This window comes from Sinohyriopsis cumingii, chromosome 9, assembly GCF_028554795.1.
Source record: "Sinohyriopsis cumingii isolate HCF-2022 chromosome 9, ASM2855479v2, whole genome shotgun sequence".
Taxonomy (NCBI): Eukaryota; Metazoa; Mollusca; class Bivalvia; order Unionida; family Unionidae; genus Sinohyriopsis; species Sinohyriopsis cumingii.
Window position 1 is genome coordinate 102605300 of NC_142969.1, and position 72089 is coordinate 102677388.

Genomic DNA, 72089 nt, shown 5'->3' on the forward strand with positions numbered 1-72089 from the left:
TCGGTTCTATTTTTAGGCATTATGCGGACTGATTGGTTCTATTTAGGCGTAATGCGGACTGATCGGTTCTATTTAGACGTTATGCGGACTGATCGGTTCTATTTAGACGTTATGCGGACTGATCGGTTCTATTTAGACGTTATGCGGACTGATCGGTTCTATTTAGGCTTTATGCGGGCTACATGAAAATGTACTTGCCTTCGAAAATGAAGAACAAGACAACGTGCAAAAACCATGCACTTCCGAAACTGAAGATTTTACAACGGAAGTGCTCCACTAAATTTGGGCAGTTTTATGTTTAACAAAAAAGTGTGTTAACACCTTTTTTTTAACTTAGAAATATACTTTGTTTCAAGTACAATCAAGACATATATTAGACTGACTTTAGCAAGTCACGAAACGAAAGGTACTTTTAGCATACAGACGTGTCCTCTGAGTTTGTCGGCGATGAGATAAGATCAAGAATATTGGATAGTATATCACCAGATAACTTTGCGATGATGATTCAGAGAACTGAATAGTCAGTTTTGTGGACTCAGAAGTGATAGTGGCTGCATACTTTCGTAGGTAACTTGCTGACAATAAAATATTGGGCTGAGAAACTAGGATGTTAACGTGACTGGTTATACCATCTTGTGGTAATGTCAACTTGATGTACTGTTGCTATGGGTTACAATTCAGTTTATATGAAAAAGCAAATATTTTTAAATGGTGTAATTTACATTTCTTGCTGGCTTGTGTGTCAATGCTGATTGTTTAATTTTATCTAAAAATGTACTTAATTTTTCTGTGAATTCATAGACTATAAAAGGAATAAGTAAACTAATAACTAAATTAATTTAGCGTGCGATTGTGAATTTATATACTATAAAAGGAATAAGTAAAATGATAACTAAATTAATTTAGAGAGCGAAAAGGCATATCTCCCCTGCATGCACACATACAGATACACACACATACATACATGTATGTATGTTTGTATGTATGTATGTATGTATGTATGTATGTATGTATGTATGTATGTATGTATGTATGTATGTATGTACGTACGTACGTACGCATGCATGCATGCATGTATGTATGTATGTATGTATGTATGTATGTATGTATGTATGTATGTATGTATGCATCCAAGTATGCATGTATGTATGTACGTATGTAAAATCCTCTACGCTCGTCTTTACATGTATTTTCGCCAGTATTTTGCTAAGATTCTCGAGTGAGAGAGAGAGACAGAGGGAGGAGGGGGACTTTGGACATTTTCATATTTAATTAATAATAATCAATTTTTAGAACATTATAATAGGTTTAAGAAACAACAACAACAATAAAGCACTAAATACACTAGAGTATGTAATGTATTGGTTCTGCAAATAGAAGAGCAGGTCTCGTGTTCTTAATAATTACAAAACTCAAACATAAGTTAAAAGTCTGTAAAATCCTTTGATAGATCGTACATTTTATTACAGCAATATCGTAAGTCTTAGAAGTGTCATGATTTCAAAATTTCTGTTTTTCTCTTAGAAGCTAAAGTTCATGTTCAATTTTAATTTATGGAATACGAGAACTGAAAAGTTCGATAAACGGTGGTGAATATGAACATTAACAGCACATATGAATGATATATTTATTGATAAAATAAATGTGCATATGATACATTGTATGCACGTGTATGCTATTTGTGTAATATCAAAAATTAATGCTATAGAGTGTGTATGTGTGTGCTATTTGTGTAATATCAGAAATTAATGAAATAGTGTATGTGTATGCTATTTTTTGTGTAATATCAAATTAATGCTATATAGTATGTATATGTTATTTGTGTAATATCAAATTAATGCTATAGAGTGTGTATGTGTATGTTATTTGTGTAATATCAAATTAATGCTATATAGTATGTATGTGTATGCTATTTGTATAATATCAAATTAATGCTATAGAGTGTGTATGTGTATGTTATTTGTGTAATATCAAATTAATGCTATATAGTATGTATGTGTATGCTATTTGTATAATATCAAAAATTAATGATGTAGAGTGTGTATGTGTATGCTATTTGTGTAGTATAAAAAAATTAATGATATAGAGTGTGTATGTGTATGCTATTTGTGTAATATCAAATTAATTCTATATAGTATTTATGTGTAAGCTGTTTGTGTAATATCAAATTAATGCTATATATTATTTATGTGTAAGCTGTTTGTGTAATATCAAAGAAATGTGCATACGCTACACTGTATGCACGTGTAAGCTATTTTTGTAATATCGGATAAATGCGACATATTATGTACATGTATAATACTTGTGTAATACCAAATAAAAATATATATTTTACATAGTATAGGTGTGTAAGATATTTGTCTAATATACAATAAATGCAACACAGTATGTATGTGTATACTACTTGTCTAATACCAAATAACTGTATATATTCTACATAATACGCGTGTGTAAGACATTTGTCTAATATGAAATAAATGCTACATAGTATGTATGTGCTATCACTGGTTCTGCAAATAGAAGAACAGGTCTCGTGTTCTGTGTAATATCAACAAATGTTCTTACACTGTATGCATGCGTAAACTAATTTGAGTAACAGCAGATTCAAGCGATTGGAGAGAATAATAATTACGGATATTCCGTACTTTGTGGTGAAAGCATAAAAGGCTATCCACATTCTCAGATACCTACAATCCTACTTACCTTCATACATACATACATACATACATACATACATACATACATACATACTACGCACGCACGCACACACACACACACACATACATACATACATACATACATACATACATACATACATACATACATACATACAACGAAATATAGTTTTTTTATCATATCATCTTTCTCAGACCATGGCTAGGTTGTCAGAAAAAAATAAGAATATATGAATACATTAGATAGGTACAATGTAATGTTAAAAGCTGGCGATATTTATATATGTTGCAAAGGTCTTCCCTCTCATGAGCACATCAGCAAATTGGAGACAAGTAAGAAATAGGGGTCTTCCAAACTTCAACTTTTGTAAGAATAAAAAAAAAATATAGAGAAACAAAAAGCATCAAAACGAAATCAGTCTGGACTTTGAAACCAAAAATATGTACATTTCAAACAAAACCTAAACTAGTATGATGAAGAAATAAACAGTTGCAAAAATGTTTTGCTCGTTTCAGTTACTGGAATCCAAACACGGATGTATTGGTGGTAGATGATTATATTAAACCCAAATTGAACCTATCAAATCCACTGCACCAACATTTTTATTGCAGAGATTGGGTTAAATCTGAAAAGTCAATGATATGAACGGGATTTTCTCCACTCTTTCCAAGCAAGAGGTTATCATCTCCAACTATTGTACTTGTGTCTGATTCCAACCCGAAGGATTGGTTCATGAACCTTGACATGCTTTCATTTAAATCAGCGGTAATAGTTTGCCAATCTTCTGAATCATTTGAGGGCCGCATTTGATCCCTGGCACTGAGCTCCGCTGATGCTTTAAGCAGATTTGAGGAGCACTGGTCAGCATAAGGATCCGAAGGATCATTATCAAAAGAGATCAAATTGAAATCTATATCCAAATCATTACGGTTCGAAAAGTCTTCATCTTCATCTTTTAGCCACATATTCACGATGATTTCATCTGATTTAGAATCGGCTTTAGTGTCATTATAATCCAAAATGTCCATGTCTTTTGAGTGTGTCCGTTCGTTGATCTTATGTAACCCTACACCATCTCCAAAACCTAAGCTTGCATAGACGTGAGAGTTATTACAATAATCTGACGGTAAATTGGTTCCATAATAAATATGGCTACCTTCATTGTTTGTGTTAGCATTGATAGCATCAAACCTGAATCTTCTCATCAATATTAATCCTTTCGTTTTAGCTTCTCCATCAGATATTGATTTTGGGCTGTCTTCTAAAACGGTCGTGTTACACTTGCTTGATTCGTCATTCATGGGCTGGCGTGAAGAAACGGGCACGAAACGAGCTGTCGGGCATACTGATGGCATACCATAATTATGACTCTCTTGTGCAGCTGTTTTCATGCTGGAAACGAACATTCCAGAGTCGTCCTTGCTTTTCGACCTGTTCATGTAAGTATCTACCGGAGAAGAATTGTCAGTGTGAACGACCATTGCATGAATATTGCTGGGAGTCGATGGAACATCGTCTTTGTCATCGTCCTGTGCGATGCAATTTTTGCTGGGCTCAGGTACTACAGGAAAATGGCTACTTGTTGATGGACGGAGGTCGGCATGGTTACCATGTGTAGCGAAAATGGGAGATTCTCCATCAACAGGAGGATTTCTGAAGGAAGAGGAGTTTTGTTGTCCATACTTCTCCATAAAAACCAGATTTGCAAGTGCGCTATCTTCTGCGCTGTCGGGTGCAGGACTGATACAATGACTTGCAAATGAAACTTGTTTATGTGTCAGAGTCTTGGGTAATTTAGTTTTAGTTTCTTCACGAATGTTTGTGGCATTTTGTTCAGTTTCGCTCGTGGGGGAAGCGGCTGTATTTGTGTTTCCGCTTTTATGACGATTGCCGAAGGTACCTGAGTAACTGTTTTGAGGACATGTACCTGAACTAGTAGCTTTGTTTGCGTCACTTGAATGTCCCGCTTGTGGCTGAGAACTTTTTACAGCTGGGGGAGAAGGAGAAGGTATATGGAAGTGGCTGACTTTTGACAACTTGTGTTCCGCACGGGTCCATGGCCTATAAAATGATGGTCCCTGACATTTGACAAGATCGGTGGCATCCGACTTAACTAGGTCTGTATTCTCTGATGAATTCTGCTGCTCCTGGTCGCATACAAGGTGATGTGAGTATGACAGATTGACATTATCTTGAAATTGCATGCCTGGAAACGGTAGATTGTTGCGTTGCTGACCTTGTTCGGCAGGGTGAGATTCGCGTTCTTTCTGTTGACCTTGCTCATGCTGATCAGAAAAGTGATTGCAGTTTTTGTTATAATGATACATCGAGGATTGCCGCTTTTGTCGATATTCATAATAGGCCGACATTCGTCGATCGTAAGGATATTCATAAATAAAACTTGCAGGTCTAGCTTGATTGTTTATGTTTCTCATTTCTTGGAAAGAATTTCTCTGAGGTTCATGAATGCCCGAATACGTTTCTCTTTGATTAAAGTTATCAATTTTGTCTCCGTTATGAGTCATCAGCAAATGGTGTGCATTACCTGTAGGCATTACTGCCTGCATTACTCCCCCCATCTTGTTTTCTGCATCGACATAACATTCAATTTCTTCTCTTTCATTGTTTTCTCCCTCTTCCCTCTCACCCTCCTCCGAATCCTCTTCTTCCGATTCCTCCTCCTCTTCCTCATCATCTTCATCATCTTCGGATGCATGGGGATTACAATCTGCCTCGGGAGACTTTTCTGCTTGCGATGTTCCTGGGTATGATTCATAAACCTGGGACCATAATGGTGTAACTTGATCCGATGAAGATAATCTTCGGCCTGGAGGTCCTTGAGGTTGATATCCTGGGACCAAACTGCGGCTGGATACTTTCCGAAGAACATCCTCAGTCTTTCTGTTCATAAGCCTCTTTAGTTCAGCTGCGATTGAAGAAAAGGATAGTTTACTGATATCAATCAAGTTTAATCAACTTTTGTTACCATACTCGTCTTATTTTGTATTTTAAAGCTGGAATTTAATACAGGTGTTCAATTTATATTTCCTTATCGCAAATCCCGATTGGAACACTCTGGGTATGTTTTTTTTTTTTAATGACATTCGACCGTCACTATTCCTAAATGCACGTTATGGAACTTTTGACAGTTTTAAGTTGCTTTGAATCCCATTAACACTGTATAGCTAATATTGTTATATACTTTATAAACAATATTACTAGTTTAACGTTGTTTCAACCGGTCAATATCCACCGTTATTAACAGTAGTGAAGTAAAAGTCTCCAACACTTGATTAAACGGCAAAGATGCACACCCGCATTTTAGAAAATAATTAAATCAGGCTACGGCTAAATATAAATGGCTACTGAAACATGGAAGGCTGGCCGCATCATAAATCTGAGGCCAATATTGACTGCAAACTCTTTCAACCTGACACCAGTGTAGAATCAGTAAATATTGTACTAATTAAAATTAAAATTAAAATTAAACTATATAAATATATGGTACACTCATGCAGGATGCATATGTGCGAAATAAGAACCTTTAGTATGTTTAAAACGTTACAAATGGAATCGAAAATCTGATAGATATTAAGGAGAAATGATGTTGTTGTTATAGGGTTTGACGCCATTTTTCAGCACAAGATAAGCTATATATGGCGGCTTGTATAAATGGTGGAGGAAGAACCAGGGAAAAGCCCGGAAAGAACCACTGAACGACGAGAACCTACTGGCAAGTTTTCTCACGTACCCACATTGGCCGTGCCTGAGACTCGAACCCACACAGACAGAGGTAAGTTGGCAGTGATCCGTAACGGTGAGCGCTTTAGAACACTCGGCCACTGGGAGAAATGCAATAAAATATACCAGAAATACAAGATTGTGCAGAAGAATCGAGATTATGGTTGAGATTGTTGTGAGTTTCGCGCCATTTTTCAGCACATGATAGGCTGTTAATGGCAGCCAATATATCTGGTGGAGGAAGAACCTGGGAAAAACTGGAGGAAGAACAACCAAACCCACGGGAAGCTGCTGGCAAGCTTTCGCACCTACCCTTGCTGGCAGAGCCCGAGACTCGAACCCACGCGTACAGAGCTATTTGTGAAAGTGGGCGCGTTGAACCAGTTGGATATCCAGAAACCCGGTGAATGAAATGAGAATATACTGGTAGAATTAATAAAGAAATGAAAAGATTACCAGAAAAATCGGCAGATAATTACATGTGTGTAGAAAAACAGTAAATGGAACGATGTATTTATAAAGCCAGTAAATATAAATTAGGGTCCCTTCACACAAGAATGTTTTACAGTCTCATAAACTTCAATTTTATCTTATGCTAGTCTTGATTACTACTACTACTACTACTACTACTACTACTGCTATACTACTGCTACTACAACTACTACCACTACTACTTTATACTACTACTAATAACCAGTACTACTACTATTACTACTACTACTACTACTAATAATAATAATAATAATAATAACAATAATAATAATAATAATAATAGCACTAGCAGTAGTATAAATGATATCAGTAAAAGTTGTTTTAGTAGCAGTAGTAGTAGTTGTTATTATTGTTGCTGTTGTATCACATCATCATCTTCACCGTGAACAGGATTTTCAGCTTGTATTCTTTTAAAATCCCCACACACGGCGACATTGATTGTACTTAAATGCAAAGTAATTCCGTTTATTCAGCTTGCAAGCAAAAAATGAAAATATTTATTGGAAATAAAACACAGAATTAACCAGCACAACCTTGAATGTAACAGTTCGAAAAAATATCAAGAAGACAGATGAAATCTTCGCAAATGCTAGAGCTTCTAAAATTTCAGAATCATTGTTAGATATAACAATTTACATTATGGCATCAATAATTAACAACGCTTCTTTTACGCGATATATAGCTGGGACACTTTACAAACTGATAGACGGCTACATGCTATTTAACGGAATAATAAAATTCATTAATTTATTTTTAATGACGTCGAATGGATCAAAACTGACCATACCTTGATGCTAAAAGAGCGAAGTTACAGCATGTTACATGACTGCATATAGGTGATATGATAATGATATAAAAATAATGTCAACACCTTTTACAAAACAAAATTAATTGCTTTTTAACCTGATTTCCAGTCATATAGGAGAAAATGTGTTTGAAAGTGGACATTTTACTCTTTTATTTAAAGTTTGATTTATTTTTATGTTTACATATAGGCATACAATTAATATAGGAATTTCAAATTACTATACGATGATGCATGTGCTATTATTTGATTCTTAAATTTTACTTAGAATTCTGATCGTTAAATTCAGGATTTGCAATTTTCAAATCGGTTTGCTACCTTTGAATTCCATAAATTATTCAATTTACCAAAACACATTCAAGATTTATATTTTATACTTACAGTCTAAATCTTTGCCACTAAAAAGATATTCCATCAACAACTTACTTTCTTTTTTCTGGGCGCTATCTTGATATTGTTCTAAGAGTGGCATGGCCTGTTCTGAATCCGATTCATCTCCACAATTACGGCAGCAATAGCAGAAAAAACCTTGACACAAGGCGTTGCTGACGTCACACCAGTCAGGCGGAGGCAGGGTCAAAATGTCACCGGAAGCCAGCTTCTTTTTGTATTCCTTTGCCAGCTCTGACCTAACACAAAATGTGGGACAAAATGTTGGCATACATTTGATAGATTAGGAATATATTTTATACAGAAGAATATTAATGTTAATAATAATAATAATAATAATAATAATAATAATAATAATAATAATAAGTCGTCAGTGTACATTTCTGTTTAAAGTTTTCTATTTCAAATCTACAGTATGCTTTACAAGATCTTTTCAAACATTACACATGTTACAACCAATAGTGTTCCTAAATAATCTAAACACAATTTGCAAGCCAATATTGCAATGGAAATTTCTTAAAATCATTTAAGATATGCGTGTTTTATCATATTGTGGATTTCTGAAGAAAACAACCCGGAAATACATGGACTATATCGCCCAATACAAAATACATCCGTGTTTTCTTGTCCCTCAACGGAAAAGAATATGTTTTATACGGCTTCAATGTATTTCATGAGCCATGTTGAACGAGTTCTTTCCCAACTCGGAACAAAACACGAATAAGGTGTTATAATTATTACCCAGTACCACCCATCTTTAGTGTTTTACAATATGATTAAAATTCAAACAAAACGGGGTATGAAATTAACAACAACAACAACAACTAAAAACAAAACAAGAAAGAAAAAGAGATTTATTTAAGACGAGTTGTTTCTAAACATATTTATAATGTGTGTATATGTCATCTTCTGTGAGGCCCATAGCTGTAGTTTGTTTAGCTTACGCCTAAAACCGGACCTGAAGATGGCCATACAATATATTGTTGTTGTTGTTGGTTGAACGCCATTTTTCAGCACATGATAGGTATGGTATACATGGCGGTCAGTATATCTGGTGGAGGAAGAAACACTAAACACCCACGGGAAGCTACTGGCAAGCTTTCTCACATGCCTGCGTTGGCCGAGCACGATACTCGAACTCACGCGGAGACAGGTGAGATGTCAGTGATATATAAAGTCAAGTATAAAATGTATAATAAAATAATTGCGACAGGTCATTTGTGCATTAAAGCTATACCAGGAGGATCATTGCATTTGCACGTGAAGACGATAAAGAAGAATAGTTCCATCATTTCTTCGTATGATTCAAGTTTGTATATGTTTTAATGGTATCCATTAATTTAACTTTGGCCCATTCCCTTGCCGTTTAGCAATTGCTGCGCGTTTTTACGATCACGTGTTAATGTTTTCTCAGTTCCAAATATATCTTGTGTTTGATTTTAGTAGTTCAGGGACATTGAACATATCATCAATTACTTCAACATTTAGATCTTCTAGTTCACAACAACTATTTTAGTATGTATAACAAATATTTTCAAAACCTTCGTCGGACTAATTCGGAGTATATCCTTCATCAAATTTATATTTTTCACATATATTCTTACAGCACTACCTATTTTGTATTGTTGTGTTCTTATGTTCTTTACATTTTTAATCTCCTTTGTTGGAGCAAAGTCGCCATTTAGATTTATATAAAAACATTTGCACGTCTTTATTTCTTCTGCCATCTATAGATTTTTTGTCTTGTATTATTATATTTATCAAGAATGTTATCAAAACATGTAGATATTTATTTGCACTGTTGGGGGGTGGTGTGTAATACTTCCACATACTTTTAAGCTTTTTATTGAAACGTACAACAACCACGGCATTTCCCTCACAGTTCAACAACCACATAATTTCCCCCATAGTTAAAGCAACCTTCCCTCATTTAACGTCCAATGTATTTCAATAGGATTGAATCATTTATAAACGTTTTATTTTAATTAAATTTTGTTTTCTTGTCAATACGAAATTTGTATGGCTTACTTTTTGCATAGTTTCACGCAAAGCAATTATTATATTAATTTCTGTTGTATTCTGAAGTATTGCCCATGCATATTTACAAAATATATCACTGGGCCGCATCAGGTCAAGTTCTGGGATGGTGAGGGGGGTCAAAAGTTTCAAAACGTCCCGAAATGTCCTTGAAAGGGTACCAAAATAAAGTCTATGTGTCTATTTACAAATAGTGCATAATAACCAATAAAAGTGCGCAAGAATAAAACGATGGTCCAAATTCAAGTGACAAAGCTCTGTAGGTAGGTGTGTGTGTGTGTGTGTGCGCGCGCGCGCGTGTGTGTAAGATTTTCGGGGCGATTGTAGCCTGGGGGGTCCAGAAAGCGCGGAACGCCACCCCCACCTCCCGATCCGGTCCTGCATCAATCACAGATGGACAATTTGTATACCCTTTAATATACTTACTAAATTACTAAATGTCCAAGAAATCGACTGGCCATATTGAATCAATTTAATGTATCAATGAGTGAATCTTCTTATAGGCTTATGCAGTTTTCAGCCAATTCTGAAGTCCACTTCAAGGCCTCAACCCGTTTTTTTGTATCTGCCCAAACATAACTTATGTTTAAGTTAATGACTGGTTTGACAATGACATTTTTTGCTGTTCCTTCTGTTATTGCTTTACCTATATGCCTACTTATTTTGTGAATCATTAGTTTGTCAAAATTTGATTAAGGTATTCGACTACCACTACAACAAGAAAACTTTTGTTTTTCACATACAGCGACTAATTTATTAACGGCGATCTATTATTTGAGGGATCTGCAGGTCCATAGTATTTTGATAGATGTCTATTTGATCTATTTTTCAATGAGTTGTTTTGGATGGCATACAACTTTTATGACTCTATATACTCTTTTCGTAATTATTATCTTACTCATTCTTCGACTAAAAGTCACATAATATATATGTTCGTATTGTTTGCAGTTCAAAAATATGATTTCATTTATTATATAGTCATGTTTTATATGCATTTTGCTCGTTGAAAATACTTGGGTTTTGTATTTGAAGGCAAAATAGATTAGATTTATATATAATTTATAATTGGTGTCGGTGTGTATCAGATTTTCCATGAAATGGGTGATGTCATCCAGATTTGCAGAACTAAGAATGTACATTTTGAGGAAATTCAAGACACATAAATGTAAGTATATTTATTACCATTCTTTCCACAATCCGAAATAGACATATATTTATGCCCAGTCACGTGCACACTCGCTGTTGGAGTATAAGGACAGAACTTTTGAGTAAAAGTATTAAGATTGAAATTTTCTCTCAATTGTATTAAAAGTAATTTTTCTTCAAATTATATTGAAAGCAATTTTCCACTAAAATGTACTGAGATTAATTTTATCTATTTGTGTAATACAACTGTATGCTATTGTATAAAGATAACGCTTTAGGAGCAGGTGCAGAAATCCATACAATAAATTTCTCTTGCATCTAAAGGTCGGAAATGTAGATTTCGTGGGAAGCTGCTGTACAGGTAAATTATTAAATCAATAATGGATGAGTTAAGCGAGATGATTCACACGGTTTCCGTGGGAAAGATCGAGAGCCTTGTTCTGATCCGAAATAGGCGAAAACAAAATCTGTCTTTAAATAGACAAGTAGACTTACGCAGAATCACTGCGTTCCTTGAGTCAGAACAGCTCTGTATTTTCCTTACAGCGATTCCGTACCTCATTCCCCAAGATGTAGCCGTATCTACACCGATAAGGGTGACACACTTGTTAAGAGAGCCTGAACTCCTCTCTTTAACCATGGGCAAAGACATTCCTTAACTTATGAGTAATCCCTTCACATAGCAAGAAACAAGAAGAAGGTTATGATACAACCTTATCATAACAGTTGGTGGAGAATAAACAAAAGAATAGTGGAGAATATCATGAAAAAGTTGCCACTCCGCATAATTATTATCTACCGAACAGACTCGCACCGAAGGGGCCCCGAGTGGCCGAGTAGTCTAACGCGCTCGCCGTTACGGATCACTGCCATCTCACCTCAGTCTGCGTGGGTTCGAGTCTTGGATTCGGCCAATGTTGGTATGTGAGAAAGCTTGCCAGTAGCTTCTCGTGGGTCGGTGGTTCTTTCTGGGGTTTTTCCGGGGATCTTCCTCCACCATTAATACTGGCCGCCATGTATAGCCTATCGTGTGCTGACAAATAGAGTTAAACCCCACAACAACACCATCAGATCTCACGCCGCCCAGCTATGCTGCATCAACTACGGAACGACTGGACAACTCTTCTGTGATTTTAGTACATTTTGCCCACAAGAAAGGGCTGTTCTGAAACATCATCACCAGGCACATCACAATGGGCACGAACACAATTACAACTGAGATGATTTCCAGCATAAAATGTATACATCGCCGGTGAGAATTCTTCTTGCAGTAACACCTAAAATTCCCGACATGTCGAATACATGCTACACCTAGTCCAGTCTCGAATTTGAGCTACTTACAACCCAGGCTGAAATACATATATCCATGCCATAAACAGAGATTTCCATGGGTCCAAATGCGACATCTCCGCCAGGCCCCAAGTCAACAACAGCCGCATTGACAGTTTCCTTTCCAGTGCGAGCGAATTTAACTTTTTCAGTTTGAACTCTTTCTATATTACAGACAATACGTGTATTGTTTATTATTCATTTAATATAAAATTGGTTGCATAACGAGAATATTTCTGGACTGTGGTGATTCGCACACAGGTTATGTTTTTGCTATACCAGATTTTGTTTATTGAAATAAAAAATTACAAGGTTAATGCGTTAATTTCAAAAACATTTCAAGAACTTAATCTAATTTATAGTGTATTTAATTTCTTATTTAGTACCAATAACGTTTTATATACCTACTTCAGTAACATGCATCGCGCTTGCTAAGGTTTCTACTACAGAGAGTGTGAATGACCCTACTGACTTTGACTTGCATTCCATAGACTAAGCTTTTGCATTAAACCTGTTCGCACTGAAATTTGAAACCAGTGTAACATGTTTCGCTGCCTACATACATAAAAAGGTCTTACTGTATTTGCCTATCTTAGGGAAAAATTAATTTCCGTCTCAAACATATTGATGCAGATGTTGTTTATTTTGTCAGCCCTATGGGTTCGATAATGTTATTGAGATTCCTCTCTCACGTTTTCATATGAATCGTATTAATGTGCACCTTTTGGTATTGTGTCTCGGCAATAACGCCATAGACACGGCTCTAATGCCTTCAAACCAGTCAGAAGAGGTGCTTCCTTCCCTGGTTTGGCAACATCAGTTGATGTTGTCGTGTTGTTCATTATATATGTATATATGTATGCTGAAATGCTAAATTAGTCAAAGTGTCGGAGCAATTGCTCTACACCGAGTTTTCTGTGTTGCATGGCTCTCATAAGGCATGAGCAACTATTGGGTACGGCCACATTCTGAGTCAAGTTTGTTTGAAATGATAACGGCGATACATTCTCTTTCACACGTCAAAGGTAAGATCGGTAACACAAGCATTTCAAAGTTGCACTGGACCTTACCGTATCACTTTTACGATTATAATGATATTTTCACCTATTACCCTTCAGCTGGTTTAAATGCGATTTCTATTTCATACACGCGCAGGTCGAGGTTTGATTGCAAGTAAACAAACGTCATAATTATTAAGGTATGACTAACACAACACTAAAATTTTCACTTTCCTAACTCTTGATTAATACCAAATTCTGACGCCATTCTTTTCGCAACCTTTTTCTTTTCTTCTTCAGTGTTCCTGGTATTTCTTTGTTGATATTATGTATGCAGTAGGAAGATAAACTCAATATCGGCTCACTAGCACTATCCAGAAGAATGAGAATTCATTTTGTCACACTTGGCTGAAGCAAACTAATAGCAGTAGTCACCCATAAATATGTTCTGCTGATGTTATACAAACAAAATTAGAGTAAACTAACATACAAAAAGAAAACAAGAATTGCATGCTAATAATAACGTTATAATTATCAGACAAGCCTAGTCGTAAAAGTAGATAACGTAGAATTTTATTGAAAGAATTTAAAACATTTTTGGTCATTGTATTCTTTCAATTTTTAATTAATTGTCCTGCCATTTTTTTTACTTGTAATTGTGTATTTTATTGAATGTCGTGAAGTGTTCTTTTTGTTCTATTTTTTGTGTTGAATTTTACTAAATAATTTGCGATGTACTTTTCATTGAGCGAAAACAAAAACTGCTTATAAAAAGAGAATATTGTAGCAATGAAATAGTCGGAAGTTATTTCTGTTTTACAAGCTTTAACGCCGAATGATAGTCTTACTGCCCGGTATGTGACTTTATTAATATCAAAGGTGTCCTTTGGATCATGCGTGTACTGTTCTAAACAGCTGAAAGTTGACTCTGCATGCTGTCAAGGGCATATTAGAAAATTAATAATTTAACAACAATATTTAAGACCCCCATCCACCCTAACAAAATCCAAGTTACAATTTATATCCCTCAAACATAAAATAGCTGAACAGTTTGTTCGACAGAAATAAGTTTGAACCTACATAATATAGCATACAATCATGAAAGTACCGTTGTTTGGCTTGGTGCAATTTATGGGGTTGAGGTTGCATTATTTAACAGATCCAGGCATTAAAATAAAAAATTATTGATCCTTTAAATTCACAAATGAGACCGCTCCAGGGGTCTATTTGTTAGAGCGTCCGCCTCGGATGCGGGAGGTCGCGGGTTCGAACCCTGGCCGAGTCTTACCAAAAACTTATACAAATGGTACTAACAACTGCCTCGCTAGGCGCTCAGAATTAAGAGGTTAGTGTTAGGACTGGTCGGCCTGGTGTCAGGATAATGTGACAGGGTGGGATATCATCCTAGATGTCTGCGGCATGATACCCCAGTGCTAGACATCACTACAAATTTCGACACTGCAGGCATCGTAGCGATATGACTGAAACATTGTTAAAGCTACGTTAAAAATCCACATCACACACACACATTCACAAGTGAGAATCTTCACGCATTTTATGGCAAAAATTAGATTTTTGGTGACTTTAGGTAATCTCAAAACTTGAACAGGAATATAATTATCAAGAGTCTTTTACTCGTTACCAACATATATGGTAATTTTTCAGAACTTTTCACAACATTATTTGACATTACCACCATCAAAATAAGAACTGAAACTTACTTAACTTCTATTGAAAATTCATAAACATGTTTCTTTATTGACGTGTAGCAATAAAAATAAAAAGTCATGAACTATTTTACAGTGACACACCCCAGAACTAAGAACAAATAGCAGTCATGCTTTAACGGTTCTGAGTTGCAAACGTTTCTGACCCTGTATATAATTTGCCGTATCATTAATTATAAAAGAACTCATATATCTTTTATTTTTTTAAGAATGCCGATAGTTCTATAACAACTGTGTTCTATTTATTTTTTTGGATGTATTTATGAAAAAATTGACATCATTAAATTTACCTGATAATGTGAATATTTTGATGTAGACTTTGATCGTATGCCTTACAAATAACGTTATTTGATGTAGACTTTGATCGTATGCCTTACAAATAACGTTATTTGATGTAGACTTTGATCGTATGCCTTACAAATAACGTTATTTGATGTAGACTTTGATCGTATGCCTTACAAATAACGTTATTTGATGTAGACTTTGATCGTATGCCTTACAAATAACGTTATTTGATGTAGACTTTGATCGTATGCCTTACAAATAACGTTATTTGATGTAGACTTTGATCGTATGCCTTACAAATAACGTTATTTGATGTAGACTTTGATCGTATGCCTTACAAATAACGTTTGCCACATAGGTTTATGACAAATCACTTTACAACCAGTACTGATGTTTGCAATTTTTCATTTATCCATAAGAAAGGATCTATTTAGTTTCATTTCAAAATAATGAAGTATTATTTATCTGAATTGCATTGCTCATTTTAATTTAAAGAAATAAAGAAATACGAACTTTACACACCCTACATGGTATGTTTTCATTATTAATGTGCTTATGTTTAGTGTGTGATTTTTATTGTCAATAATTGCTTCAAATTTCTTTCATTTTATTAATTTAAAAATAATTCAGATAAATGCCCAAGTTATCTAATAATAAATATAGCTCGAAGATAAATTATACAATCTAAAATAAAAAATAAAAAATAATGTTCTTTCTTTGATAGCAGACAACTGCCGTTGAAATCGATGGTGTTTAAGTGAAAACAAAACAGCATGATCAGCTGTAACTTTTGACAAACACAATGCTGAGGCAGAAATATCATTAGCACAACTACTAGATAAAATGCCTCCTAGACTGGCAGAAAAGACAAAGATGAAAGGCAAGCATCGCCAGTACTATGACAATAAAAATTCAATGAAAGAGCAACTAGACCGAATTGAGGTCTTAAAATATATATATATTTGATTTAATTTATATTAGATTTGATTTAATTGTTTGATTGTTAGGGTTTTTATAATTCCATTATATGTTATAGTAATGTAAGTTTGTTTACTGGAATTTGACATTTTCCAGAATTAGTTTGACCCGACCGCTTTTTCGTAAACACCTAAATTTAGAACTTTGGTATCTTAATGCTGACCTAGTTCCTGATCTTGATTCAAAATTAGTAACAGCTGAAGTAAACAAATTTTTTTTATTTTTTTTTTCATTCCTAGTGTGGGGTTTTCGGGTGGAATCGAAGCTGTACTGGGTGTTCTTGACTTTACACATGTGAACAGCCTCTATTTCGAAATTCGGGTTTTACCGGAATTGTGCAGTAGTCAGATTTATTAGTGATGTATTGAGAAATATTTTCAGTTGGGCTTTTAAACACTTTGACGTCAAGGTGGTGTTTTTCTGTTGTTTTAATTTTAATTTTTCTTCAAATTATTTGGACTCTAAGAGATTAATTCTTTTCCCTGGAAATATTTAAGTGTTAAACAGAATTCTTGGACAAAGACATTTATTGAAATTTCATTCGGAATTCAAACACCACAATATTATTTATGTGGATGAACAAAGCACTTTGACACGTCAAAACCATACTCGCTACAGTATCCGTCATCGCCTTTCATTTTGGATTTTCGTCGGGACTTGAACTAAAATTTATTAGAACATTTTATTACTAGGGTTTCTAATTTCTAATTTTTGGATTATTCTTGGATTAGTTTTGGATTTGATTCTTAAAACCGTAAGTTCTTTTCATAAATTTTACCTTGTTTTTCTAGGGAAATACATTATTTGTTAAATTGTACAAAACTTGTTGTCTTCACTTTTTTCTTGTTACTGTTTATTAGAGCCTAAACACGTGAATATATATATATATATATATATATATATATATATATATATATATATATATATATATATATATATATATATATATATATATACACACACACATACATACATTTTATCACCCCTCTGTACACATTACTATCTTAGAATCCTGTGAAGAAGAAAACGTTCTCTCAGAGAATGATATATGATAATTATGATATAGTATTAAATATTAAAGTCGAAAAGGCAACAAATCTCTCAGATTTTCATAGCGTTGTATGATAAAGCCGAATACACTGGACAACAAATTTTTACAAAAGTCATGTTACTGAAATAAAATTAGTCAATTCTTATCAATTTTTATGTGCTGAACACGAATATGACAGTCAAATTGCAAAATTGGCTCTAGTTTTTTTGTAATCTGCAAGAAATTAATGTTTACATAACGAAATGCATTCCAATAGTAAAAGGTCAACTGTAATAGCCTACCTATAAAAAATCAAGTCATTGACTACATCTTAGATTTCTTCGCCTGTCTCTTGTACAGCTGTTCGGGAGCATCTCTGAGGAGTGTCCAGCAGTAGTCAGCCAGCATTGTAGTGGACCATTTTCCCTGGTATCTTTGTTCCATTGTTGCGATATCTTGATGAAAACGTTCGCCGTGTTCATCACTAACAATACCACAGTTGCTAGGAAAGAAATCCAAATGGGAATGAAGGAAGTGAATCTTTAGAGACATATTGCAGCCAAGTTTCTTATACTTCATCAACATGTCTTCTACTAGTTCCTTATAGTTTTCTGCCCTAACATTTCCGAGGAAGTTTGTAGAAACTAGGCGAAAAGCATTCCATGCTTGTTTCGCGTCACCTTCCAGCAAGTTGTTGAACCGGTCATCTTTGAAAAGCTCTCGAATCTGAGGACCCACAAAAACTCCCTCTTTAATCTTTGCTTCGCTGAGTCGAGGGAATTTTTCATGCAGGTATCGGAATGCTGGCAAAGTCCGGTCAATGGCTTTCACGAAGTTCTTCATCAAACCTAGTAGCAAGATTTTCTGAGCCTCAACCAGAGCTGGGTGTTGGATATTCTTCTCTCCAATGGCTACATTCTGCCTGTGAGTCCATTCCTTCCTCATGTAGTGCATTTCCCTTGCTCGGCTATCCCACTCGCATAAGAAACACATGTATTTTGTATATCCTTGCTGCAGTCCCATTAAAAGGGCAACTACCTTCAAATCACCACAGAGGTGCCAGCTGTACTTGTTATACTCAATGGAATTCAGTAGCTGCCTTAAGTTATCGTATGTCTCTTTCATGTGGACAGCATACGCTACTGGAATAGATGGAAGAATGTTTCCATTGTGCAAAAGCACAGCCTTGAGACTCAGTTTCGAAGAGTCCACAAATAGTCTCCATTCTTGTGGGTCATGAGTGATTTTTAAAACATTCATGATGCCCTCAATATCGGAACAGAATATCAGATTACTTTCCTTTCTGAAGAAAGGCTCCAATTGCTGGTGGCGCTTTCGATATGCAGTAATTGTGACATCTTCTTCTAGAAGATTCCATTGTTGGAGTCTTGATCCTAGCAATTCTGCCTTGTTCTTTGATAAGTCCAAATCACGAATCAGGTCATTTAGTTCTTCCTGTGTTATTCTGTGTGGGGTTGATGATGCACCACAGTGAAAATCTGGATCACTGCATGCTGATGGACCAGGAGAAGAACAGGTCGACTCACCTTTGTCTTCGTCAGATGAATCAAGAGAATATTCTGCTGGAGGTTCTGGAATAGGAAGTCCCTCACCATGTGGAACTGGTCTCAATGCAGACGGAATGTTTGGGTAGACTATTCTCGACTTCTTTCGCTTCGTTATTCCGCCGGAAAGAGGAGGAACCAAGCAGAAGTAACAGTCATTTAGGTGGTTGCTTGGCTCTCTCCACACCATTGGGACTGCAAACGGCATTGATGACCTTTTGCAATTCAACCACTGTGAAAGCTGTGTTGTACATGTAGCACAGCATATATGCGGAGCCCAAGGCTTGTCTTGGTCACCAACCTTGCATCCGAAGTAAAGATGATATGCCTTCTTCACTTGAGAATTGATACTTTTCTTCTGGTTGGCAAATGTCACTTCCCCACAAATATAGCAAAAATTGTCCGCGGTATTAACACACTTTCGAGGCATTACTGTTCTTTATTGTACGTAAATGGATAAAATAATAAGTTTTATGTAACAGTAGCTTGAACTGTCTCGCACAACGTCTAAAATATTTTAAATGCTGAACCTATCTGATTGGGCTTTATATAGTACACTGCTTACGTCAGCTTCAGCAGCCGCCTGGCATTAGTATAATAGGCCTACACATGTATAGTACACTGCTGACGTCAACTTACTTCAGCAGCCGCATGGCATTAGTATTGCATTGCATCAGAAAATGATGCAATCAACTGTGGATGATGTGAGCATGATGGTATTATGCAATGTTACATCATTATTCCGGATGTTGCTGCAGTCCTACTGGAGAAATTTACACAGTGAAACATAGAAAATGAGGTATATGAATATCTTCAAAACGAGAGCCAATACAAATTTTTCACGGTTATATTCGTGTTCGGCACACCAAAATACTACAGATTAGGGCCTTTTCAAGTCAGTAATGATTTCACTGTTGACCAGTGATATTGGCATTATGCTGTCTTTACCAAACCGATTACTAGAATTTGACGAAAAAACTTTTCCTTTGGCCACAATTGCTATTTCATTAAAATATTCATGCTTCTACGTATCGTCAGTAAAGGAGATTGACAGAATATATTCAACGACTTTCTGAACTTTCATGAAAACTGGATGAAAAAAATCAGCGCTTATACACTTGCAACGAAGCCTTTTTTGCACTCTAAGTCACCCCCATGACCTACATAGTTTGACTCTTGTCAGAGAACCAAAAATTATACTTGTAAATATGTAATAAATTAAACATTCCCCATTAGCTGAGTAATCATCTTAGATAACGTTTTACCGGAGAGTTTGTTATGTATTAGTTTCCGCTCTAGGGGATAGGTCACGTTAGTTTCGTTCAGTGATTCCCTTAAAAAGTTATCATATACAATTTTTATATCATTAAAATTCGATTTTTCCGCATGTATTTAGTATATTATTCATGTCCTGTGTAATGCATCATGACATAACAATGTATGTATGTCACAGAGCAGTCTTTAGATGGATTAAACGAGAAAGCTTGTACCGCGGTATACCACAGTAGTATAATAGAATGGGGGGGGGGGGGTACAACGAAAACACTTGTACCGCGGTATACCGAAGTAGTAAAATAAAATGGGGGTACAATGGAAATGCTAGTACCGCGGTATATCTGAACTTACCGCAATAGCTACAGTGGTATACCGTCATTATATTAGGGACCAACAATGTAATGTTCATGAGCAGAGACCAAACACTTTTTTTTCTTCAAATTTTCGTCTGTTAATAGCTGAAGCAAATATCTTGCTCTGATTTATAGCAAAAACATCTCCATATTGTATGCATGATATTATTTGAAAGAACATAATTATCTTGAGACGAAAGGAAAGGAAACATCTCAGCTCAAAGAAAATAAATCGCAGCATACACTGTAAATGACAACCTGTGAAAGGCATGGTACTTATAAGAAATAGAGCTTGTTGATAAAAATAGGAACTGTTGACAATGAATCCCACATTTTACAAGCTCTCTATTATTTATTAGATATAGGCCAGCAAACTGAGACGAATCATCTCCTCCATATCAGATGTAGGTAAGCAAGCTGAGACAAAACATCCCTTCAATATCTAATGTAGCTAAGCAACCTGAACGGCAAATCAATACTGAACATTAAATGTTATCAAGCCTAGAGACAAAGCATCCTCTCAATATTAGATGTACTAAGCAAGCCGAGAGGCAAAGCATCCCATCAACAACAGATGCATCTAAGCAAGCCGAAAGGCAAAGCAACATTTAACATCAGATGTAGGTAAACAAGCTGAGACAAAGGATCCCTTCAATATCAGACGTAGGTAAGCAAGCTGAGATAAAGCATTTCTTCAAGATCAGATGTAGGTAAGCAAGCTGAGATGAAGCATTTCTTCAAGATCAGATGTAGGTAAGCAAGCTGAGATGAAGCATTTCTTCAAGATCACATGTAGGTAAGCAAGCTGAGATGAAGCATCCCTTCAATATCAGACGTAGGTAAGCAAGCTGAGATGAAACATCTCTTCAAGATCAGTTGTAGGTAAGCAAGCTGAGATGAAGCATCCCTTGAAGATCAGATGTAGGTAAGCAAGCTGAGATGAAACATCTCTTCAAGATCAGATGTAGGTAAGCAAGCTGAGATGAAGCATCTCTTCAAAATCAGATGTAGGTAAGCAAGCTGAGATGAAGCAACCCATCAATATCAGATGCAATTAGGCAAGCTGAGACAAACGATTTCTTCATTATCACATGATGGTAAGCAAGCTGACACAAACATATCCTCGATATCAGATGTAGGTAAGCAAGCCGAGAGGCAAAGCAACATTTAACATCAGATATAGGTAAACAAGCTGAGACAAAGGATCCCTTCAATATCAGATGTAGGTAAACAAGCTGAGAGACAAAGCATTCCCTCAGTATCAGATGTAGCTTAGCAACATGAGAGACAAAGCAACCCCTCAATATTAGATGTAGCTAAGCAAGCTTAGATATAAACTAACCCTCAGCATCAGATTAAGCTAAACAATCTGAGAGACAAAGCATCCCCTCAATATTAGTTTTAGCTAAGCAAGCCAAGAGACAAATGAACCCCTCATTATTAGATCCAGCTAAGCATGCTGAGAGACAAAGCACCTTGCAATATTAGATGTAGCTAAGCAAGCCAAGAGACAAATCAAGCCATCAATATCAGGCGTAGCTAAACCAGCTGGGAGACAAAGCATACACTCGATATTAGATGTATGTATGTATGTATCTATCTATGTATCTATCTATGTATCTATATATATATATATATATATATATATATATATATATATATATATATATATATATATATATATATATATATATATATATATATATATATATTACTCGTTTACATATTTGTAATCGGTAAGTAGTTAATAATTTTATACTGTATGTAGGAAAAGCCAATTCAATATTACTTATCATTCTTTTCATTAAATGGGACCGCTCCGGATGCGGGATGTCGCGGGTTCGAATCCATGTTGAGTCATATCAACGACTTATACAAAATGATACTAACAGCTGCCTCACTTGGCGCTGAGCATTACGAGGTTAGTGTTAGGATTTGTCGGCCTGGTGTCAGTTTAATGTGACTGGGTGGGACATAAAGCCATATGTCTGCGGCATGATACAGCAAAGCTCGACATAACTACAAACTGCCACACTGCAGTCGACGTAGCGATAGGACTCAAACTGTTAAAGCTACGTTAAAAATCCAACACACACACACACACACACACACACGCACGCACACACGCACGCACACACACACACACACTTCATTAAATGAAGGCACAATGTTACAAAATATAAACTGTACACAATCTGGCTAGCTAGCATCAACTCCGTTAGCTAATCAGATTCCATATTAAATCAATAATATGCGATAATATCGCTCAGTCTCGACCTCGTACGTGTTCATGGCAGTAAATGCCCCAATACCAGAGTTAATCAACCTTGCATATATCTGCGGCATGATACAGCAAAGCTCGACATAACTACAAACTGCCACAATCGGCTAGGACTCCGGACTCTTGCTAAATAAAGCATAAATAACATTCAGTCTCTAAAAACATTAATTAATAAATAACTTAAACAGGTAATATCTAAAAACTTATAAATAACATAACGTAGGAAACACACCCAAAACACCTCGACTAGTAGTACCATAATAACCTTGAAAATCTCTCTTCATACATGATTTCTACTAAGAACCTCTATAAACAGCATAGAACATCCCCCCTCCTTTTAGAACATTTTGAAGAAGAAACAAAATCGAAAAAAAAAATCGTAAGAAACACCAGGCAAATGCAACAAGAAACCAGCGATGTAAAGCAAGCAGGACCGTTCCCGAGCTCTCCTTCCCACTAATGACAGCCAACCATTCAACTGTAGGGACTTTTATGGACCCACAGACTGAGGCCAAACTATCTGGGTTCCTTGAATATATAAAAATCTGGGGGAAGTGGCACCATCCCCTTCCCCAGGAACAACTAGCAGGCTGCGGTGCAGTCAAAAAAAAGTGGCACATGCACAATTGTGCGCACGCCACTATAATTAAACTCAACAACAACAACCTTGCATCAGAAACGTAACAAGTATGCATTGTAGCCATGGAGACTTTGGCAATACCATACGTCATTTAATTGGTGTATTGGCCAGACGAGCTAACAATGCAAAGTTAAAAATTAGATCTAGTAATATTTCTAAACGCTATTTTTCTTCGTTTAGTTAAGATCCAAAGTTTACAGAAAAATAATTAAGAAATAATAATATAAATGAAACCACGCTTCAAAACAATCAATTCCATCCATATATTCGTAAATGTGTTGCTGTTATTATTTATTTGTTTGCTAGTTTTGTTATATATTGGGAAAGTTTCACACAGCTCTTTTAACTGTGCGAACATGTAACATATATGGAAAAAAGGATCATCATGCCATGTGTATATTAGATGGAGTAACAGCGCTAAATACTGACTAAAGTTTTAGTAAAATAGATCAGGAAATTGACGTCCACATATGCTGAGAGAGGTATATCTTCATTTCCCCGGAACCGCTCCGGTGGCTTAGTGGTTAGAGCGTCCTCCTCGGATGCGGGAGGTCGTGAGTTCGTTCCCCGTCCGAGTCATACCAAAGACTTACAAAAATGGTACTAACAGCTGCCTCGCTTGGCGCTCAGCATTAAGAGGTTAGTGTTAGGACTGGTCGGCCTGGTGTCAGGATAACGTGACTGGGTGGGACATCATGCTACATGTCTGCGACATGATGCCCCAGTGCTAAGCATCACTATAAACTGAAACACTGCAGACATCATTTCGATATGACAGAATAATTGTTAAAGCTACGTTAAAAATCCAAGTCTCTCTCTCTCACACACGCACACACGCACACACACACACACACACACACTTCCCCAGACAAGAAAAAAGCAAATGTTCCAGGTGACAACTTTCTGATGGAAAATGGCAGTTAGTTTATGCAGTTCTTACCTTCGACGACTAACGCGAACGCAGTGCACAATTACAAACAAAGATATTAAAGCCCAAATCCCAATCGCTCCTACAATAAGATCTTCAAGTTCCAAAAGGCCGTCCTCTGTTACGGTATACTGTTTTTTTTCTGTAATGAAAGAGAAAACAAGCAAAACAAAGAGTACAAAACGAAACAAAACCCACATAAAACAGAACACCGATTAATGTACGGATCCAGTTAGGCCCCAAAAAGTATATTTCAAATCGGTTTCTCATGGCCGACCCTAGCACTTTTTCGCCATTATAAATAAATAAATAAATAAATAAATAAATAAATAAATAAAAAATATTTAAAAAATCACACACACACATATATAACTACAGTCATTTTAAAACCAATGCAAGAGGCAACACATATACTTTTGGGGGGCCTTAACCGAAGTTTTGGTATCGTGTGCATGTAAAGAGTCACAACCCAGAAATGCGTAACATCAAGTGCGCAAAAAACAAAAAAAATCCCAATATGTTTCATATACTTTAGAATTTTGTAATTTTTTATCGTTGTGAACTCATCTTTAACATTCTCTTAAGATAAAATCGGTGTTACTTATATTAATGTCTTGTTAAATCTTACGAATTGCATGGCTAGTTAAGATTTCTTTAGTACTTTAGGGATTACTACACTGTCACAAAAGAATATTTGTATTAATTTGAATGTTTCAATGATATTATTATTTTTGTCTCGCCTACAAAACATGCTGTGATGACCATGCAAATGTATTGAGATCACAGTTGGCCACATCACTCTATTGGATGCATGTCCAAAACGTCTCTTGGTCACGCAGCGGGGACCAATATATACGCCCTGACATGGATGTATAGCACTATGAAGTGGAACATCATAAATAGGTCAGACGTAACTAGTCAAACGTGTTTTACTACAAGTGACAAGTAACATAATTCTATTGAGTTTTAAATATTGCAGACATAATAGCTTTACATTTTTATAAACTAGGTCACGAACAAAAATATCGTGGTAAATCATTCCTTCTCAATTCCTTATGAAATGAACAAAAATAAAATTATATTAGTATTACAAGTGATTTTTGTTTTATTTGTTAAAGTACCTAGTTCCCATTGTGTTTAAATATGGTTTCCATTTATTCAAATATGGTTTCTATTCGTTCAAACGGTTTTCTATTTCCATTTCTAAAAATATGGTGCATGGCTACAAACCAGTGCCGGATTATGGCCTTCCAGGTCCCTAAGCACGGAAATATTATAGTGTCCCCCTCCTCTTCCTAAAAACATATGTTAGAAAATCCTAAGGCTAGCAACAACAACAAAAACAAAACAATATTAATAGCTAAAGAGGTGGGAAAATACCAGTGTTACCATCATTCCGAAACATGAAGATCGAAATGGTCATACATATTTCATTCACTTTTATCATCAACACTCATTTTGAATTTTTTCTGGTGACCCTGTTGGGCTGGTGCCCTAAGCACGTGCTTAGTGTGCTTAATGGGAAATCCGGCACTGCTACAAACACAACACTACTTTAATATTCAACTGAAATTTGTGCTTTTTTATTTACTCAAATTATTGGAATACAGAATTCTGTCTGTAAGGAAAAAATGTAAACTCTTGTTGCATTCATCATTAATTATGGACCAGAGACATGGGTTTTCCACCCGGGGACAGATTATGAACAAATTCATACAAAAGTTTGCGGACGATTATTAGGCGTGGAAGAAATATATTGATGTGCGTATTACCTGTGGTGAACTGGTGAGATTCCGATTGTCGGAAAATAGAAAAATACGCCTTTGATCATCGGTAATAGAGACAGTTTGATTATGAGAGCTTTTAATATGTTAAATGCGATGCTAATAACGATAACTATTTTAATGGGTAACATTAAGCATTTCAAGTATAAAGTTTGTTAGCTGATCTATGATTTTCTGACGTATGGACCAGTCGGTTTGATATTGTGGATCCATTAAGTAAAACATGACATAGTGTTTTAACATAGTGTTCTAGATCAGTATGAGCAAAAGTGGATATCCTGCGTGAGCTCATCAAACAAGAGTATTTCTTGTATAAAGAACATTTATAATTTGAAGAGTATTTGTATGTAATATATAGTGCTCGTTTGAAGAGTACTTGGATGTAACAGATAACGCCCATTTAAAGAATATTTGGATGTAATTACATGATGCCCATTTGAAGAGTATTTAAATGTAATGCATGATGCCCATTTGAAGAGTACTCAGATGTAATATATAATGCCCATTTGAAGAGTACTTGGATGTAATATATAATGCTCATTTGAAGAGTACTTGGATGTAATATACAATGCCCATTTGAAGGGTATTTGGATGTAATATATAATGCTCATTTGAAGAGTACTTGGATGTAATACATAAAGCCCATTTGAAAAGTAATAGGATGTAATCTATAATGCCCATTTGAAGAGTATTTGGATGTAATATATATTGCCCGTTTGAAAAGTAATAGGACGTAGTACATAATGCTCATTTGAAAAGTATTTGGGTGTAATACATAATGCTCATTTGTAGGGTATTTGGATGTAATACATAGTGCTCATTTGAAGAGTACTTGGATGTAATACATAATGCTCATTTGAAGAGTACTTGGATGTAATATACAATGCCCATTTGAAGAGTACTCAGATGTAATATATAATGCTCATTTGAAGAGTACTTGGATGTAATATATAATGCCCATTTGAAGAGTACTCAGATGTAATATATAATGCTCATTTGAAGAGTACTTGGATGTAATATATAATGCCCATTTGAAGAGTACTTGGATGTAATATATAATGCCCATTTGAAGAGTACTTGGATGTAATATATAATGCCCATTTGAAGAGTACTTGGATGTAATATATAAAGCCCAGTTGAAGAGTACTTGGATGTAATATATAATGCCCATTTGAAGAGTACTTGGATGTAATATATAATGCTCATTTGAAGAGTACTTGGATGTAATATATAATGCCCATTTGAAGAGTACTTGGATGTAATATATAATGCTCATTTGAAGAGTACTTGGATGTAATATATAAAGCCCAGTTGAAGAGTACTTGGATGTAATATATAATGCCCATTTGAAGAGTACTTGGATGTAATATATAATGCTCATTTGAAGAGTACTTGGATGTAATATATAAAGCCCAGTTGAAGAGTATTTGACGTAATACATAATGACCATTTGAACAGTTTATAGATGTAATACATAGTGCTCATTTGAAGAGTACTTGGATGTAATACATAATGCTCATTTGAAGAGTACTTGGATGTAATATATAATGCCCATTTGAAGAGTACTCAGATGTAATATATAATGCTCATTTGAAGAGTACTTGGATGTAATATATAATGCCCAGTTGAAGAGTACTTGGATGTAATATATAATGCCCATTTGAAGAGTACTTGGATGTAATATATAATGCTCATTTGAAGAGTACTTGGATGTAATATATAAAGCCCAGTTGAAGAGTATTTGACGTAATACATAATGACCATTTGAACAGTTTATAGATGTAATACATAGTGCTCATTTGAAGAGTACTTGGATGTAATACATAATGCTCATTTGAAGAGTACTTGGATGTAATATATAATGCCCATTTGAAGAGTACTCAGATGTAATATATAATGCTCATTTGAAGAGTACTTGGATGTAATATATAATGCCCATTTGAAGAGTACTTGGATGTAATATATAATGCCCATTTGAAGAGTACTTGGATGTAATATATAAAGCCCAGTTGAAGAGTATTTGACGTAATACATAATGACCATTTGAACATTTTATAGATATAATACATAATGCTCATTTGAAAGTACTTGTTACGAGTCTATACTCTTAAAAAATGTAACAGAAAAGAGTGAAGACAACAAGCTTTGTAAAAGTTAACAAATAATTTATTTACCTAGAATAAAAAGTGCAAAAGATAAGAAAAAAGAACTTACGGTTTTACGAATTAAATTCCAAAAATAATCCAAGAATTAAAACACAAGTCCTATCAATGAAAAGTCCTAAGTGAATAACAGTTCAAATCCCGATGAAAATCCAAAATAGAAGGCAATGACATGTGTAATAGTCAGCGTTGTACTGATGTGTCAACAGTTTCTTGTTGAATCACAGAAAATATTGTTCCGTATAAATTCCAGTAAATGTCTTTGTCCAAGAATTATCAGAGCACTTTTGTATTTCCAGGGAAAATATCATTTGAAATTCAATAATATGAAGAAAAATAACAACCCAGCCCACACTGGACACAGTAAAAAACAACTTGACGTCTCAAGTGTTAAGTAAGGTACGACTGATAGAACTCATATCATAACATCAGTTATAAGACTAACTAAAACGCAAAGCAGATTCACGGATGGGGGTCAAGAGTTCGTCGTTCTGGAAAAAGTAGAGGTCTGTTTATCAATTAACACATGCTTGACGTCACGTAGTCCATGTACGACCTTGACTCAACTTAATGATTCTTACTTTGAGAAGGATGAATAAAAAATTTAAAAGTTGTTTACTAAAACTGTCACTGATTTTGAAACAAGATCACCAACAAGATAAAATGTTTCTATTATTAATTGTTTCCATCGAAAATTAAAAAGAAATCAGTCAGGTCAAACATAACTTAACTCTATTCTAGACAATATCAAATCCAATCAACAACATTACATTACAATAGCATGTAATGGAATATTTAAAAAAATAAAACTAACAAACAAAACAATTAAATTAAAAATACATAACACGCATAATGCTCATTTGAAGAGTATTTGGATGCACCAAGTAGATTTAGAGCAGTATTGTATAACTTTAATGTATAAATAAATCGTTACCTAGGAACGAGAGGCTACGATATTTCTGATGTTATGGTTTATCAGAATAAGATACATAAAATATGCTACACATGGCTACCAATATAAATGCAGAAGTAAGAACCCATGGAAAACCCAGGTAAGAACCATCGACCCACATACCCACATTTGCTGATCCCGAGACTCACACCCATGCTGACGGCGGTGAGATGTTAGTAACCGGTAAAGGCGAGCGCTTTATACCACTCGGACACCTTGCGTCCTGAGCGGCTACGTAACAGGTAAAATATAAGAGATATTGAAGACGAATACAGTTATGTGTTTGTTTTTCCATTTTATAAGGAACTGAGAAGAAACTGATTACCACAGTATTACTGTTCATGGCCGAATATATGAAAATGTAAAGCTATTATGTTTGCTATATTTTAAACTAAACATAGTTATTGTCCTTGTCACCTGTAGTAAACCGCGTTTGCACCTTACTTCTAATGTTCCACTTAGTAGAGCTATACCTCCGTGGCAGGGTCTATATCTTGGTCACTGCTGCATGACTAAGACACGTTTAAGCCATGCATCCAATACAGTGAATATAATATTATGATTTTATTTAGCATGTTCAAGTTGTAAACGTAATAATAACATTAAAGTCCATTTTAAGAGTCCTCCTGTACGATCAGCTTGTAACAAGATTTTGAAAAGCGGTGTTTCATAGCAACCAAAGTTAAAACTTAACAATTAATGAATTACGTGTTCTACGCTCATGTTTAAGTAAGACAGTCTCTGGTCAGATTACCATGACTTATTTATCATGTTCCATGTTCACTGTAGAAATTGTAACTCGTATAGTTTTCTGTCAAATTTACTTTTAACACTTTTAATGCATGTTTATGGATGATTAGGTACTAACATAGGAAAACTATAAAAACAATGGGTGCATATTATTTCCTTTATTAAATGAGTAAATACTAAGTACAGTCTGAAGAAAATCTGATTTCCACTGTTATACGTGAATATCTGACAATGACTGCTTAGGGTCATATTTTGGTGACCTATGTTATTACCATAATCGCTAATTTTATCAGTCAATCAGATGAAGTCTTCTATCTTCGCGTTAGGGACACTGAGCAGTAGAGTTAAATCATCAAAGTGTGCCAAACGATTTGATTCACTTTCAGATGTCTAAAAGCTGCATCTCCATTAACTAATTCAAACGTCACCAGAAAATGACCCGTAAGAGGTCGCTGTCATATCATCATATAGATTAATTAGATTGTACTAAGTGAAATTACAGGTAGAAAAGGTATGTCGTTGAAGTCTGCTGAATCACACTGAAAGCTCGTTATATTCAAGTCCATCAGAGCCTGAACAATGCGTTCAAAATATTCCTTAGTGTGAAAATAACTGATATACGTTTTAAACTCGTTCCATCCTCACCACTGAAATGTACTCTACCGGCAATAATACAAGCGTAGCCATAGTTTCCTTTGACTATATCTTATTTTAGAATTTTTTTTTACATGTATGTTGGGGTATATGGTCAGAGTGCATATTGAAAAGTTGGAATTAGCAGAAGCCGACCCAGCTACAGGGCATAGCAAACTTAAACGACCTGTTTCGTCTTAGGGTAGCACCCAGCTACAGGGCATAGCAAACTTAAACGAGCTGTGTCGTCTTAGGGTAGCACCCTGCTACGGGGCATAGCAAACTTAAACGAGCTGTGTCGTCTTAGGATAGCACCCTGCTACAGGGCATAACAAACTTAAACGAGCTGTGTCGTCTTAGGGTAGCGCCCAGCTACAGGGCATAGCAAACTTAAACGAGCTGTGTCGTCTTGGGTAGCACCCAGCTACAGGGCATAGCAAACTTAAACGAGCTGTGTCGTCTTAGGGTAGCATCCAGCTACAGGGCATAGCAAACTTAAACGAGATGTGTCGTCTTAGGGTAGCATCTAGCTATAGGGCATAGCAAACTTAAACGAGATGTGTCGTCTTAGGGTAGCACCCAGCTACATGACTTAGCAAACTTAAACGATCTTACACCAAGCTCTGCTTGTAATAAATCGATTTATCGTAAAATTATTTATCTTCTCAGAAAATTACAAATATATGATTCCTTATTACTTGCATTCATTAACAGATGAGCGGGAACTACAGCATTGATGAGACTGGACCTGGTAATCTAATCTAAATTTGCATTGCCAGTCACATGACAACCCAAATCTCGCAGTCTACATGTTCTTTGACGAGAAGAAGTTCATTAGTCATGTGACCTCATCAAAAGATCATTTCTGATGTTCTTGGATCCACCCACCCCAACAATGCGAAAATATTACACAAAAGTCACCAAATGTTTGTAACGAAACGAAATTCTCAATATACTGATTCCGAGAATTCGGAACAGACACTTTCTCTTTCGCATCATCAATATGAATGCTCTTCAGGCAGATACGTTATACTGTCAAAGTGTTTGTGTACATAGACTATCTGAAATGTTTGTTTCTACGTTGTTTATTTACAAAATACTTTGAAAGCATAGTGTATTTACCTTGATAATCTACCAACCAATCACTGAAGTTCAAGGGTGAGTTTCCAAACTGTACGTTGCGGGAATAAATTCACTGTTGTTGAATAATGTTACTGAGTAGCCTGTCGGGAGACAGATTTTCTAGCTACCAGTCTATATTGCCAGTCCAAATTAGGCAACTTTTATCGTACCTAACATGACATCAAAGTAGAGTTTTGATTGGCGCATAGCTACTCTGACTGGTTTTATGACGTAATCATATGTTGTGAATTACATGTTTAACGGGGTGTATCATTTGTTAAGATCGTCCTGAACTCCATACACCTTCAGCCAATATATAGCATGACATATGAACTACCATGTAATGAATTACAAACCTTTCTTATATGAACGCAGATTACCGCTATACTTATGTATGTATTTTTTGTATTAGTATATGATGTATATTCTTTTCTGCATTATTCGATTGTATTTTTTTTTCTATGTGTGGATGATGAACAGTCAAGATTGCATCCTTACATCCACCAATAGGTCTTTCTAAATTTGATATGCGTGATATTGGAATACTACCATTTCATATCTTCAAATTCCATGTACATAGTTTCAATATTACACACGTCAACATTATACATTGCTTTTATTCCATGTTTAAGTCCCCTCGCATTCTGACTGTTTATTTGATTACAAACTTATCATCATAACGGTAAATATACATAAAATTATAGAAGGTACAATGTAACAGAGTGAAAGATACGACTAAGGTGTCAGCACCGTACAAATTAAAAAGTGGAAGTTACAACCATTATGCTAGCATAATGCAAACGGAAATACACTGATAAACGCCATCTGTTGTTATAATGGGGCAATACTGTAATAACCTATTATGACGACAGATGACGCTATTAGATTAATCACTACGAGCAGACTGTCTTATGTCCAGCATATTAAGCATACTGCAGATCCTATGAACACAAGACATATCCAAGGAGTTCCTATTCCACCAACAAAAATAGAGACATTGGATAACTTACTGGAGAGAGAGAGAGAGAGAGAGAGAGAGAGAGAGAGAGAGAGTGGGGGTGGGCGGAGGTGTAGAGTTGTTATATGTTTGGTAATTCATTCATTGCACTTTCAGAAGCTGGTATTGTCTAGTCTGGAAAAATTCGTTTTCTCTATTTTAATAGCTGCTATGGATAGAATACTTTAGCCTAATTCAGGCTGATTTTTTCGCACAAGGGAGCAGTCATTTTAGTTAGCAGTGTGTTTTAATCATGTACAATTTCCAAAAGTACAATATCCAAAGAAATATTATCCACATTACATTAATGTAGCATAGAGGTATGCCAACATTCTCTCCACTGTGCATGTTTTAAATGCAAACAACTTCACCTTACATACGTCATTCTCTCAAAAGTATATACTAACTGGTGAGCGCCCCCTAATCAACAAATACTAATTTGCTGTTAAGACGCGGCAGGTCCTCAGTGGTTAAAGTGTGCATTATGCCTGAATAGCGTCACTGTTTTCATTCGGTTATCACGACGCCCTCTGTTGTCAGAACTGGACATTAATCTATTGCATCTTGGGTCGTGCTAAAAAAAGCAACTTACAACCTTCATTGCCCTACATAGTAAAATATCTGGATGTGAACGTTTTAGTTGTGTAATACGTAACAGTGTGTTTATAAAATGAAATTGTCAATTCCAAAGAGAAAATTTAGAGCTGGAAAGACACAATTATGAATGTTAATGCGTGTAAGGTTAAAAATTCACATACAATCGTTCACGTGGACAGTATTGCATTATCATACCTAACAAACTCAGTAACACATACTGGCAGGTAAAAAGACTGCATCTAGGATGTGCATCCTACACACATAGAAAATTCAAAATGAAATACTACAAAATAGAATATACGGCATGGGACTGACAGAAAATGCAAATAGAATAATGCAGCTTACAATAGAAAATACTTACAGGGATTTAAAATATATGCATATGATCTATTGGGTTGTTTTCTTGTCATTACATAATTAAGGTTGTAATATCCCATCGTATTCTTTGAGTTCCTTATTTTCCACAAAACCTTCAATAGGATAGTGACTAAAGTAACTAGAGAATTACAAGGAATACACCAACGACTGTCAGGTGTTTGCAACCAATCGCGCGCAGTAACAATTACAATGAAAATCATAAGAAATGATTTTCGTAAATGGGGAAAAATTATAGATCTTACAAACACGAAAGAATGCACTTGAGATCAGTAATATGCAATCACCTCGAGGGTACAGGCCGGATAAGCGAGTTTTAAAGCCACAGCCTATGATGTCACTCAGCTAATAAAACAAGGCTGCTGGCTGGATCGGGCCTTTCGATCGTTGTAAATGTCTGCTCTGGATAAATAAAGTGGTTCCTTACATGCGAGGAAGAATTCTTGCACATCATTTTAAATATTTTTACAACCTTCGATTCTGTTCTGAAAATAAATTCCCGTGCAATGATAAAACTATAAAAAGAAACATAACTTAAACAATATACCAATACCTTCTTCACAATGATGTCCTTGAAATCCCGACGGACACGTGCAGATATAGCCATGTGGGCCTTTAGACAAATCTCTCGTACAGGTGCCTTTATTTAAGCAAGGGCCTGACAGGCAAGGATCGGTCAGTGCACCTAGATAGGTTAAAATACTTAAAAGTTACTCCATGATACTTTAAACTGTAAAACCTGTTTTAAAGGACGTGTTCTACATAACGAACTATATTTATAGTCAACACTTCAATGCCATTCCTTAACTAACAATCATTGCATGTTAATTTTAGCATAAGTCTGTAAAGTTCTAAAATTACACACTCACTCAGTTCATAATTTTGACGTCTGATTGACAAATGATTTGACATCAGCTAATCAGAAAAACAAGATTTTGAGTTCACGTTTGCGATTATTTTGGGGTCGTCTGTTTTATAATATAGGGACCAGTTTGGATGGCAGCTCAGATATTTGTTTCGTTGTTAATTGAAAAGACAAAATTACTTGCACCACAAAATTAGCCAAAACAAGGTCAGATGACAAACCCTATCCTTGAATAAATATCATTTAAAACATTATTAATTTATTCAAACTGGATTGCTTATAAAACACGCTTCTTCAAGTAATGCTCATTAGAAGGATCTGTCCACTAATTCATTTCTGGTGGAATTTAATATAAAAAAAAGAAAAAAATAACCATTTCTTCATTTGAATGACATACAAACCACACCTTCTTTGTTTTGTTAGAGACTTTTTTCAGCCTTGAAAAACAGGAGTTTCGCAACATATTTTGCGCCTCGTTCTGCTTAACAGCACACTCCGTGGTCTGCACCTAATGACATGGCCTCGCATAAAGTCCATATGCTTTTTTGTCAGTGAGAAATTAAATACATGATACCAAAACAAAGGTAAATATGTTGTTGTCAACTATTATATATATATTGAAGATTATGAAATGCATAATGAAAACAAAATCCATTTACAAGCCAATGGGTGCATCTTAAACTATTTTGTACTTTATTTGTGATTCCTCCAGCAAAGACTGGTGCTCTGACTGTAAAATAATTAGTGGTCCGATGACTTTAGAGAACATCAATTTCGCAATTTTTTTTTGTAAATTGTCAGTCTCTAGACATCAGCCATGCACTTCACTAATTTGGGCATTACTCTAAGCATATGCAGTGATCATAACGGATATTTACAACGACAGATGATAAGAATGATTGTTGTTTTGCAAGTAATGTTAATTTGCATGCTCATACATAATATATGTAGATAATTGAATAAATGCATGGATTTTAATAGTTGGTCTCATGTTGTTCTTAATCCCCTTTGTGTATACTATATACATGTATGAAATATGTACTAATGGTCATTATGTAATAAGAGGCATCAAGTTACACACCCCATGCCCCCGTTTTTATCAATGTCTGGAATTTTGGACGCCTAAAATGTTCCTAATAAGAGTTTTTGTTTTCCTGAGTCATATGCGAACAGGTGTTCATGGCAGCCAAGAGGCTGGTTTTGTTTTACATCACCTGTCACATTAAAAATGTATGAATGTAGGAATCAGAAACCATAATCCATTATAGATGTGGCCAGCTGATACCGACGCTCCCCCCCCCCCGCCCCGTTGAAGCAAAGAAATAATATAAACAATGCAAACTGTAATTCTAACAAAACTCAATAGATACTACAGTCATACCAAGAAACTCAAATCACACCTACCGTCATATCAGAGTATCAAAAACGGCAAAAGCAAAAAGAAAAACAAAAGGTTACTGTGATAGGAGACACTTTCGTTTCAGACCAGGAAATAGTTCTCATAACACGGGGGTACCAAATGAGAACAATGCAGGGAAGGATGTCACAAAACACAACAGAAAGACCTTTGGAGGAACAGTGCAATCTTGTTCGACAAAAAGAAAAAAACAGGTTCAGACCATGTTACTTACACAGAGTACTGGTGCAATACAAGTCACACAGAGTATTGGTGCAATACAAATTCCTAAGGCTGACTAAAAGCAGGGAGGTAAATATAAATTAGTCATGATTCAGTCTTACAAAATAGCATTAGCATTTCATTTCCATGTACTGATTTTTGAAGGAAAGCCCTAGTAATGTATGTAAACCCAGACAACAACAACAAAAAAAAAAGAAAACCAGAAAGAAAACCCAAACCAAACTATGAATGATAAGATAAACTTCAAGCTGTAAGCTTCATGGGGCTTACTGTCCATAAGTATATACAATTTTACTTGTACCTGCAGTAAATCATCCTAGAAACGATTAAGTGTATTGTAATTTCTCAGAAATCAAGAACTAGACACTGAAGGAAATGCAGAAATGCACACAGTTGTCATGGATATGCACGCTACTGCAACCCTTATAGGGATCGTCAACGATGGTACATAGATTGAAGTTTATACAATGCATAATGGAAGAAAGGTATATCTATTTACGAGCCATGGTGTGCATCTAAAATACTGAATACTCTAATTTGTTATCCCAACACCAATAGCCTGATTCTCTTGATGATTATCTTGATGCAAGATAATTACTGCTTCGATGCCGATTTATAACATAATTCTGTTAAAATATGGGTAGTTGTATGGTCAATTATTGTTGCATGAGGTGGGAGTGTTCCTAAAGGAATTATTTTATAATTATTTGTGATGATAGCAGGATCCTAAAATGCAGCTGTATCCGACTGTATGGTCTAAAACGCAGTATTCGGAATCATCGACATAAATCGTTAAAAATGAAACAACCCGGATACATTAAATTGCACTGCATGTCCTTTAGCTGTTACTTAATATATGACAAGCTTAACGATCATTTCATTCTCTGCTTTCCCGTCATGCTCTCGATACGCCTACCAAACCGTCCCATTAGTATTAAAACAGTTTTTAGTGGAAAATAATATAAGGAAATAATTTTCATAATTAAGGAAAAATGATAGAGCCTACAAGTATGACGGGGCTCCCTCTATATCAGGAATGTGCAACTTCCTTGAGAATACGGGACAAATAACGAATTTATACTGCCACACCCTATAATGTAATTAAGCGTACAAAACATCATTTTGAAATATTTTTTACAACCTTCGATTCTGTTTTGAAAATAAATTCCCGTGCAAAAGCCATAACACGTAATATAACGCGAAAATATACCAATACCTTCTTCGCAATGATGTCCTTGAAATCCTGACGGACACGTGCAGATATAGCCACGTTGGCCTTCAGACAAATCTCTAGTGCAGGTGCCCTTATTAATGCAAGGGCCAGACAGGCAGGGATCAGTGAATGAACCTAAAAAGATTAAAATACTTAAATCTTCCTCAATGATACAGTGAACTGTTAGATTAAAACCTGCATAACCAGTCTTATTCACACTCAACAGTTCAAGGCTATTGTTTTACTAACAATCATTGCGTGTATATTTTATTGTGAGTCTATAATGTTCCAAGATGACCAAACAAAGAGAGAAAAACATGAATTTTGAGTTAACGTGTATTGTTGTTTTCGCGTCTTTTTTTATAATTCTGAGAGCTGGGAGCCGATTGGATGGTCGCTTAGTTATTTGTTTCTTTGTCAACTGAAAAGGCAAAACTACGCACACAGCAAAATAACTCAGATAAAGATCAGATGACAAAACCCATTGTTGAATTAATATTGCTTAAAATATTATTTAATTTATTCAGATATGATTCCTTAGAAAAGATATTTCTCTCATGTAAGGCACAGTGGATTTATAACATAATTATTTTAAAATATATCTAGTTGTATGGTCACTTATTAGTGCATCAGATGGAATTACTCCTAAAGCAAGTACGCTAAAATTATTTATGTTGTTGTTGTATGGTTTAACGCCATTTTTCAGCACAATACAGGCACAAGATAAGCACATAGCGGCCTTTATCAATGGTGGAGAAAGAACCCGGGAAAACTACGAAGAGAAACACCGACCCAAGAGAAGCCCCTGGCAAGCTTTCTCACATACCCACATTGGCCGAACCTGAGACTCGAAACCATTCAGACAGAGGTGAGATGTCAATGATTAGTAACGGTGAGCGCTTTAGACCTCTGTGCCACTCGGGGCCCAAAAAATATTTATGTTAATAGAAGGATCCTATAATGCAGATGCAACAGACGTAACACGTGTGGGCTGAAAATGCAGAGGTAACAGACGTAACACGTGTGGGCTAAAATGCAGATGTAACAGACGTAACATGTGTGGGCTAAAAATGCAGACGTAACAGACGTAACATGTGTGGGCTAACAATGCAGCATCCGATATCATCAGCAAAAATCGTTACAAAATCAACAATCGTAATGCATTACAATGGATTTCTTGCATTTTAGAATTGATAACAATACTGTACAGGAATCCAGAATAATAACATAAGAGAAGTAGGTAGATGATATTAGACTCCATATACATTAGTATTATTAAGTCATGATGTAAGAACAAATTGTAACAAATAAAAAATTAAATACTGTTCTGAAACTGATTTTGTAAATGATATCGATTCTACTATAGAAACTTAGTTCATCTTCACTGTTCCACGGTCGTAATAGACTGAGTGACCATTTTATTAGTCACTAAACCGAATATCGACATAGCACTAGCACGAATTGACGATAATTTAAATTTAGATATCCTACAAAATTATGGTGACCCTTTATGCATAGAAACTATTTTTGATTTCATATTCTGCAATTTGTAGTTGCACCAATTCACACACACACACACGGATAATACAAATATCTCTGTTTTCATATCTGAACGAAAGAGTTTCCAAGAGTCTGCTGGTACTTACTTCTAATAAAATATGCATCTTACAGAATATTGTTACCAGTGATCAAAACTTAATGTAAATCCAGGCATGTGAAAGATCGGTTGGTATTAACTTTCTCTGCTTTGCTACAGGTGTAGAGCAAAAGCAAAAATATCCTTTGTGAGACCGTTCGACAGTGCTCCATAAGCTGAAGCGAAATTACAAACGATCCAAACAAAAAAGGAGCAGAACCACAAAAGACCACACCGATGTTATTACCGAATGATCCAATTTTGCTTATAGAGCTGAACAAAATTTAAATCGTAAGCATTTAAAAAGTCATTTTAAATACTTATCCTGCATTATGTCCACAAAACAGTATTTATGAGTACTAAAGTCTCACACAAACTACTGCTCCTTACTGGCACCACAATGTAGTGAACAGTTAACTATTTACAAGATGTACCTTGCATTTTCTTAAGATAAGATAATAAAACTTCCCACAATGATTCCCGATTTGTCACTGATAAATTCTACATTTAGACAGAGAAGGGACTGCTTCGATTCACAGAGTCAAACGGCTAAATTTTGCTTATTCTTTTGACACCAGTATATTGTTATAGTTTCCTTAATTGTAATAGAGTTAGACAATTTTATTAAACGTGTCTTTCTTATAATCCAGCATCATTAAATTGTAGGTTGATTCAATTTCGATTTTTTAAGCGTTTAATTTCCCCTTTAAGTAGGGACATTTCAAACAAAACTGCCATAAGGCATTCGATATAACAAAGATCAGAACTGTCTGGATGACCTTAATTATACAGATAGCATTATCATCAATGTACCACTTTATTTAGAAATCATACATGATGATATTAAAATAAAAAAGAAATTGCGAAAACTCTGAATCATCTGATAAGGTTCCGCTCCTTACTTTTGTATTATTTTGCACAGAGTTCAAAAGTGAAGAAAAAAAACCGTATTGCCCTGAAAAACTTACATATATGCAGATGTTTTCATAACTGGGAAAGGAAAGTAGTTCCAAATGCGATAGAAAGCTTCTATAACTGCTATACTGCAAAATCTTTTAATGAAATAAATTTGTCTACAATAGCGGACGTTTAAAAACTCTATATATTTTTCTTTTATTCTGATGTCTTAATGGTGGGGTTGATTCGGGCTGGAAAGTATATATATATAAACCTTACTTCAAGCGAGATTCTCATAGCCGATCACTGACTCTGTATCAATATTTTCACTTATGCAACATTAGAGGTACATTATGAAAAATAGAATATAACTCAATTTCGATTTTTGATATTTTACAATTTCATAAGTATTTGTTCAGAAAGTAGTAATGTCTCCACAATGAAGATTTGTTTCTGTATTTCAGGGTCAGATGAAGTTACTTTGTACTAGTTCATCTCCGTTTTCCCTGCATGCAGCAGAAGTGCTTTCTCGACTTTCAACGGTGCCCTAAAAAAAAAACATCTAGAGCTAAATTAAAGCCAGAAGCGAAAATTAAATTCACCACTTGAGATGTCACCATTAACAGGAACATCACTCGTCCATTTCTGTAGAGTCGAGAAATGATGTCAGATATAGCTGTTGCGATCGGCATATCCTGTCTTTTACGTCATGTCGAGGAAGAAACCTCAGATATAAATTTACCGCAATAGAGAACTATATTCTGAACTATTTTTTTTTCACATGAAACAATATGGCGGCGGAATCAGACAAGGTCAAAATCCGAACATTCTCAGCCAGTGCTGTCGAAGCCTATGTGGTTTTGATTGATTGATTACTTGGATTTACGTCGCATGAGCCCAAAAGGGCACGTGCGACTGGTTTATTCCCGCACAGCGGGATGTTAAATGTTCTTGGGGGAGGGAATTAGTGCCACATCCCCCTGGTGTTTATGTGCTCAAGGAGCACTGCTAACTTAGCCGTTAGGTCGTAGGACTATATGTCTCTAACGAACTGAATGAAGGGCTTTTATGAGTGGGAATGGGCCCAACAAACACTCGTGTTAACAAAGAGTTGATTTCAGTCTGTTACTGACTGTACTAGGTGTCAAAGCCAAGCAGTATGTAAGGCCTGTTGCGATTGGTCGCAACGACGACGTCACATCGGGATACCTAGCTTTAGGCGGGTGGAAATTGTTCCACATCTCCGCTATACGATGTCTGAGAGAGGCAAGTGGGCAAGGAACTCGGCAAGCCAGCCATGGATGTCGTGCACGACCAAGAACGCCAGCCCGTACTTAGTCAAATTTAGTCTAGTTGTACTAATGGATAATAAAAAATGCCAATAATGTGTTAGCCATCTGTGCAATTGGGTCAAATCAAAACAAGTTGTAAAATTTTACTACGTCCTAACAATCGTAACAATTCTAGTGCATAGTGTACATTGTAGATGCCCTACACATTTTTATTAACTAATATGTCTGAGCGACATATAAAAAGTTTGGTCACTGTTAGGTCATAAAAGGTTTGAATTTTGAAGCAGTGGATTGAAAGATCAAGTTAGTGTACAAAATAGTTTTATCGAAACGGGATACCAAGCCAAAATGGTTCCCTGGATAAGAAACGATATTGGTAGCTCTTAGAAGGGCCTTTTAAGCAATAGTTCCCCTTTTTCTTCTGCTTCTTTACATTTCTCTGCAGTCCGTTTTCCTCTCAGGTAATTTCGGGGAAATAGAAGCTGTGTAGCGTAAAAATGTAGTTAGCTGCTTCTACTAGCTGCTGAAACGGGTATTTCTTGTAGACTTCTTGATATAATTGTGTAAGGATTCTGACACCATAGTGCCACTCGCTATTCATTTATTTTTGCTTTTATTTATGTTAGGTGTTTCATGCGCGCGTTGCACGCTTATTTGTGTCCGACTGAGGCAAGGGAGGTAGTGACCAGGAAGGCAGGCGACCATCTGAAGACAGGAGTCAGTTCATTCCAGGGTACTGGTCTAAATGGATGTACTTGCACGAATTTTGAGTTTTGGTTTTTGTGTCTGAAATTTTTCTAAAGATGAGCTAGGTTGCATTGGATAGAAAACTGTGCTGGTTTAGTGTTAGTATGGTCTGTATCACAGATGTAGGCCGCATTATTACCTTTGCTGTCTTTAATGTTAGGGCTAGGAAGGGAGCAGAGAAGACCTTTTTATATAATATTATTTGTGTATAATATTATTTTTGTTAATTTTTAAGGATATATTTGGGATTTAAGAAGACGAGAACCTTTGCTGAGTATTCAGGTCCCTAGGGACGTATTAAAAGCGCCCGTCTGTCTATATATATTAATCTGGTTTTAGAGAGTATTTGGGTGGGATATGTATGTTTTACAGGTTGTTATTTTTAAGCTAGAGGAACACCCTTGCTGAGTACTCAGGTCCCCCAGGACTTGTCAAGGGTGCCCATCTGCTAGTGGAAATTTATTTTTCAGTGGGGTCGGGTTCTTTATTTTATGTTTTTAGGGTGTTTTATATTTTTTCTTTAGCATGGATGTGTCTAGGAATTTAAATATGTTTTGGTAGGTCATATTTATGTTGGGATTGTATCTTTAAGGAAATCTGGGTGAGTGGTAGGGGTTCCATTTTTTCTTTTTTTTGGGGGGGCGGCTTTTTGAAATTTCATTCTAGCTTCATGATACCTTGAGTAGCTATTGAATATATGTGGCAGGTCTTCAATGGTTTTGCAGTGATAGCAATTGATATTAGCGAATAATTGTTCTCTTGATTTGGTGCTGTGAGATTTGATGGCTTCTATTACACTAAGTGAGTCACGATGATTACTGATTTTGGAACTTTCTGGTCTTTAATCCATTTCAATTATTCTATTATTGCCCAGAACTCTGTGGTGAAAGTAGAGCAGTGGTCTGGTAATCTGGATCCCATTTGTATGTTGAATTCGGGAATAACCAATTCAGCTGCTGTTCGGGGTGGGGTGGGGGGGTCGGTTGCTTTGGATCCGTCAGTGAAAAATTTACGAAGTCAGAGTAGGTGTTTTGTATTTCCATTGCTATGATGGTTTTGAGTTTAGATTCTTGTTCCAATTTGTTTCCATAATTGGTGACTCTAGTGTTGATCCTAGGGATAGGGTTTGTCCAAGGGGCGGGATCAGGGGAGTTAGTGTACTCTTCTTGTAGAGCAAGTGTTGGCAGCTTTTCCCTAAGTTCTATTATTTATTTGCCACCTGGTGGGTTAGGAACTAGTTTGCGACTAAACGGTTTGTTGCATTTGCTAATGGTTACTTTTATAGCATGAGAGTCGGGGTGATTTGTTAATCGATTGGAGTATCAGAGGAGCATTTCCAGTCTTCTTATTTTTAATGGCAGTTCACCGGTGAGGACTTGAAGTTCTTCCAATGATGTCGATTGTAGAGTGCCAGTGCAGTTTGTAATGTTTGTTTCGCTGAGTTGTAAACGTGGCATCCATAATCTAGCTTCGACCTTATAAGTGATCTATAGATGGTTAATAAGCTTTCTTGATTGGATCCCCATGTGGTCCCTTTAAGATTTCTTAAGAGATTAATATCTATATTGCAATTTTGAATTAGTTGTTCAATCTGGTGTTTATAAGTTAGATGATTATCGACGAACATACATAGGAATTTTAATACCTTAGTATATTTGATTAACTGGTTTTGAATATAGAAGTTGGGGTAAATTATCTGGTTATTACGTTTAGGGAAGAAAATTATTTCTACCGTTTTTCATGTGAGATCTTAAAACCCCATTTATCTGCCCATCTCCCAATGTCATCTAAGTTTTTCTGTATTTCTTTGACTACTTGATTGCTAGCAGAGTTTTCTGCCCACCAGATGCCGCTGTTATCATCGAATTGGGAAATGTTAACCCGTTTTGTCGCTAGGCTGAGGTCAAGGTCGTTAATCATGATGTTGAATAGCGTAGGACTGAGTACACTCCCTTATGGGGTGCCGTTTTCAAGGGGGGTATTCTTCTGAGGTGGTGTTTCCTACTCTAGTGATTATTCTGCTACGTGTTAGGAAGTTTTCGATCCAGTTAAACATGCGTCCAGTAATTCCGAAGTGGTTGAATTTTGTAATCAATCCAGACAAGATCAAACGCTTTTTCAAGGTCATGGAAGACTGTTATAAGTTGTCTGTCTGATTTTCTTTTGGAGTTGAAAGCAAGTTTGATATCCGCTTCTAGTCTTAAAAGTTGATCTGTGGTGGTGCATTCCGCCACAGCCTAATCACCAAACACTATAAGGTACAATAAGGACTCTTTTCGGCCCAAAAATTCACAAATTTTCAAAAACGCTGTTGATCAGATTTTATCAGGGCAAGAAATGTATCAACATTTGAAAAATTTAAAACTGCAATTGACCTTTAATAATTATTTAATATGACGTTCTCGTGACGTCATACTTGGCTATATAACAAATGTTGTGCCAAATTCGAGTAATTGTTTGAAATATTAACTGGGCCACATGTGGGAACCAAATTCGCATTTTAAAAGAATATACAGATATAATAACCTTTGGCTAGGATATTGATTTGGTTCTTGCGTATGTACCATGTGAAGAAAAAAAAATTGAAGTGCCTCAGCGTTCATTTGTAGTTTGCATCTCTACAACGGTCAATGAATGATAAAATAAAATAATTTTTTTTACATATACCAAAATGCCTATAATGTCCACTGTAAATGTATACATATGGTATACTGAAACAATGAATGAGACATTTAAGTTTGTCCGTAAGTTCATCAAAAACCGCATATTTCGCATATTTCTGCATCTTTCATAGCTTCATAAACTATCTGCGCAATTCGGAACATGTTTTACTTCCCGACAAAGAATCCTCTTTAAAAAGCATTAATATAAATTGCCACACTGCAGATATCTTAGCGATATGACTGAATTTTTTATATAAAGCTCACGTAGTAAACACCCTCTCTCTCTCTCTCTCTCTCTCTCTCAACTTCTGCTTACTTGGAGGCTGTCCAGGCGTCGGAACAAATGGTTGGAATCCCTGCACAATTACAAAGTCAAATTTTCTGGTTGTCCAAGGCAACGGAGTGTCTTCCGTTGTGGTTATAGGCAAATCAGGAACAAATGGCATGACTCCAGGGAAAATGGGAATACGTTCTTCGCTTTGGTAAAATGTCTTCGGGTAAAATCGCTTTGGCCTCGAGGGTTTTGACAACTCATGACGGCGTTTACCAACGAACGGGAACATTTTTCTTTGTTGTGTTCTGACGACGGAAGACTTCCTAGTGGACCGAGGATACACCTTAAACAGACTTCGGCAAGCGATTCTTTTCTGAAGGACATCTGTTTGAAAAAAAGAATAATTAAATCAGTAAATATATAGATCATGTCTAGTTTAATCAGCATACATGTAAATCAACAGCGGTGAACACGTTGATGAGGACCACAAGAGTATGATGGCACGAGGACGACGACGATGAGTGCAACAATAACAACGAAATCGAGGACCATGACGGACGATCACATGCACTCGATTCTATCAATTTTATCAATAAAAAAGGAAAAGCTCATGCTAACACGCTACGCAGTATTCCACTCGCAAGTAACACATGGTAACTCACTCGCGCGGTTAAAAATCAAACCACTCGATGACTCCCATGCTAGTTCTCTTAAACCATCTGAGTATTTAGTCGTTCATAACGCATACGGCCTTAAATTTGACACTCTAAATTTTTCCACATGTATGACTTATATGCCATACTGAATTTTTAATGCCAACTTTCATTCGAAATTTCTCACTTGCTTTGTGTCTTGTCTATTTTAAATACGCTGCCCCCTCCATTCTTGCTTGTTTGCTGCGAAAGAAATATACATGCAAATTCCATATTATTATGTATAAGAGACATCCAAACTATTTATCCTATAGCCTTAATAGAGGTAAAATATACGATACTGTGCAGTAGTATAACCTTGATTGTTCACCGTCAACGTACCTTCCTTGGTGTCATTTGCATTAATGGGATAGGCTTGGCATTTCCGTCTATCTGACTTTGATGCATTTGCATAGAATTTCATCGAAAGTACATAGAGAACAAAGTATAAATACACGATATGAAAAATTATTCCCTTTCCACGTGTCGCCATTGTAGTTTGAAATAAGAAAACAAACAAGTAAACATGACGTCATTTGAGCGACACGTCAATGACGTCATCTTATAAGTAAAGTTTGCGCGTACTGCAAACCGCTAATCAGGCTCTAGGAGTTGTTCACAAAACGTTTATAACTAGATCAGTGGTTCCAAACCTTTTTTTGTGCGTGGCGGCGACCCTAAAATAAATACTTTTTTAAAAGTCCAATGCGATCTACATTTCACATTTTACTAGCTTATGTTAATACGTTTTTATCCTCACGACCCGATGTCCACATATTTATAACTTTAGTCACCCCTCAAAAAATTCCTGTCGACCAGTCACGAACTTCCGGAATCTCGTAGCCACATTGATTTGGGTCAAGACCTAAGGGCTGGAAACCACTGACCTAGATGGAAAACTGTCAGCAATACAAACAAACAAAGCATCATATGTACTTTGTAATTATTATTATTATTATTATTATTATTATTATTAAAATGTATTATCATTATTTTTTAAAAATTATTATTATTGTTATTATTATTATTAAATATTTTGACGGACGGATGGACGGACGGATAAAATCGTAACATAATATGCTTGCCATATGGTAGGCGTATAATTATACAGCTATTCAAACTAGGCCTGGGCTAACAACCATCCTATTTACTCCAGATAATATAATAGGAAGATTCTGGGTAAGGCGAATTGACTGACATTTCTAGCAAATTTGTTTTTGCAACTTCCACAAGGTCACCTACTGTATGTATGTTGCGAACACCCGATCATTCACAACTTCGGACCATTTGGACTACTTATGAACGAAGGCCAACGAGAGTAGCTACGAATAATCGAACTGTTTGCTTCATTCGTAACCTCCCTGTCAATTTTAGGGTCAATCCAATTTTAAAAATACCTGGGGTGTTATGAATATATTGGGAGCCCCAGGTGGCCGAATAGTCCAATGTTCTCCAGGTGGCCAAGTGGTCTAAGGCGCTGACCTTTACCAATCACAGCCATCTCACCTATTTCTCCGTGATTTTGAGTCTCGAGCACGGTCCTTGGGTAGATGGTTCTTCCCGGGGTTATCCTGGGTTATTCCTCTATCAAATATACTGGCTGCCATGTATAACCTATGATGTGTTGAAAAATGGCGTTAATCTCACAACAAAAACAACGAATATATTTGGTCTGAGTTTTCGGAGATAAATTTACGACAAACAAATATACGATTTGTTTCTGTAAATTATTGCGTCGACACATATCCGAGGCATAGTTCTGTCTTGCAGAAATAGCCGAGAGTGTTGCGAATGGCATTTGATTTGAACAATCGGAATATTCTCGACCTTTTCTGTCAAGTGGCGAAAGAAACCTCTTAGAACTGAGAACTATACTTGCACTACTTCCGATCACATTGTACAATATGGTGACTGAAGGAGACAAAGTCACACTCTGAACATTGTTGGACTTGTCTGTCATAACACAATGTGTTGCACTCGGCCGAAGGCGAATCACCAAAAGCATTAAATTGATGTGCATTCCTAAAACTACCTCTTGGGTTATTATTCAATTTGAAGGAAATGGCCAGCCGATGCTCCAACATCTGGCTTGATATTGACGGTTGAAATGAGATGACACTGGATGTTGATTGACATGTCAAAACCATATAAGTGTTTATTCCTTTTGACCCCGAAGGGGCTGCCTCTCACAAAAGATCATTTCGATGCCGGTGGTTAATACACACCTGCAAGCAAAAAATTATGAATGAATATATTTAGAAAATCTTATTTTTCTGGTTCTATAACAGAAAGATGGTATCACATCTTCAGATTTTAACTGTCTTTACTTTTTGTCAGGAACATCAAATACTGACTAATGCTGACGCTAGAGCGAACTTCCAAACCCACAATGACGATGGATATTTTACTGTACTCCTTTGATTACCACTTCCGCTGTTTGTAAGTGTGTCCATTCCTCCTCCCCTATAGGAGATCTTTCCCTGGCATCAAACACACGAGTTTAGATCGGGGCGCTTGCAGTTCTATAAGTTTTTAATTCTTATGTGTGGGAGGTGGGGGTGGGATTGGTCACTGTAAAAAAAGCGTCCTTTAATATCCGGTGAGTTCTGAAGGAACGCCAATAACTAAGATGGTTGAATATATACCTACTCATATAGCTAAGCGGTTGTATCCACCATCCACAACTCACACCCCGGTCGCGTGATGCATATTTACTCATAGGTCCAGGATTTTGCCTTCCTAAGAACTCGTCAGTGATTTTGTACAATAGTGCAGTCTTATTTTGGGATGTGTTAAAACAGTCGAGGATCGGGTCTGAAACGGAACTTTTCAAACACCTGGTAATCATACTTGAAGACATGGTTAATATAAAAATGGTGGTAAATAAGTACAAAAACTACTTAAGGGTGATTCTCAATAATAAAAGAAACATGTTCGTTATTTCAAAGATTTCAAATTAACGAAAACTGTAATGAGATTTCGAAACTTGTATTTTGATCTAGGAAAGATCTTCAATATCTTGAAAATTTTGTTACTTGATATGAAGAAAGTCTCACATGATTCTTACAGATAAATCAACGTGATACCTCCAATACATTTTAACACGTTTATCTTTAGTTTCGTATAGTACGTTTACCTTTAGTTTGGGAGTTTTTATCTTTAAAGGTTTTAAAAAATAAATTGATAGGCGGATTCCCAGCACTCAGTCTGGCACTGACAGTCGCAAGCAACAAGCAATAATCCGCTACGCTCCTTTATAACCTGTATCCGCTGATCAGGAATTACGTTGTTTGTCATCAATATGCATAAACCTGTCTAAAATATCACTCATCGGAACTACATTTGCTTTTCTACGAGACAAAAGTATGACTCGGATGTATGTTGGTACAGTAATTTTCTGAAAAATCATATTTATTTATTACGCCGAAAATGTTTTTTTACAAAAATAACCTAATCTATTTCGATCACCCCGACTATTTCTACAACTGGATTAACTGTACGGTTGACCATCATTCGTAACATCTCGTCCTTTGTTTTGTAAATATTGACTATTTACGAAACAATGGCCGAAATGTTACGAATGGTCCGAGTGGCAGCTCTCGAGATACACTCGATCATTAATCCGTACGACTGACGTCGAAGTACGAATGAATAATCACTGCTAGATAGTAAAATTTCTCATCATTGCAACCCAGTATCACTTTTCAAGAGTTATCAAAGTTTATATTTATGCACTGTTTATTGATAAATCAGGTACATTCATTCATTTGTAGCAGACTCTTACATTATGTTGGCGATGACGTATTTTTTTTAATACGAACTCATGAAAGATGCTCTGGAAGATAAAGACATACTGCTTCAACAGGTTAGTGATGACTATAATTATAAGCTGCATGGTTATTATATCAGCATTGATAGTGACATTAATGACATGCCTATATAAGCATTGATATTGGGATTAATATATCTATTTGAATAAATATATATATGTCAGAGGCGTAGCTATGATATTTTGCGCCCGGGGACGAACTATAAAATTGGCGCCCCAGCCCCCTCCCCGTTTAATCACATTTTTGAATATTACCCTTGTTTACTTATTATAATGTAACGTCGTAAGCCTCATTTTGGCGCCCCTGTACCTTGGCGCCCGGGGACATATGTACCCCCCTGCCCCCCCCCCCCACCAGCTACGCCTCTGATATATGTCAGCACTGATATCGAGGATAATGAGATGTATATAAAAGCATTGATATTGGGATTAATATGTCTATTCGGATATATATGTCTATTTCATCATTGATATCGAGGATAATGAGATGTTTATACAATCACTGATATTGGGATAAATATATATATTTCAGCATTGATATTGAGGATAATGAGATGTCTATATAATCACTGATATTGGGATTAATATGTCTATTTCAGCATTGATATTGAGCATAATGAGATGTCTATACAATCATTGATATTGGGATAAATATGTCTATTTCAGCATTGATATTGAGGATAATGAGATGTCTATACAATCATTGATATCACTGGACAACAAATTTTTACAAAAGTCATGTTACTGAAATAAAATTAGTCAATTCTTATCAATTTTTATGTGCTGAACACGAATATGACAGTCAAATTGCAAAATTGGCTCTAGTTTTTTTTTGTAATCTGCAAGAAATTAATGTTTACATAACGAAATGCATTCCAATAGTAAAAGGTCAACTGTAACAGCCTACCTATAAAAAATCAAGTCATTGACTACATCTTAGATTTCTTCGCCTGTCTCTTGTACAGCTGTTCGGGAGCATCTCTGAGGAGTGTCCAGCAGTAGTCAGCCAGCATTGTAGTGGACCATTTTCCCTGGTATCTTTGTTCCATTGTTGCGATATCTTGATGAAAACGTTCGCCGTGTTCATCACTAACAATACCACAGTTGCTAGGAAAGAAATTCAAATGGGAATGAAGGAAGTGAATCTTTAGAGACATATTGCAGCCAAGTTTCTTATACTTCATCAACATGTCTTCTACTAGTTCCTTATAGTTTTCTGCCCTAACATTTCCGAGGAAGTTTGTAGAAACTAGGCGAAAAGCATTCCATGCTTGTTTCGCGTCACCTTCCAGCAAGTTGTTGAACCGGTCATCTTTGAAAAGCTCTCGAATCTGAGGACCCACAAAAACTCCCTCTTTAATCTTTGCTTCGCTGAGTCGAGGGAATTTTTCATGCAGGTATCGGAATGCTGGCAAAGTCCGGTCAATGGCTTTCACGAAGTTCTTCATCAAACCTAGTTTGATGTGAAGGGGTGGTAGCAAGATTTTCTGAGCCTCAACCAGAGCTGGGTGTTGGATATTCTTCTCTCCAATGGCTACATTCTGCCTGTGAGTCCATTCCTTCCTCATGTAGTGCATTTCCCTTGCTCGGCTATCCCACTCGCATAAGAAACACATGTATTTTGTATATCCTTGCTGCAGTCCCATTAAAAGGGCAACTACCTTCAAATCACCACAGAGGTGCCAGCTGTACTTGTTATACTCAATGGAATTCAGTAGCTGCCTTAAGTTATCGTATGTCTCTTTCATGTGGACAGCATACGCTACTGGAATAGATGGAAGAATGTTTCCATTGTGCAAAAGCACAGCCTTGAGACTCAGTTTCGAAGAGTCCACAAATAGTCTCCATTCTTGTGGGTCATGAGTGATTTTTAAAGCATTCATGAGGCCCTCAATATCGGAACAGAATATCAGATTACTTTCCTTTCTGAAGAAAGGCTCCAATTGCTGGTGGCGCTTTCGATATGCAGTAATTGTGACATCTTCTTCTAGAAGATTCCATTGTTGGAGTCTTGATCCTAGCAATTCTGCCTTGTTCTTTGATAAGTCCAAATCACGAATCAGGTCATTTAGTTCTTCCTGTGTTATTCTGTGTGGGGTTGATGATGCACCACAGTGAAAATCTGGATCACTGCATGCTGATGGACCAGGAGAAGAACAGGTCGACTCACCTTTGTCTTCGTCAGATGAATCAAGAGAATATTCTGCTGGAGGTTCTGGAATAGGAAGTCCCTCACCATGTGGAACTGGTCTCAATGCAGACGGAATGTTTGGGTAGACTATTCTCGACTTCTTTCGCTTCGTTATTCCGCCGGAAAGAGGAGGAACCAAGCAGAAGTAACAGTCATTTAGGTGGTTGCTTGGCTCTCTCCACACCATTGGGACTGCAAACGGCATTGATGACCTTTTGCAATTCAACCACTGTGAAAGCTGTGTTGTACATGTAGCACAGCATATATGCGGAGCCCAAGGCTTGTCTTGGTCACCAACCTTGCATCCGAAGTAAAGATGATGTGCCTTCTTCACTTGAGAATTGATACTTTTCTTCTGGTTGGCAAATGTCACTTCCCCACAAATATAGCAAAAATTGTCCGCGGTATTAACACACTTTCGAGGCATTACTGTTCTTTATTGTACGTAAATGGATAAAATAATAAGTTTTATGTAACAGTAGCTTGAACTGTCTCGCACAACGTCTAAAATATTTTAAATGCTGAACCTATCTGATTGGGCTTTATATAGTACACTGCTTACGTCAGCTTCAGCAGCCGCCTGGCATTAGTATAATAGGCCTACACATGTATAGTACACTGCTGACGTCAACTTACTTCAGCAGCCGCATGGCATTAGTATTGCATTGCATCAGAAAATGATGCAATCAACTGTGGATAATGTGAGCATGATGGTATTATGCAATGTTACATCATTATTCCGGATGTTGCTGCAGTCCTACTGGAGAAATTTACACAGTGAAACATAGAAAATGAGGTATATGAATATCTTCAAAACGAGAGCCAATACAAATTTTTCACGGTTATATTCGTGTTCGGCACACCAAAATACTACAGATTAGGGCCTTTTCAAGTCAGTAATGATTTCACTGTTGACCAGTGTATTGGGATAAATATGTCTATTTCAGCATTGATATCGAGAATAATGAGATGTCTATACAACCACTGATATTGGGATTAATATGTCTATTTCAGCATTGATATCGAGGATAATGAGATGTCTATACAATCATTGATATTGGGATTAATATGTCTATTTCAGCATTGATATTGAGGATAATGAGATGTCTATATAATCATTGATATTGGGATAAATATGTCTATTTCAGCACTGATATCGAGGATAATGATATATATATATATATATATATATATATATATATATATATATATATATATATATATATATATATAAGCACTGATCTTTGGATTAATATGTCTATTTAAGCATTGATACAGAGAATGATGTCTATTGCATCACGTGATATGGAGATTAATGATTTAAATTTTTCCTGGATGTTATACTTGAACTTTTAAAACTTAGCATATAAACAGTAAAAATAATGACGTTCAAATTTCCAAAATATTATTGAAACATAAATAACGTCCAAATAAGTTGTGTTATAACATTGCCGGTATTATTATTACTATTATTATTATATTTTCAAGCAAAGTCTTTAAAAATTTGGCCAATTTTCCGCAACTGGTGCTTTTTCTGTTTGACTCAGAGATAGATTTTACCCTCAACTTTGGGACTGAGGTTTGGAGGGGTTTATGATGCCAATGATATTGACTGATTTCATATGTTATTTTGTTAATCTATTCTTGGTACATCCAAGTCTACTCCAAATGCATTCTTATATAATGAACTAGGAAGAATTAGTATGCAGAGTATAAGATATAAACGTATTTTGAAATAATTGGTTAAGAATTCTAAAAATACCAAGAGACAAATATCCTAAACAATGTTACAATTTACAGTTACGATAGAGGACAAACTGCGATTGCTGGGCTTACAATGTGAAAAAGCTTCGATTTACTTTTGAATTTTGCAATGTTTGGTACACTCAGGGAGTAAATGATGAAAATACATTCTTAGCTTTTTCAGTTAGAGATGTCAAGATATTTTCAGGCAAAAGATGTAAGATATGATTAAATCAACGAAAAGACTGGGTTTATAAAGGTCATTGGGAGTAAAATTAATTTATCAAAGATATCTAGAATTGTTTGGCGATAGAGAATTTTGTTATATAATCATTATGCTTCGAGTGTGGAACATGCATATCAGAGGCAACAAAAGAAGATATAAAAATTTGTTATGAAAAAATTTTGTCAAATTTGAAACGTTAATATCGAAAATGAATTCCATTTTATTAATACTTGTCGACTATATGGATAATTACGAAGAAAATAGTTGACCACTTTTGTATATAAAAATTTAAGTTTACAAAAGTTTTGAACTTTGAAAATGATACAATTAAAATTATGTTGACTAATTTAGCAATGTTTGCTGCAAAAGCCTGACAGATTAGAGAAACCGGATTATCATCGACTCTCGCTACATAATGCTCTAGATCAATATCAGAGAACTTGTTCCATGCAGGCTTAAAGGTTCTCTTTAAATCAGATTGTGTCGTTACTGCGCAATATATATTTGCATTTCATCTAATTAGAAAAAAAAAATGCAATAATGATTAATTTCATGTATAACACTTGAAATCGATACGATGTTCTTTTGTTGCACACTAAAACACTTTTTTGCACCGCATAATGTTAAGATATATATCATTGGTCAGTGACATGTATTACAAATAAACACGATTATTATTATTATTATTATTATAAGGCAGACTTCCTATTTATTTATTGGAATGTTTTTGGAATTTTTTATTGTCTAGATGATTGATGGACTTGACAATACAATTACTAATGACGATTATATGCCAGAAATACGATTTCAAAGAAATGTTTGCTTGAGTATGTGTGTGATTAGGATTTTTACGTAGCTTTAACAATTTTTTAGTCATATCGCTGCGATGTCTGCAATGTGACCGTTTATTGTGCTGTCGAGCACCGGGGCCTCATGCCGCAGACACGTAACATGATGACCCACCCAGTCACATTATCGTGACACCAGGCCGACCAGTCCTAACACTAAAATCTTAATGCTGAGCGCCCAGCGAGTCAGCTGTTGCTACCATTTTTGTAAGTTTCTGGCATGACTTGGCCGGGGTTCGAACCATGGAAGTTCCGCTTCCAAGGCGGACTCTCTAACCACTAGGTTACCGGAACGGTCAAAATGTTTGCTTGCAGATTTATACTTAACGTTGCTTAACAGTTACCTCGCGGGTACTGTCAGTCACCACAATATATAACCTTCGGTTTTTAGCCACGTGACAATACTGTAACAATCCGATTTTGCAGACTGAATGCCCCCCCCCCCCAGTTAAATTTAGCAAGCTGGCAAACGTCTTCTAGCAGCATATTTCAAAATATGAAAAAATGTTTCATACATATAACAACATGTACGTACAATTTCGTACTTTATATAAACACCCTGAGACAACAAACGTTTTATGATAACTCGACTATATAGTGGGTTTTTGTTTCAGCAGCTAAACAACAGTTCTACAATGGATAAATTGATGCAGTTCAATGACAAAGCATAACGGTATCAAACGAGATGCAGTTTGGAACAAAACAGTGCTGTCCAATAATTGCATTATTCAATTCCTGGGAAAGAGAAATCATTCAATGTTTTGCCTGTAGATGAACATGTGTGTGTCAAGCCATTTACAAGCGACATCGAATGAAACAATGCTTGTGAATTGTTGAAAGTGTCCAAACGTAAACTTGATTTTCATACAAATTCGAAAGCTTGTTATATTTCTTAAAGAAATAAATGTTGCCATATTTGTCATCAGCTTGTCCATTTGGTGCCGATCTAATGAAGAATCTTCTACCATTGCGAAATCTGGTGTACCAAAATAATTGCATTTTCGAGAACACTCTAGCTACTGTATTATCAATTTGTGACCCGTTAGCAATTGGCGAACAGTTCGCGTTGGTTAAATTACTTGTGACGAACTCGACACAAACTGATATAACATGCTTAGAAGAGAATACTGAACTTAAGTCTGTCCGACCATATATAGATTACGAATTTCAAGGATGTCTATGCAACGTATGTCACACATGTTAACCTGACTTGAACTGAAAAATCAATAAACAGTGTTGACCATGGAAGATCTGCACAACAGAACTTGCCAACGCTGCAGAGTTTTAAAGCTCAGTGAAACTGATTGGTGGAAATTTGGGAGTACGATTACAGTCGACTTTTAAAATAGTTCCTGAACTTCGACGCATCGACGAATAGATTTTGATGGCGATTAACAAAGAATTGGTGCACAGAAATAATTTCATGTTTCTGAACACTTTACAACCTCAAAAGTATCAATTCGTGAATCGTCGGTGCGACTGCCCAGGACAATTCCAAGATCGGTTTGAGCTGAAACATCAATCCAGAAAGAATAATTTCACATACGAAACATGTCATATGCCCTAACATGAAACCGAGTATGATATTGTGCCCTGGTAAAATAATGATGCTGTGTCTGGCGATAATAGTGATTCAGAATGATGTTGCTAACAATAGAAAGGAGCAGCAGAGAGGGTGAACAGACCATAGAATTCCGACAAAACAAATAAAACAAACAAATAAATCATCTCGTAGAAAGGTCCAGATTTTACAAATGAACTTTCCTTGAGATGTTTATTTTTGCAATTACCGATTGTGCTAATAAAACCTCAGTTTGAAATAGTATCTGAAAAAATAAAGTACTCTACGTGTTTATTTATTTCTTGTTTATTTTTTTGACGACCAACGTTGGTAGGTACCCTCTCTGCTGCTCCCCCTGTTACCCAAATATTTTATCAATACCCACACGATATCTTGTTCTTGGATCATGTAAATTTATTGTTATAAATCCATGCGGGGTAGCTTGCGCTCGTGAGAAGAAATTTTTGAATTTAATTATATCCATGTCACCACCACACCATGTTTGATGAATATTTCGCAACGTGTGTGTGTCTACGCCATTAAACACAACTAAAATGTTGCAGTTGTCTCTGATCACCTTCGGAATTTGTGTATATCGTTGAGTAACATAGATCACGTCTGTATTTTTATGTCTCCCTCGGGAAAATATTCTGGCTGGATTTGATTGTTTATCTAGCATCACATCGTCGTATACAACTAAATTATTAATAAATCCGTCTATGGAATCTACGGATGGTGCTTCATCAATATCGGTTATAAACTCTATAACATCAGTATCTTCATCCAGTAATCGTGCGTTTTCATTGAAATCTTTAAGTACATCATAACATCGTTGATCATCAACGGATGGTGCTACTAAATACAACTTATCCCATTTCAACCATCTCATTATCAGATTAAGTAATAATTGCGTCTTACCCGATCCAGATGGTCCTATGATAATCATTCTGATGGAGTTCGGTAGCGCAGGATGATGCTTAACTGGCTCTCGCTGCCGAGTTGCTGAGAAATCAATTATATCCATATATATTATAACATGAATTTATATTGTTTACGCTGTAAAGTTAAAACTCCAACTATTGATTTAGCTACAGTTACAACAAAAAATAAAAAAATAGCGTACGGTGGAAAATGTTCTGTCTGCTGTAGAAAGAAATTTTCATTTTTACCTAATAAGCGGGGGGGTGATATTGCTAATTTGATGTCAAAGTTTCCAGGTGCTCCATGGGCTAAATACAGCGGAGAAAAACATCTACCAGGATATAATTATTGCGGTCCTGGTACTCGACTCGATATCAGGCTCGATAATCAAGATCAACCAAAACCAGGCGAGGAACCAATAAATGCTATTGATCGAGCTTGTCATGCTCATGATGTAGCTTATAAAAGTAAAAATCTACAAGATAGGCATATTGCAGATGTAAAATTAATTCATTCATTAAATTCTATAAAAAATAAAAATATTAGAGAATCATTAGCTAATTGGTTAGTAAGATCCTCGATGAAAGGTAAATTAGCGATTGGGGCTGGTAATTAATAATGGAATCAATTTATTATTCACCGAGAGGATACTGGAGAGGCAAAGCAGCAATTGGTAAACTCGCTGATGCAGCATCGGTTAAACATTCTACTGCTAAAACGTGGTTATCTAAACAAGCAATATGGCAAATTTATCTACCACGTCCTAAACAAATTCAGTACTCGTATTTCGATGTCAGTGTTCCTAATGAAGTTCATCAAGCTGATATTCTGTTTTTACCGCATGATACTGTGCGTGGAAAAACGTACAAGTACGCGCTAACCGTAGTTGATGTTGCAAGTAGATATAAAGAAGCAGAGCCGCTATCGGCGAAAACATCATCTGAAGTAGCCGATGCGTTTGAACGAATTTATCAACGAGGTGGTGGACCACGAGGTGGTCTACGATGGCCACAGCTGCTACAGGTTGATCCTGGTAAAGAATTTCTTGGTCCAGTATCATCGTTGATGAAACAACATAATACCAAAATACGACGAGGTCATACTGCAATTCACCGTGATCAAGCAATTGTTGAGCGATTTAATCGAACACTTGCTGAGCGGTTATTTGGATATCAATACGCGAGGGAATTTATTCAGGATAAAAGATCTCGTGAATGGGTTGCAAGATTACCAATCGTGATAGCTGCATTAAATAATGAGATCACACGAACAACCAACATGAAACCCATTAGCGCGGTCACAAAAAAAAATATACCAACACAACGGAAAGATGCTGGAAAACAAAAAATATTAGGTGATGTCACAGTCAGATATTTATATGAGCCTGGTGAACTTGAAGGTGGTAGCGCGAGAGCAACTGATCCTATTTGGAGTGTTACCACACACAAAATATCTACCGTGACAAGATCCACTGGAAGAAATGCAGGCGTTTCCAGACCTGCAATCTACAGATTAGATTCAGCTGCTCCTCAACGTGGATTTACACGTGAACAACTACAAATAATTCCCGCGGATACACAACTACCGCCGCGATCACTCCGGTGATTTCGATCACTTAACTAGCACCCTAGCGCCAAGGGTGCCTGCACCCCGACGTCGATTACACTCAAGACAAGTTAACATGGTATTTTCTCGTGTATGACCGCGACTATTGTCTTTTCTATCCACGGTAAATTGTCTTGAATCATTACTCGAATACCGCCATAACATTATACAATTACAACTGGTGCAATGATTGTTCTGCTGCTGTTTTAACTCAATAATAAATTCAACATCAAGATCAAAGTCACGTTTATTTTTTTTGTCAGATTGTTTGTATCCGATTAATTTTTTTCTTATTATATCATCATCGATGATGTTAAATTTATCAACGATTTCAGGAATTATAATTCTACGTAATTGAGATATATTTCTGACCCTCGATACCGCTAAATAAACTAAATTTGACCACTCGATGCGATCGTCTACAATCCAGACTCGTGTGTCAGAAATAGTTAATCCCTGTGACGAGTGGATCGTCATAGCGTATCCCAACACCCATGGAGATTTGTCAGCGCGTAATGCATCTTCGACCACACTGATATCAACGGCGACAATATCATTTAATACGAGATTCTGTTTCCTTGACTCTGTCAAGGGTCCTGGAATATCAACATTAATATTTTGTTTTCGTGTATCTGATGGTCTATAACATAACGGAACGGGTAGTTCTGAATATTGTTCTTTATGTAGTTGAAATAACTGTTGTTGTAAAGCGTCTCTGATTATTTTTCTACTTGCTACGATCAAATCGGTGGGTCTCCATGAGTTCAAAAAATCACTCATTGATGTCTCTGAGATCACTCCACGTAATATTTCACACTGAATTTTGTTTGATTGTAATCTGATTAATTTTTTAAACTCCTTCAAATTTGCATCAAGAGCTCTATGATCATCATCTATTTCTTCGTAATAATTAACGAAATTTTTTAACCAATCATGTGGAGATGGTCCAACAAAAGGCGGAGGTTGACCATGATCGCCACACATTATTATAGCGGTATTTTTCGTCAACAACCAATCAAGAAACATTTTTAATGTATTCAGTGACACCGTGCATATCTCGTCCCAAATAATTATTTTAGGTATATATTTTTCTCCCATCCGTTGAGGAGTCCATGTATCCCCGCGCCATCGAAAGAAACTATGATACGTACACGATTGTACTTGCCGCTGTTTCATCTCACGTGCAAGTCTATGTGTGGGTGTCAGCACGATTATATCTGAATTTCTAAAAACATTAATCGCTCGAGTCGTTTTGCCGCATCCACCAGGTCCATTGAGATATACTGTCTTATATCTGGTTATTGGATCACTCAACGATGGTGCTTTCGACATTTCTGATATTTTATTACCCTCACGATAAACATCTCTCACTGGAACATCTGCTGATTCTACATAATTGTGTAATAGTTCCTTTTTTATTCTCCACGAACCCCATCGTTCATCACTACTTGTAAATTTCATAACAGGTTCTAAATATTTACTTGAAATATAAAACGAGTCCGTTGCGACTCTGACTGCGGCCTCAGGAAATCTATTAATCATCGATAATAAATTTATAGAAACATAAGCCAACATGGAAGATCTTAGATGAGTATATTGCGGGGATACGTCATTTATGTAACTAACGATCGTACCTAATTTTGTTCCGTCGGATAAATAAACACTCTCTCGATTTACAAATGTATTTTTCGCCGTTGTATCAGCGATTATAAAATCGTACTCGGCATCATCTAAAATTAATCGTGCGTGATGTCTTTTATAATCATATGCACCACCTTGAGTAAATTTACCTATAATTTTTCTACCAAGATCTTTTGCGGTTTTGAGTTTATTAGGAATATCGTCCTTAAACTCGCTAATAACTTCAGAATCTGACATGGGCAACCAAACTTTGGTCTGTGCATGATATGATATAATTGCCTCACTGACCACCAACGATGTCAGTATCGCACAATCTAGCATATATCGCAACAGAACTATAGGTGTCCAACGTTTTTCACAAAAATGTCTGCCAAACCAAACATAACAAATCTTGTGAAGATTTTCGTTAAACTCGAACGACTCAATACAGGCGAATCCAGTCAGATCAAAATCAGGTAATGGTCCATTAATTGCCACTCGCGTCATCTCGTTTGTAGGGTGACCAAATCTTTCAAAGTACGTAGAACAATCTCCGTATCCCAGAAAACTTCCTGGATAACATGCAACCATATCAACCGAAATAACATCATTGTAATTATATTTGGTATTCCATAATCCGCCATGTCCATATTCGACGCAACTTGCGCGTACGTCCTCGAGTAAATCAAATCGTGTTGGTTTCCATGAATTTCGTTCTCTGGCGAAATGAGCCGCAACAGATGGAACGGTAAAACAATTAGTTAGTAATTTGTCAGTATTTTCCGCGTGCTTGCACTGTAAAAACGTCGCAAGATTTTTCATCTCGTCATGGAGGGATTCTGTGCGATATATTTCACCGTTCGGTTTGACAAACTGATCAAATTCACCCTCCTCATTACTTTTGAATAACCATACCGATACAGGATCGGTTTTACTTATTTCGTTAATAAAATCAAACATACTCATATCTGCCACAGCCATATCTGCCACAGATAATTCTGTGGGGTAAAATCTAACAGTTCGATCACGTGGAAATATTGTTACTGCGTTAGTCCATGCGTGTGCGTTATGATCGATAATATTTATTGGAGCTCCTTTCGATTTATATTTCGACTGGTACAGTACTTCTCCCGTTATTGTCGCCACAGTTATTGGAAATTTTAATATTTTTCCTAACTCAGCAACATCTTTTATTGTAGCACCGGTATCCCTAACTGAATCAGCCCACGAGTTTATTTTTTCACGCCTTAAATCAGTTAATCCATTTCCACGCATCGCGTTTGTAAAGTGTTCTATTACTCGTTCAGCCACACAATTTAACCTTGACAAGGTCAAGGATGATAATTTCATCGGCGCTAATTTATCAACGTTGGGTTTTTTATTTATCTCATAAATTCCATAAATAACTGCTGTTACAGGATACGCTCGCTCATAATACGGTTTATCAATACCAGTCAATAGACCCGGTCTGGAATTTTTACTTAATATGATAGTTTTATTATTGCCAAGGACAGGATCATATTTGTCACGGATAATCCAACTATCTGTTTCTGTTAATACAATAAATTTTACTCTGAATAAATATTTTTGATTGCCCTCGTATTCAGCGATGTAGTTAATGATAGTTGCCGCTCGTTTGTCATTCATTGTGGCGTCCGTGACAGCGTCCTTGACTCCGTCAGGGCGTATAATCTTGAACGTTGACCATGTATGAGATGCACCATCCGTGTAAAATTCTTTCTTAGCGTCATGAATTTTCGAGATCAAACTTTTATTTTTCGGATCAACCAGATCTCGTACTGGCAAGTCAGAAGATAATCTGTCAAGGTTGAATTTATACTTAACAGGCCTAGTTTGGGATAATCTCTCAAACTCGTTCATATAACTAAAACAAATATTTAAATAAAGAAAATTATATATACAATGTCCCAATGCAGATGGTTGATGATCGGCTCAGTAAATCGATGCAACAAATCCTGTAGAAAGGAATTTTGTTGGATGCACTCACAAAACATACGACGAGGAAGTCTAGGACCAATACCATGTCTACGGTGTGGTATTGGAGTGCGAGGAAAGACAGAATTATGTGGAAAGTGTGGCGGGAAACGGTTCAGAGAGCTTAAAAGATATTATGACAAAAAAAATAATAGCGGTGAAAACGCTATAAAATCCGTGAAGGATTATATATCAAGATTTCAGACAAACAATGATTTAAACATATAATATTATTATAATGGAGCAAAATATATTTGTCCCACATCCTGTCATAACAAACTATGAATCAAATATTAATGGTATCATCAGACACCGCAAGTTGAAGAGACAAGTTGGTTGTATTAATAATGTTGGTTATCTTAGATTTACAGTTGGGAAAAAACATTATTTCTGTCATAGATTTACATACGAGTGTCACAAGGGTTTGATCAATGATGGTCTTGTTATTGATCATATTGATGGAAATCCTCAAAACAATAATTTATCCAATTTACAAGCTATCTCTCACAGCGAGAATAATACACGCGGTAATACAGGAAGATGTAAGACAATCGGAAAGAGGGCGGTAATTTCTACAAACATAGAAACTGGTGAAGAAATAAAATTGCGTTCGATGCGTTCAGCTGCTAAATATTTTGATATTCACCCGCAATCAGTACAAAGAGTGGCAGAAAATATATATAAAACAGCTTTTTCGAAAAAATATAAACAGAAAATTATCTTTAAGTATCAATAACTATCATCACCACATTATTAACTATCATCACCACATTGAATTAATTTTTTTAATTTATGTCACAGAGGTCCTCCATACACTACTGAATTTTTGATTTAAGGGGAGATTACTTTGTAATATATAGTTTTCTTCGTAGATGGTTAGTTTTTTATGATCGTAATTAGTCAGTTTAACTAATTACATCGTATAGTGCCAACGAACCTAACTCATTAGACTCATAAGTATTATTTATGGTTTTTAAATATTTTCCCATCATACAACACATGATAATATTATTGATCCGTAGGAAGCTGTGTGTGAAACAGAAACCGTTACTCATTGTAATTGACCTGCAGTTGTGTGTTCACTGAACTTACAATTCTGGAAAGTTCCTTGACTGGTGCATTAATGCCACTATATTATTGATTTTCGGTCTGCTACAAATACAGAAACTATTATTCAGAAACTGTTATAAATACAGAAACTGTTATTATTCAGAAACTGTTATTATCCAGAAACCGCTACAAATACAGAAACTGTTAAATACAGAAACCGTTATAAATGCAGAAACTGTTATAAATACAGAAACCGCTACAAAAACAGAAACTATTATTCAGAAACTGTTATAAATGCAGAAACTGTTATAAATACAGAAACCGCTACAAATACAGAAACTGTTAAATACAGAAACTGTTATGATTCAGAAACCGCTGTTTACTGTAAATATTGGTTCCTTAGCTATATATTAACTTCCGAAACATATGTTCGTAACAATGTTTGATAGCTCGATCAGTATGGTATTGGACTGTGACGCTCGCGGTCCAGGATCGAATCCCCATGGCTGACAATTTGTCGGTGGTGCGCATAATTGCGATTTTTATAATAGTGGGGGAACCGCAAGAACCCCTCCGCTCAGCAAATTCACAACCACAATACTGACTGGTTGTTGATACATATTTTCGTATCACCCACTGGATTAATTATTGTGGGTGTGATTTTGCTGAGCGTATATGTTTGTACTGTCCTTAGTTAGTACCGTTTCATTCATAATCTGAGCTCGCTAATACACTCGATAGGGGCTCTTCATTCATTGTATATAACCATTTCATTGTATATCATTCATTTCACTATATATATGTATGTCCGATAAACTTGGTAGATTGCGGTGGCAAGCTACGAGTTTAATGAGGACTGTGCTGTCCTTATGCTGTCCTTAGTTAGTGCCGTTTCATTCATAATCTGAGCTCGCTAATACACTCGATAGGGGCTCTTCATTCATTGTATATATGTTATATGTATATCCTCTAAGCTTGGTAGATTGCGGTGGCAAGCTACGAGTTTAATGAGGACTGTGCTGTCCTTAGTTAGTTATATGTTATGTGTATATCCTCTAAACTTGGTAGATTGCGGTGGCAAGCTACGAGTTTATGAGGGTTGTGCCGTCCTCCCTCTTGGGCCTCTAGACCGTTGTTTGGCGGGTTAGGGGCTCTCGTAGAGGGAATATTTGCCTAATGAACTTGGTAGATTGCGGTGGCAAGCTACGAGTTCTTGGCTGTGCTGTCCCTGAAACATCCCGACGAACTCGCTAATACACTCGATAGGTGTTCTAGGGATATTTTTTTTTTATTTTAAAGATTTATATATTATGTAATGAACCATGAAAATATCAATGATGTAATTGTCGCTATTAAAAAATTAAAAAAAGATGGAATTAATATATCTGATGAACTTAATCCTGAAAAAATAGTTTCTGACTTTGAGATTTTACAAGAACGTAAAACCATGGGGACACACACACTATCATCTGAATACAGGCTCATGAAACGGATTCAATCGGCAATGTTTCAGTCGCTAGCTACCGTAGAAGATGATCATGTGAAGGAGTTCGTTCCTCTTTCTACCGCCGTAGAAAGAATTAAGTCGTTATTATCCCACGAGTATGAGGCAAAGAAAACGATTAGTACTCGCATAAGACAATTAAGAAAAATAATGTCAGATCGTGAAACGATCCAAGGTAACCTCGTTACTGGTGAAACGATCCAAGGTAACTTCGTTACTGATGAAACGATCCAAGGTAACTTCGTTGGTGAAACGATCCAAGGTAACTTCGTTGGTGAAACGATCCAAGGTAACCTCGTTACTGATGATAATGAAAATGAAAGTTTTGGTAACTGGGGTCCAAGTCAACGCTGACCACATGTATTGGTAGTCAAAATCAAGAAAGTTCTAACCTTGTCAAATTTGTTCCTAATAAATTTTATTTATTATAAATTTTATTTATTATAAATTTTATTTATTATAAATTTTATTTATTACAAATTTTATTTATTAATAATATTATAAATTTTATTTTTACTGAGGATTTATTTTTTTTTACTAAAATCAAGAAAAATGCACAAATTACTTGATTCTGACGGGGTAGTTGGTAGTCAAAATCAAAGAAAAATGCACAAATTACTTGATTTCTGACGGGGTAGTTGGTAGTCAAAATCAGGAAAATTGAGCAATTTCGTTGTATTTTAGTAAAAAAAAATAAAAATCTCAGTAAAAATAATATTATTAATAAATAAAATTAATTTATAATAAATAAAATTTGTTAGGAACAATTTGACAAGGTTAGAACTTTCTTGATTTTGACGGGGTAGTTGGTAGTCAAAATCAAGTAGTTCGTGCATTTTTATGTTTCTGAGGGGGTAGTTGGTAGTCAAAATCAAGTAGTTCGTGCATTTTTATATTTCTGAGGGGGTAGTTGGTAGTCAAAATCAAGTAATTTGTAAAATCAGGAAAATTAATAAATATTATTTTTTTTTGTGATAGAAATTTTAATTTTACTTTCATCGACTAGCTTTTTTAGTTACCTAGGCCTTAGTTGCCTAGGCCGATTAATTTGTACCAAACACAAATTTGTGCCAGTAATAATAAAATATTTTTTTAAGTTGATTGAATTTGATTCTGATCTCCGTTACAAATGTTCTTCTAACTGTTAAGAAATCCTCGTGTGTAAAAACCCTCCACATAAAGATCTACGATAAAGTCTTACGACGGAAGTCTTACGACGGAAGTCTTTACGACAAAAGTCTTTACGACTTTACATACAGATTTATTATAAGCTCTTCTTCACGTATGTCAATCAAGCGATTAAGGTGGTCTGTGAGTTTAAAATTGATTCGTGTTAACATATTATTGTGACACCGCAAATACACGGGATTAGCTGGTTCTTGCACGATTAAATTTCCAGGGGGAACTTGTGGTGTGAACGTGTACAGGATGTATCCTTGTTGAGCTTGATTTGATCTTCCGAGATCTATTTGATAGCTGCCATCGATTACGTCACAAACCAGATTGACCGCGACCGTCGGTGTTATATTAACGATCCGCGGGGATACGTGTCTTCCTCCGCCATGTGGATCATTATCATGTCTAAGAACAGTTGGAGGTGGAATTAATTTTCTCCATGCATCGAGTAGTTTAGAAAAAAACTCGTCAATTACATCACTAACAGATTTTCTTAACTCGGTTACACTATACCCGGGAAATTTATAATTTGGTACATCGGCTTCTGTTAATTTATATTTTTCTAACCATTTATATGCATCAGAATTTTCAGGTGATTCTAAAAGACTAAGCATCTCCTGAACTATTCGGTTATTAATATATTCCATATCTGATATAAGCTGATTTAATATTTCCACACGCGTGATGATTTTTTCACGCGATGACGCTGATATGTCAAAAATATGTTCGTTAAAATATTGATTCAGTTGATCTAGTTGTTTTTTACACTCTTGATTGATTTCCTGAAAATATCTAATAATCGTTTCTCGATGAAAACCCCAATGAGGTCCTGTTTCTCCCGGATTATAAAAAAACCATGCCTCAATTCCACTGAAGAAGACAAAATTGTGAAGCATTGATGTATTTTTTATAATACGTAGGTGTTCCCCGTATGATGGATTAATTTCATGATATGATTGTCTATCCGTGACATAATCAGACTTTTTCGGTTCTGGTGGTATCGGTGTTATCGGTGGTGATATTTCAGGCCATCCTAGCACGGATCTGATTGAAGATTGATAAATATCAACGGCATAATCAGGCGAGTTTATTTCAACCGTCGAGGACAACGTCGGCTCATGAACGTTTATTGATATTTTTGATTCCTTTCCCGTTATTGATTTTATTCTACGCGCAAATTCCTCACCGATCTCTTCAATCTGGTAACTGCCGGTTGGTATTCCAACAACAACCCAGTCAGGTGTTCCATCGGGTTTGTTGTTGTTAGTAAATACGAGCGAATTATTTGCTGGTGTACCATTAAATGATTTTGATCTGATATTTGGCCAGCTGTAATATACTTGCAATTGTGCTAGTGCTATTTCTTTTACTGGAATTGCAATAGGAAAATTAACACTAAATTCAGGATTAGTTGAACTTACCGAGATCATCGTTATCTTTGGCGGAGTTGTGTTGGTCACGATCTGCTGGAGTAATTCTGTCATTATTGATACTTGTATCTTTAATACCTTCATCGTATATTTTGGTCATCATTGAAAATTCGAAATCAGATATAATTCCATCACTGAGACTCGCTGATAACAACGAGGATAATTTCGAGTATGCTACCGTCGCTGTATGTAATTTTATTTTGTAATCGGATAACTTTTCGTTCGTACAAGTACATATTTTTTTTGTGATGATACTAAGCACACCTGCAATAGTTGTTGCTGCTGAAATACAGATAGTTACAGCTACTGGTGCCATCGTTGTCAACGCTGATAATATTACACCGGTTCCAGCAACAACAGCGGATACTGAATAAACAATCACATCAACGATAACCAATCGTCGTCGATATTTTTTTACTTTTACTGTATATTGATCAACTTGATCTTTTAGCGCAGCCTGCCATTCACGCGCTTGATTGTATCTGTATTGTGCACCGTCCATATATATTTTTATGCCGTAACCAATTGAGGTGTTTCAGCTACAAATTCCAAACACCACCAGAAGGATGTTGCGGTTAATTTCTTATCATCTGCTTCCAGAATAAATATTTCTTCGGTTCCGATATTTAATACAACAGATACAACCCCGGAAAACCTGTCGGTGGAATGACGCCATGGAAACGTTGTAAATATTTCAAACTTAGCGGCGGAAAACACAGACAGCCTGTACACGCCAGTGACTGTTGCGGTATATTTGATAGTATTATTTTGCTGCGACCATGTTGCAAATCCAGATGATACCGTGCATACGATGTTTGTAATATGCCCTGGAGTTATTGCAGCTGGAATTTTAATCAAATTGGTTTTACTGACAATCTCAGGAATTCCCGCTACGATGTTTTGCTGTCTTTGTTTGATCGTGTCTAGGTTATTTTTGATATCAACGAGTTTCATGTCAATGACGGAAGGAGTTCCAAAGAACTTACTTATGGCATCATCGGTTTTCTGAAAATTTCTTCGAAGCCTTAAAAAACCGGTTACGTGAACATCATATTCGGCCCGTAACGTGGATAATTTACCGTCTACGGTGCCATAGTTGACGTCGACGTATTTTTTTGTTGCTGCATCTTCGTCAGATGTTGGATCCGCTAAAACTACTATTTTATTTCCGTTCATGCTGAGTTCACCCATCATTGTGTCACCGGTGTTTTTCATACGATTAGCAACACTTTTTGCAATTTCATCTCTGATGGTTTTAAGTGACATACTTGAATCTCTGATTTTGCCGCTCTCAGTAAACACGGGAATATTATCCGTAACTGCACCAAGTACTCGCCGGACTATATCATTCCATTTGATATTGCTGGTTTTTAGTTTACCATATCGATCTTGAAAAATAACAACCTCATCTGGATCAACTCCAGCAAGGTTCATAATATCAGCGAGGTCATCTTTAGTCGCATACTTTGACAGATCAACGTCGGATTTTATTTTCTTACTAGTAGAAGATCTTCCGTAAATGTCAACCATTATAATAAGATCCGTTGTTTAAAATGCTTTACGCGCAACATATCGGTTGCTTGTATAATCGTGCACGACTTTATGTGGTGGCCTGGATGATTTTGATATAGCGTCGAGTACATTAATTACTTCACGGCCGCATATTGGCGGATCTGTCATTGTTTGTGTTGGTAGCGTTGAATACCAAACTTTGGAACCTCTGGTTGCATGGAGTGGTGCGACATACTTGATAAATTCAACAGGTGGAGCTAACCCGTACGAATCAAAATAAACAATTCCACGCGGATCAACCGCGTATGATACCCAATGAGTACCGGGTCCGGAACGTTTGTCAAGATTAATAATACCTGTTTCTAGTTTGTTTGGTTGTTTCGGTAATTGATCTCGCATAAAAACACCTCTAAAGGCGGATATTTTTAATTTTTTAGCAGCATCAAGTAAATCAAAATTTGATGCTGGAACATCTAACGAAATGACCCTGGAAGCCTTAGGCCTCTCCCCCAACGAGATCCCGGTAATCTTAGACCGCGTCCCTTTTTTTTGTATCCCTTTCCTGCTGCTTTCTTTAGTGCCATTCCAGCTGCTGTTCCAACAGCACCTAACGCGGCCGCTTTTGCTACGGCTGGAGCAGCTGCAGCTATTAATGCCGGAATGGCCGCAAGTAGTGGGAATATACCACCCGTTTTAACCATGTCTTTGATGGCGCTCGAGGAGAGATGGAATTGAACTCCAGTTTTTGATTCTAGGGCTTTATTGAAATGTTTAATCTGATTATTTGTCAACGATAATTTGTTTGGACCACCACTAATATGATCTCGTTTTAGTGATATTTTAGTTCCGCATTTGTTGGCGGTTTTTGATTGAAGCTTTTTTACCTGACCCGGGGTCAGAGTAACATTAACATGACTATACGACATTTTTATATAAAATATATTTTTCTAAATAACACGATTAAAGATTTTCCACCGGTGCATCAACGACCCTCATTCGACCACTGCCACCTTCAAGTAACATGGCCTTGTCGCTAAGTATGACCGCGATCGCTTTGTAGAAGCCGAGAACAATTGGTGGACCGGGTATATCAGGAGGAGGGGCAGTAACACGAGCTCGAAAGTGTACATCAACAACAGATTGTTTGGATAAATCAAGATGTTCTAATGAAAAATAATAAATCGGATATAGACCTGTAAAATCTAGTTGTGATATTTGCAAACCAGTATCTATATTTTGATCACGTCCCATGAATGACATTAAACGATGATATGCGCGCGCTACATGATTTTGTGCATAATTTAGTTGTATATCCTCCGATGGTTCTTGATGTCCATTTATCCGTAGGGATACTTCACTAACTCCAAGGTTGTCAAATATCATATGTGAACGTTCTTGATTATTCGTCCGGTTAATATTTTGTAGTGCAATAAAAATATGTCGTGGTGCAGAAACACCCTGTTGTGATGCTATATTCCATGTAAATAAACCATTAATATTGCTTTGAGCAGCATCTGTGGTTACTGTTAACCATGATAGCAATGATTTACCGCCTTGATCCATAAAAGATAGTAATTTTTGTTCCTCAGTAATAGATGGAGTCATTACTGGCATCCACAATGAAAGTTTTGATATATTTACTTTACCCTCGGCAACACCAGCACCTCGCCAGATTGCATCATTATCATTACCTTTTCTTACGAGCACAATTGTGTGTTTAGCTCCAAAGATGACTTTTCTAACATTTCTGCAAAATCCAAAGATGTGTGATAATGGAATTGCACACGAAAAATTTCTTTCATTTCCTGACAGCGCTGATCGGCGTGTTGCAAATCCCAGGTTGTAAGTCGCATTAACGCTTTTTATAATATCAAAAACAGCACCCGGTGCGTCTGCGTGTTCAAAATCAACTGGTTGTGCATCGGCAGTAGCTACTGGTGTTCGTAACTTAATATACTGAACATGATCAGCGTTGTCAGTAATATCCTTAGCAAACATCATTGTTGGACCAGCTGATCTTGTAAAGTCGTCAGAATATCTCGCTAGACCAATTATTGTTGTAGCAACATCAACATCCTTCTGAATTGATTCAATATTTTTTCCATCAATCATGTATGTGGCGCTATCAAACAACGCCATAATCCCGTTGTTGACAAAACCAACACGTAAATTAGCAGCATATGGCGTATTAGCTACAACATTCGTTACAAGTCTACCTTCTACTTCAATAAACGCCTCAGCGGGCAAGAAATATCTACTTGTATCATGAACCTGTAATTCGATTCTCCCCTGATGATTTGGTAGTCTTGCGTCATAAGAATAAAATTGATAATCACGTACTGACTCGTACTTAAGGACAGGTGCCTCCATATCAAATGCTGGGTCTGATTCGCGCCTGAACATTTTTATTATAATTATCATTTTTTCAAATGATGATCATCGTCGACGAAAACCGCTTCCTGCTATTAAATTTGCCGTTATATTTTTTTCTGCTTCTTCAGATATCGCCGCTAGTTTTTGATTTGCAGCCTGATTTATTATTTTACTGACATCTGCGGGCATCACCTCAGTACTTGCCAGTTTCACCGGTGGTTGTTGTTTTCGTCGCAGTAATCGTGCTAGTCTTTCTTTGATCGCCGAGAACGCCTTACCAGCAACATTGACAATTGCTCCAGGAGCTTTATCACGAACAATATCAATAGCCTTCATCGATAATTGTTTTGCAACAGGTGCTACTTTTGGAGCTATCCTCGTGAATAATCCTCGGATGACATCACCAAGTCCATTTCCGTAAATTGCTTCATAGATTGGTAATCGTGAGTTTACCGCTCTAACCTGTGTGGGTTTACGATGATTATCATGCACAATCATCTTATTTTATTTACCATTTATCTAACAACTAGTCATCAACG

At 36.2% G+C, this 72089-nt stretch overlaps 1 protein-coding gene across 2 annotated transcripts; it reads right to left on the reverse strand.

Annotated features, from left to right (window-relative positions):
- Positions 1-2829: 2829 nt before the first annotated feature.
- On the reverse strand, positions 2830-46451 carry LOC149792358 (uncharacterized). Of its 2 annotated transcripts, XM_089970934.1 has the most exons (7): positions 46309-46451; positions 45317-45658; positions 37769-37900; positions 34602-34733; positions 24689-24818; positions 8141-8343; positions 2830-5602 (listed from the first exon to the last, which is right to left on the reverse strand). In XM_089970934.1, exons 1-7 carry the CDS (start codon positions 46388-46390, stop codon positions 3279-3281), a joined length of 3345 nt encoding a protein of 1114 aa, XP_089827060.1. In that variant the 5' UTR covers positions 46391-46451; the 3' UTR covers positions 2830-3278. The 2 variants fall into 2 exon arrangements, with proteins under 2 accessions (XP_089827060.1, XP_089827061.1); XM_089970935.1 differs by lacking the exon at positions 37769-37900.
- Positions 46452-72089: the final 25638 nt, after the last annotated feature.

Excerpts from the sequence above, each read along its gene's own strand:
- LOC149792358 (XM_089970934.1), bottom strand. The coding sequence starts at position 46,390 with ATGAAATTCTATGCAAATGCATCAAAGTCAGATAGACGGAAATGCCAA. Across the intron at positions 37,901-45,316 it reads GACGCCTGGACAGCCTCCAA|GTTCATTCACTGATCCCTGC; the intron begins GTAAGCAGAAGT and ends TAATCTTTTTAG. Across the intron at positions 24,819-34,601 it reads AGGACATCATTGTGAAGAAG|AAAAAAAACAGTATACCGTA; the intron begins GTATTGGTATAT and ends CTTTCATTACAG.